Genomic DNA, 72,089 nt, shown 5'->3' on the forward strand with positions numbered 1-72,089 from the left:
GTATTTATTAGCTGTTCAGCCAATAAGGCATTTCAACTGTCCTCGAGTAAATTTAAAAATTAGGAAGCAAGAAAAGTTTCTGAAAGTTCACAGTCCAGTCTCTACACCTCAAAATATACAAAAGCAGCTTAAGCAGTGATAAATACTCTGAATGCAAACTTGAGTCTATTCAGCTTTCATTGATTAACTTGCAATAGACAATAAATGTGCAAGTTCAGATTTATAGAGCCATATTTCGAAATTGAAAAGATTCACAAGAAGTTGACATATATTATGACAAAAGTAGTTTTATTTTGGGAAAAAATGGGTTATTGTTGAAATTAGAATTTAAATTTAGAAAGGCAATAATATTCAGGTGTAATTGTGATTTGTGAGTTCATAAAAAATTACCTGAAAGTTTCAAAGAGCAAAATGGGGCTAGGGGGGGGGGGGAATAATTTTTAAAACTAAGCCCCCTATTACTTGAATATACATATGTACAACAATAACTTTTGCTATGCATACAATTCATAAAATAGTTTATTAAGTCAAAATATTCTGCATTGAAATACCATGCCCAGTGCCTGTTGATAACCAGCAACAGCAGCGATAACCTAGCTAGGCTGGTACTGGTCAATTTATTAGATCCAAATGAAGATGAATGACCCTCGTTAAGCTATCTACCCCTTTGCTGATTAAAGCCTCTTTCAGTAAGCTCCAAATACCCACAACCTTAATAAAGTAGTAATTTTGAACATTTGAGGAAAAGGCAGGGCCGTATCCAGAGGGGGGACCTGACGGGCCCGCCCCCCCCCTCCGCCCCCCCCGAAACCCAAAATGTTTTGTATCGTAAAACAGAAGGTTTTTTTTATTATTTATTTATTTTTTTTTAAATTCCTAATGTCAAAAAAGGAAAATAACAAAGTTTTTTTTTTATTCTTAATTTTGCTACTATTCAAAATTTATAATATTTTGAAGAAATACAGAAAAAGCAGTTCTAGTGCTCATTAAGCCGCAAGGCACACTTGAAATTTAGACCTTTAATTAGGACTTCCTGCTCTCTTTCCCAATTCAATTCAGGGCAGTCCAGCGTTAAGGCAGGCCCTTTGTCAGTTCGTTGTTTTTCAAGTCTACCAAACTGACTTCTGTGCACTTCCTCCTCCAGGGGCGTGCACAGAAATTTTGGGGCTGTCACAAATGTCTTTTTTGGGCCCCCTCCATATTGTTTACCCATATTTTCAACCCCAGGTTTAAAAATATTGGGTCCCATTTAAGCTCGGGCCCGGGCCAACAGGTGTCCTTTCTCCCCTCTGTGCACGATCCTGCCCTCCTCCCCCTATAACTCTAGTAAAACTTACACTGTACTGATTTCGATCTGGGGACTCCCCAAAGGCTGGGCCCCTATTTTCCGATTAGGCGAGTATCTTGTTACCAAGATGTGCCAAATTCAGCTCCTTGATACATCCTGAGTAAAAAATGCAAAAATCACGATTCTCGCGTTTTTGTAGCATAATTTTCAAGATTATTTTTGTGACTGATATGTTTCATGTCTTGCATTTATTTAGTGCCGAATTCAGTATCATGGAAGTTCTTTTGTTATTGCTTGTTTTTTTTCTTACCTCTACTGCATACTGTTAATACCTTAAGTATGAGAAAAAAAAATAACACTTACTCTACTCTCTTTCATTTTCTGCACTACTTTGATTGAAAAAAAAAGTTTGTTTTGATAAATATTTCGTTGCATTTATTTTTTAACTTAAAACGGGTGTGTCTTACAAAGTTATAATCATTTTGTAAGACTGTACAATCAACTTTTGAAAAGTGTAAATAAAGAGCTTCAAATAATTTCAACTGTTCGAGGGTCTTTGAAAATTATTTAAGTTTTTGAAATTCCTTAAAAAGTTCTTCAATTTTGTATCTTATCAAGAAAATAAAGTATGAATTGTCCAAATGGCCAGAATATTACTCTTCTGTTCTTATTTTCTGAATGTCTACACCATTTCTTTTAAACTATTTTGTAGAATTTTCATACTGTAGGGCTTAATTACTGTAGTACTTAAATAAAAAAAAAGGGGGGGGGGGAGTAGGGTTAGTGATCAAAAACAAACTTCACTAAAAGCCGATATGAGCAGATGACTGGGTGCTTCTTTTTTCTCCTCTCTCGTTTTTCCTCTCTGTCCATTAATTTCCTTTATTTGTCGAGCAAGCAATTTTTATTTTGTTTCTCCGGGGAAAAACTCCCGGACCCCCTGAAATTATGGATGTTCTACATCCGACTTAAAGGGACACTCTCCTGTTATCCTTACCACTACAAGGTGAATAAAAAAAAATAATAAGAAATTAAAATAAAATAACAACAGTCCAAACAGTGGAATCATTAAAAATAGAGACAAAAAGTCTTCTATGTTAACATTTTTATGAGTTTGGTGTGTCTATGTATACTATATGTGTGTGTGTGTGTGTGTTAGGGCAATGTGCTAATCCGGGCCCCTCCCGAAAATAATTTCTGGATACGGCCTTGGGAAAAGGGGAAAATTGGAGATATAGGGAGGTAAAAGTATAAAAACGAACACTACACGATTTCAAGTGAATAATCATAACACAACCACCCCTGTTATACACCTTATTTATTTTAGCAGACATAAAAAAATGATGTACTTATAAATAAAATTATATAAATCAACTTTATATTTAAAATACAAACTTTAAGTTAATTTGTTAGGTGCTCAACTGCTGAAATTTAAATTTTTTTTTAAAAATCTGTTATGACCAAAAATTAGGTAAAGATAATCATTCAAAATTGCAAAAATAAATAAGCAAATAATTAAACAAGACCAAGGTAATAAATTCTTTAACTCTTTAGTTATTAAAATAAAAAATAAAATAAGCTAATCTGATGTAGCAGTGTCAAAATAACTACTAATTGCCAAAAATATAAAAATATTTACAAATACAAAAGGATTGAAATCTCAAACAAGGGAAGCAAATTTTCGCGAATTAAGTTTAATGTTGTCATGTTTCTCATAAAATAAACTTATATTTTACTGAAATTAAACATAAAATATGCTAATCTACGGTAGCAAATATGAAAATAACATCCGATTAGAGAATATATTTAAATATTTGCAAGATGCAAAAAGATTGAAATTTCAAATACGAGAAGCAATTTTTCGCAAAGTCTGAGTTTGTTCGACGTGGCATGTTTCCCATGAAATAAATTTATTTGTTTTTTATTAAAATTAAACAAAAAATATACTAATCTAAGGTAGCATATGCGAAACTAACATTTGATTAGCCAAAATATTTAAATATTTGCAGGATGCAAAAAGATTGAAATTTCAAACACAAGAGCAATTTTCCGCGAAACCCGAGTAAGTTCAACGTTGTCATGGTTTCCAAATTAATATCTTTGTTAATTAATGAAATTAAACAAAAAAAAATAAACTAATCTAAGGTACCATATGTCAAAATATCTTTCGGTTGTAAAAAACATCAAAATATTTACAAGATGCAAAAGGATTGAAATCCTAAACACGGAAGCAATTTTTCGCGATGTTGCATACTGAACACATGTTCAGAAAATTGCATTGGTGAAATACTTTTTTAAAACTTCTAAGCACAATTTGTTGATTTTTGAGAGAATTTAAGCACTAAGAAACTTTTTCAAGGTTTTAAAACTTTTTCAAGGTTTTCAAGCACTTGAAAATGAACTTTTTTTTTCAAGCACTTTTCAAGGTTTTTCAAGGGCGTACGAACCCTGTAACAGTAGAGAAAATATTGGAATTGGAGGTTGTTTTGGCACTTTATTTTCAGCGGAAACCAAATGAACAAGTTTGTACAATAAAGATAAAATAAAATAGATGGTCAAAAAAAAAAAAAAAAATTTTTTTTTGCAGATACTGCCGTTTACCTTCCCACGGCAGTGTACTCTAGCTGATGTAATATTTACGTGTCGTCGGTACAACTTTGCTTCATCACAATTCAGTTCGTTACGTCAATTCAGTTCTCCTGGTACAGAGCTGTATTCTGCCGTGGGAAGGTAAAGGGCAGTGAATGCAAATTTTTCATTTTTCCATTTCTGTCCTGTTTTGTCCGCTGAAAGAAAAGCGCGAAAAAAAATCTAATTCCAAACTTCCCCTATTATTAGCATTGAATCCAAAATGAGTTTCTTCAAATATCTCAAGAAACTCATTTCTACAGACACTGACATCCACAGTACTATAACTTGCATTCAAACGCTTGATGAAAGTATATCTGTCATTAAAATAATTAACTTAGCTTTTGAATCGTAATTATTGATTTTTCCTTTTTCCAAATCGTAATTTTAGGCCTTCACTTCCCAAGTTGCTAGGATTATCCAAAATTTCGGGGTTCGGGTTTCCGCGGTTTATTTCAAATTGTGGAATTCTCCCAAATGGTGATTAAATCCGAGATTGCAACTGTTTGCGGAGTGAAGCGAGATTAGAGCTTCTGAAAGCAGTAAATAAATTCATATCATGTCTTGGAAGCGTTTATAAAAAATAAAGAGAATAAAATTGACAACTCTGGCTTGCCCCATGTTTTAGAATATATAATTGAAAAATCATTCTGCTCTATGTTTCTAAATATATTTTATTGAAAAAGAAACACAAAAGAAGTATCTAAAACAATGATTGTAAAAGGATAAATTAAAGACACATACAAAAATAAAAGCAACATTTTGGACATACACTATTTACTTTTTTCACATTAAATAAACGCATAACCATTTAGAGTAAAATATTAAATACAATTATTGAAATGTACGGTAGAAGTTAAAATTTAAGTTGCATACATCGAAAGTATTTTTTCTTCTGTCGTTTTTGTTTTCTTTTTCGAAAAGGTACCGTTTTATATTTATATTTTTAATAAACTTAAGTAATTATATCATCAAGATGAGTTATTTTACAACTTAAAGAGCGAAATTTGAAATGAAACTCATTTAGAAAATCCAAAAATGTTGAGGATGATTGGGCTGATCACTAGCATAAAAACTGAAAAATGTATTTACATAAAATGCTAATTATTTACATTCATCAAACACTAAATAACTTAAAAATGTAAAGAAATATTTTCAAACTTTGTTCTTTCAAAAAATATTGAAAAGCTAAAAATTTCAGTCTTCAATGAAAAGGAATGATTGAAACTATGCACTGATAGCTTACCATGCTAAATTTTAAATATATATATAAATTACTCTTGCATATTTTTTTTTTTTTTTATAAAACAGTGAAAATATAATATTTGAATTATTATAATGAAAACATAGATGACCTTATTACTAATGCTAAAATACACATTCAAAATTTTTCAAAGGATCTCACACTAAAGCAAGGACGGATCTTCTGACAACTTTAAAATAATTTATATTAACAGGTCTGTCCTTGTTATACACAAGGAAAACGAACTTCAAAGTCTTAAAAGTCAAATTGAAACACAATATCATTTGGCTGTGTTGTAGCAAGAGTTGCTTTTCACCTGCTTAAAACCAGAGGCATTTGCGATACGTATGAAAACGTACCCAAACCTGAAGTAAAAGTCTTGATAGTACCATAACCCTCTGTTAGTCTTACCTGTATCAATGACTTTTGGCATGCTCACACATGCTTTTGTATAACCTGATGGTAATTTCCTGTTTTGTGGAAAATTCTTTGCGTTAAGTCACTTGAGTAGAAAAACCCGATTTTGTTTTTAAAAAAAAGATGTTGTAATGTAATAAAATCTCTCATGCACAACACAAAATAAATTCACGGTATCCCTGAAAGCAACTTTTCTGTTCATTAAAAAGCAGATGCTCTCGCAACTTTTGTGGAACGCTTTCCATTCATCGTAAAAGGAGAGTGAGGTTTGGTCCACGATTGGCACAGCCTCTAGTAAGGCACATTAATAGCTGTAAGGTCCACCATATTGCGATCCGTGTGTGTAATAAGGCCCTGGATAGGCATACCCATATCCGTAAGGCTGCCTTTTGTCTGGGTAGACAGGCATGAGGTACTGCATGTTCTTGGCTTGTTCCGCTTTCTTTTCGTGGACGACGCAACAGGCAGCTCCAAGGAACAAGATGGAAGTCAGTAGGCACATGCCAACACCAATCCAAGCGAGGATGTAGGACCACCCATAGTAAAATTGAGTTATGCCATTCAACTTCAGGACCTAAAAAATAAAAAATAGTACATATTAAAAACCAAAAAGTAACTAAGAAGATTTTGAGTCTTTCGTTTTAGGTTAGAAAAAAAGTGTTTCGAAGTTCATTTTTTCCGCTGCCGAACAGAAATGAATAACAATAAAGATTTGGAATGAAAATAATAGAAATAAATTAAAAATTTAATACACAATTAAATTATTTTCGCTTTGAATCCACTTCACTTTGATTCAATATTAATCTCTAACTTACTTCAATAAATAAATCACTTACTAGCTCTGCACGGCAAAGAGCATTTCTAACGCTTTTTTTAAAAAAAATTTGCTATTGGAATAAAAAAACTAAAACTATGTTTAGAATTTCTGGAAGTTTGTAGATCATTTAGAGCTAAAAAGTTTTATCACGAAAACGCTTTTAAAACAATCAAATTCAAAAATCCTTTCATGAACGTTTGCTGCGACAAAAGTACTTTTAAATCAAGTTTATTCGAAACAAATTAACTTTTCAGTTTAGATTTTATATCTGCTTAAGTTTTCTCAGAAGCGCTAATTTTTGAGTCTTCATTTCAAAGTAATAATTCTGCTTGCACCACATTTTTCTCTTTGCAATAAAATAATTTTACATGCTAAAATTAAAATGCTTTTTAAAAATTAAAAAAAAAAACAGTAAATAAATTGAAAAAAAAAGTGATAACTTGATTAAATTAATTATTATTATTTTGCTTAGGAAAAGAGACTTTAAAGTAGGGTACACAGCACAGTGAGTAAATTTAGGTTTTTTTTCTCTTTTTTTTTTTGGAAAAGAAATTTGTTTTGAAAAAAAAATTTTTCCCCTTCAAAAAAAGCTTTTTTTTAAGAAAAAAAAAAAATCATCAGAGAAGGTAAGTAAAAAGCTTCTCCAGATAAGATCGTAAATTACACACGCGAAATAAAAATTAATCGAAATTCGTATAGGAAAGGTTTCAACCATCTTTGTAATCTTACATCAGGCCAGTTGTAGTAGGACATTTCGTCAGTGAGCTTCTGATAATCGTAGTAGTGAACTCCATGCCACAAGCCCATCGCCCCCGCATCTACAAGAGCTAAAATGCAAATGAAAATAGTAAACGTCAGAATCACTGTACAATTTTAGAACAAACATAGTAAGTAACAACGTCAGTAAAATTAACAACGTCTAAAAAGCATAAATTCGCAGATTACTGCGAATTTGTGCTTTTTAGACGTTACTTTACTGTTCAGCACAAAGGTAGTTACATATCTCAAGCATAGTAACATTCATAAACAAAGTGCTTACAATCAAATTGCGATTTTCAAGAATTTTGCGAAAACAATTGTCTTCTTTTGAGTTATTAAACCACTTAAAACTATACAGTCAAAAATTATCAAGGGACACTTCAAATCCGGTGTTTCGTAACGTAAGACATAATAATAATAATAATAAATTTAAAAAAAAAAAAAAAACATGAAAGTTTCTTTTTTTTTTTTTTTTGGCGCAACAGCCGTTATATTATAGACAAACGATTGTTTGAGAGTCAAAAAACTTCAAAACTGCAGCTAGAAATTGCTCTAAAAAGTAAACAATATTTTTATTCTTTGGGCATAATCAATTTGGCATTGAATCATAATTTTTGAAATTGGTGCAAAAACGAAAAGTAAAATCATGTGTAATCATATTTCGAATTTCGTTTATATTTTTCAGAAAAAACACTCAAAGTTATAGGAGCGAAACATTTTCTATACTGTTAGGAACCATTCATTAATTACGTAAGGGTCCCTAGGGGAAAGGGCGGTTAGAAAAATCTCTACATACCTTTACTTGGGGGGGGGGGGGTCAGACCCATTCTTACGTAATATTTTCTAAATCGATTTTTCATACTCGAAATCGCGCGATCAAGTGGTTGTAGGCCATTCCACGTAAAAGTCACCCCTTTGTCTCGAACGTAATGGTTCATATATTTCATTAAAAAGTGATAAAGGGTAATGACGAAATGTTTTGATTAAGAAATCACACATAAGTTGGTAATTTGCTTAGCAGAAAAACCTTGTTTATTAATATTTTGAAGTATTATTTTTTTTATGAAATATATGTGGCGTCACGTGCGGGACAAAATGCTAGTTTTCCGTGGAATGACACTTCTCGATTGTAATTTCTTATTTACTCCATGTTAGTCCCCTTCTGCAGGGATCATATTTCATTTGCTGCTTCTGGAAAGTAAAAAACACATTAGGTTGAGCTGTTTTTTACTTGTTTTTCAAAGAAGTGTAAAATATAATAAGAGAATCGCATGTCTTATTTTTAATAAGTATCGCGTTATATGCAAAATATATTTATCGAAGAAACATTCAGTTTAGATTCCTTTTAGAAAATATTTCTTCACACAAAAGGTTTAAAAAATAAATAAATAAAAAGTTAATTTGATAACGATTACAGTGATGTAAGATTCTTTATTTTATTATTTTGAAAAACGGAATGGAATCTTACGTAAAATAGAGGTGGAGGGGGGGGGTCAAAAATTGCCAAAATCATCCTTACGTAATTAATGAAGGGTCCCTTACACAAATATACCGTCATCAATGTATGCGAGTGGCATTGAAGCACCTGGGGCCGTTTAAATTTACAGCTGTAATTGCATTATGGCTAAGAATTAGTGATGCGACATGGATGGCAAAACATCGATGTTGGAAATTAAAACATCGATGGGACTGATACATCGACCAAAAAACGTCGATCTGTTTGTCAATATTTAACATACATGTTTTAGTATACTACACTACAAACTCACATAGATGATAATCTCTAACAAATGTTTCTTTATGGATCAGGACATTGCGTCTAATTTAAGCAATACAAAAGAATACGAACCTCACGAATATATTGAAACTACTGAACTGCAAATCATAAATACAATTTAATAGCAATAATTTCGCAATATCTTGGTACTGTGATAAGACAAAAAATGGTAAGACATGCAACAATTAATACAAACTAGGTAAATATGCGAAAAAATATATCATAGCACTTACAGTCAGTTGTATAAGGAGAAAGAGTCGTGCAAATATGTTAAAAGTACAAAATTAATTCTGACAATTATTATTAAGAGCAAGAAATATGTTTTGAACTGTTAGTGCTATATCGTTAAACACAAATTGTGAGTAATTGGGGGACGGCTTGTTGAGGGTAGACGCAGTGGCGGATACAAGTGAGGGGGGTCATAACACCCCCCCCTCTTCCCCCAACCCGCAACAATATTTGAATGTTTGCTCGAAAAAATAAAAAACTTGATCGAAACCGTAAGAAGTGTATACAAGGAGGAGGAAGGGATGGGATCATGACCCCCTCCTCCCATCAAAATCTGCGACAATACTTTGTAATCTGTTTCAAGGTTCATTGCATTTGAGTAGTAAAAATGACTGCCTGAAAAAAAAAAAGGTCGGACCGAAACCATAATAAGAAACAGTAATAGTCCAGTCAATAGGTAGAAAAAAACGGGCTTGCCTTACAAAAAATGGGGTCAAAGATTTTATTTTTTAAATTTGTGTATACTAGTGCCAATATGAAAAAACCAAGTTATCCAACACGAAAGACCTCGGGAGAAGTTTTGGGGGCCGAAAACCCCTTAAAAATTGTGACTTTTTGTAATATTTTCAAAATATCTCAAAAATGGTTAAAATTACAAAAAAACTTCCAATGCAAATGTTAAAGAGGATTAAATTTCCTTCAACTTTTGTCGTTACAACATTTTTGTAGCATGAAAAGCAAGCGAGTTACAGCTTCTTGAAAGTCACACTTTTTCTGAACTCCCTCAGCGAAGTGCGTGAAAGCGCATCGGATAACGGAGGAAAAAAGGAGAAACGCCGGCAGTCTGACCTTGGAAATCATTTGTCTTTCACAACTGAGGGTAAATGCCTCCGTTCCCTTTAACTTAAACAAAACACCCCCATTCCATCCCCCCTTTTTTTCTCCAAATGAGATGAAGCGACTCAATAGCTACTTATGTTGGTCACTTCAGCGTTTGAGCCAGAGTATGTTTTATCAATTTGTGTGTTCTGTATTACAATTTTTTTCCCTAGAAATGAATACGCCTGACCAAGGTGTTTTATTATTATTATTATTATTATTATTATTATTATTATTTGTGAAATCAGTTTGCGTGAATGCGAAATAAAGATTGTGAAGGAAAAGGGAACATAAAATCTTCAAAGATGCAGCGCAAAACGGCAAAATGAAGAACATCAGCGTTTTTTTTGAAGTTCTTAAAAGAAGTGACAATTCACACTGCCTGTCAAAAATGCTATATCAATGCGCAATCAATCTCTTCCCTTGAAGTAATGGTTGAACCTAACATGTTAACTAAATTCCTCAAGAAAGATTTCTGGCAAATTATAGCAACAAGAACCGTCTTATTCAACTTCTTGAGACATATTTCGAAGAGTGTGAGATTGAAGTCAGGCAGACTCAAGATGATGTCGACTTACTTACTGCTCTTTCAAAGGCAAAAAAAATTGAAAAGTTTGTTATAGTGGGCTAGAAGATATAGATCTGTTGGTGCTGATGACAGCTTTAGGACAGCCTTTCAGCAACTTGTTCCTTTTAAAACCTGGAAGAGGGAGTACTTGTGATTTGTTTTTTCCCCCACTAAATCTTTTAAGTTTAACCCCAGCAATATTCTTTTCATCCATGCGTTTAGTGGGTGTGATACGACTTCGGCAATCTTTGGCCAAGGCAAAATTAAGTTGTACAAAATAGTCAAAAAAGAAAAAAACTCCTGAAATTAAGGAAGCTATTGAAGAATTTAGGGACCCAATCTGTCATCGTGATGCCTTAGCTGCAGCCGGAGAAAACATTTTGCAAATATTATACACAGGTGACGTAAAGTGTTTGAACCTATCTTTGGATACTTTGCAATTTAATCTTTTTATAAAACTAGTACAGGGCTAAGATAAATCTTGAAGGGCTACCTCCAACGTGCGGAGAGGGGGGGGGACGTTATCACTCATATCGGTTCTACCACCAAATTCAAAGTTAGTTGAGCAACATAATTGATCCAGAGAAGTGGGGTTGGGAACGCAGAACGCAAGATCTAATGCATGTTGACAAGAAAAGAGATTCAGTTACTCTGAATCTTTTGAAAATTGTACCTTGTACCTGCAAGAAAAATTACACTAGAGCCTGTTCTTGTCATAAGGCAGGTTTAAAATGCTCCAGCACGTGCAAACACTGCAGTGGCACAAATTGTAAAAATGTTGCAGAAATTTCATCTTTGGATGAGACTGCTGAAGATGATGATTTGTTCCAGGAGCTTTTGGAATTACCGCAACAAGAAGATGAATGGGGCCGTGGTAGCCTGATCGGTAGGGCATTGGACTCGGGGCCGGAGGGGCTCGGGTTCGATCCCCGCTGGTCGAAGACCCACCGTCGTCATTAAAGGGGACTGGGCGACGTTAAATATGCTCGTGGTCTCAATGTCCTCCAAGTGAAACGATACCTCTGGGGGTGCTAGTACCAGGTAGCTATTAGCTCTTGAACTAGTTCTAAATTCTCATTAACTGTTCGATCCGGTGATGGTGCTGCCATCTATCGGTATATAAAATAATGGAGGCAAGGCACTAGTATGCAGACCTCGACATAAAATACAGTTGAAGTCAGTTGTGACTCTTGAATAGAAATAGAAAAGAAGATGAATAATTAAAGGACCAAAGCTTCTTTCTACCCCCTACAGATTCTGAACCGGGAGAACCTGGACCTTCAAAACGGCTTCGAAGAAGATAAACAGCGTATTTTGTTGTCCTTTCTCTATTTGCTTTAAGGTCGAATGAATCTCTCTGTAATCTAGATCTGTATTATTCTGTCTGTAATTAATCTGTATTAAGCTTCTACAGTTGGATTTTCGTTTTGAAGAGTAATTCTTTTGAGTTTTTCAGGCCTCAAAAAGTCAGTTTCTGCAGAATTTTTTCAAAGTGTTCATTACGTATTGCTATTGTACCTTTATTTATGCATTATTATGTCTATTGTTTGCTTATTATCACCCTAATATTTATTCATTCACATTTATATTTTCGAATATTGCATTTTCACTTGTAATAGAATAGATGGTACGAATTATGTGCTTTAAATGAATGAGAAGATTATGTAATTTAATTACAAACTGCAATATAAATCATATGTTATTGGAGTCTGACTGAAGACTACCTCTGTCAGACTAGAAATATTAGTTCGTGAGCGGTGGGGGAGGGTTTATTATTATTATTGTATCAGAGCAAAGGATGCATGACTGTGGTGATTGTTTGCTTATTAGCTGCCTAATATTCTTTCCTTCACATTAATATTTAAAAATCGCATCTTTGTTTGCAATAATTAGACTAGAATATACGAATTACATCCCTCAAATGAATGTATATATTGTGTAATCCAGCTATAAATAGCAATTTATCATCTATTATTGGAGTCTGATGAAGACTACCTCTGTCAGATCAGAAAAGTTAGTTCGTGAGCAGTGGGGAAGGTTTTTTTTTTAATTATTGCATTGTCGTATGTGCTTTAAATGAATGTGTATATATGTATTTCAGTTTCATAATACATCGTTTGTTTTTGGAGTATAGTGGGAACTAATCTGACAGCCAGAAATGCTACTCTGTGTCTAGCGGGGGGGGGGGGGGGTAGAGCAAGAAACTCAAACTACTCTAACTGTCGATAAACTCTCTGAAACTAAAGTTTATATTCAAGTTCTAATAATTATGACGCCTTGCTTTCGGTGTGAAAGCTTTTTTTTTTCGGAGTGGAGGAAAACTGCCTATTTTCAAAGAGCTACAGCAAGCTTGTTATTTGTGCTACAAAAAAGTTGTAAATACAAAAGTTGTAGGAAATTTTATGTTCTTTAAACCTTACATTTAAAACTTTTTTCTAAGTTGAACCATTTCGGAAATATTTTGGAAAAAACAAAAAAAGTCATAAATTTTTGTGGTTTTTCGGCCAGCAAAAGTTCTCCCGGGGTCTTTCGTGTTGGATAACTTGGTTTTTCCATGTCGGCACCAATATGTACAAATTAAAAAAATAAAATCTTTGACCCCATTTGCAAGGTAAAATGTATCTATTGACTGGACTATAAGTAGTTCTCGATTTTTTTTGGGGGGGGGGGGGGATATTAATTGTCACTTTTCTATTTATAACATATGTATTTAAAATATGTAGACAGTAAAAATAGCTTTTCTTGAGACAGTTAGTCTGCGGCACTGAGTTCAGGAACCAGTATAATGAAAAGTAATAAAGAAGTGTCTGACGCCCGTTTACTTTTTATAAGCAACAAATTTAATCAACGATAGTTTTTGTCAAACCATATCCAAAGCTTCAGGCATCGCTTCAATCGATAAAACACTTGAGTCCGTAAATGTTTTTTTTTGATGTAAAGTCTCTAAAGATTAGAATTTTTTTCTGTTGTAATTTTCAGACAGTTCAGTTTTTAGTCGTACTGAGTTTATTTTAAATGAGCTGTAAATAGTTTATTAGTTTAAATCAGTGTTTAGGATTTAGTTTCGTGCAAGAAATGTAAACTTTGAGTGTCGTGTTAGCGCAAAACCTCATTATACATAGGCTCTCGCAGGGGTGCCCACCTAGGCAGTGGCGGATAGAAGGAGAGGGTCATAGGGGTCATGACCCCCCCCCCCCTAAAACGTGGACAATATTATCCGTTCGCATTGTATTCAAACACTTTATGGATAAAATGTAAATGATTTCAGTTTTGTTTCAGTTTTTGAATTATTTTTACAAGTAAATACTTGAAATACTACTTCTTTTAATTGTTTATAAAATTTAAGTCGTGAGGTTTTTGTCCTATTAGGTGCCATATCCCTGACCGATGTGGTATTTTTTAAACACCTAAGCAGTTTCAGAAATTTTTCTTACCAAAAACCATAAGTTTATTCATTGAGGAAGGGGGAGGGTCACTCTTTAGCATGAGCCCCCTAAAATGTTATTCTGTATCCGTCCCTGGGTAGACGATAAGTAACCCCCAATATTTGGTGTTTAAGCGCATTTCTCTTTTCGCTGACTATTCCACCAGGCAGAGAAAAAACTCTTTCCGAAGAAACAAAAGTCACCATCACTATCAAATACTCAGAGCCGGCCTTAAGCCGATTAAAGCAAAAAGACCCAATTGGGCCCCGCGCCAGCAGGGGCCCCGCTCTAAAAAGTCTTTTTTCCCTTTCTCCTGAAAATAAATAAGAAAAAAGAAAAGAAAAAGTTCAAATGAACTTTACTGATATTCATTATAATACGCTTAACTGATACTTAATTTGGTATTATGGAGCTATTTTCAGTTTGACTAATGGATTTAGGGAGAGTTTCTTGTCTATATCCAAGGCCGTATACCCACTGTACCCCATTAATTCCGATCTAGAGAAAGGGACTAGGTAGTGTGGAACCAATGGACAAATTTTTAATGATTATCGGCAATTAATACGGTGAGCATTAACATACAGGTCAAGGGGCCCTATCCCAGGACCGTAATATCTCATGGGCAATGCAGGAATTTACCCAAAGCCCCGAAAGTTTAGGAATTCTCAAAGGTTTTAGCTCAGGAATTCCCATTTTCATTTATTTCACTTAATATATTAACTTTTATTAATTTTTTTTTAATTTCTTCATTTTTGTTGAAAAAAAATGCTAAAACTCAGCAGCAATGACAATTTCTCTAATATACAATTAAAACTAAAGTAGGTACGTTTCTAAAAAAAAATAATAATAAAATAAATAAATAAATAATTGAATAAATAATAAACTTCAAATAGTGCTTGCTTAATACGCGTAAAACTTTTCTATAACCATTCTAAAGAGAACAAATTGCCTATTGCTTTCATTCCTCTCCTAACGTTATACATTTAGCCTGCAAATTTGGTTTTGAAATCTTCAATGTCTACAAATTTCTAGGGCCAGCTATCAAACCCTGACATTTCTCCTAATGTAAATGAAGGTAACTTAAAATGCTTTTTTAAGACTTCAATTTCAAAAAATTTCAGGAAGAGGCTACCCGAACGTCTACCCTTACCTCAACTTTACCACCAAAGACTAATTACATCACGAAGTTTTCAGTTTCAAAACATTTCCAATCAAAGAAGATTCATAAATTTCACAACGCCCTCCCCTTCTCCCCTAATATCTCCAAAAGTAGTCTAAAATAGTGTTTTTACGATTTAAATTTCAAAACATTTCCAGCGGAAGGTCTCTGAACACCTCTTTCTAATGACCCTTTTTCTAAGATTCAGCACAATAGCTTAAAATTTCGCATTTACAAAATATTACCACGAGAAAACCCTTGAATTCTTCCCTTTCCATGAATAGCCTAAAATTGATTTCACTTTCGAAAAAGATTCCGGGCAGAGTCTCCTCCCTTGTCCTCTATCGTTACCAAACAGGGCTTTAAACTACGTTTTTAACAAATCAGTATCGAAAATTATTTGAAGAGTCGCCGAATCTTCTGACGTCACTAATGATAATTTAAAATAGTGCCTTAAATCCTTTGATTTTGAAAGTTTTCTGCAGGCGATCACCAAATTCCCTTTCTTCATCTTCATCAAACATTACCCAATTGGGACTACAATTGCGGAAAAAAATTCTGAGAGAAACGCCCAATTTCTTGTCGTTATCAAAATTAGCCTCAACTTATCCTAAATTTGAAAAAATAATTTGGTAAGTAGAAACCTCCGCCCCCCCCCTCCCTTAATTTCACAAAAAAATGCCCTCATTTGCGGTTTCAGAGGCCAGCTTTGAAGACTCTTCCGGGGACCGTAATCGGTTTATCTAACTTCTAACTCCCTCCTCATTTCCGTATGAAAACTGCTCAGAAAAAAAGACTTCAATTTTGAAGAATTTCTAAGAGGAGGTCTCCCATTCCCTGCAACTCCGTTCTACTTTCGACATCAACAAAGACAGTCCAAATTTTCTTTTTTAGAACTAGAAAATTTCGGTGAATTTTACTTTTCTGTCAAAGTAATAAATTGCTCACATAGGCGGCTCGTACGTGAGGGAGGGGAGGGGGGAGAAACCGCCCCCTTACTTTTCAGAGTTAAAATTAATGATCTATAGGGAAATGATTTTTTACTCGGTGGATTGATTTATTTCCCTCAAATAAAAACTGAAAATTCCAACTAAATGGACCTTTTCGTGTATCTCACGATAATTGAACTTGATTTTAAAGTGGGAAGTCTACGGTGATCATTCGGCCCTATTTAGGAGGCCATATTCCACATGTTTTGGAGATTATTTAATCATGTTGAAATCCCGTAATAAAGTCCGATTTTGCAAAAAAAAAAAAAAAAAAAGAAAAAAAAATCAGCACCAGGGGCACCGTTTCCTAATCCCCACACTTCTTTTGACCCACCACTTTTTTCGTGCACCAGCCGCCTAAGATAGTGCATAAAGAATTTCACGGCTACTTATCTTACGTTCTTATAAAACTAACAGATTTTTGTGGGCATTCATTCATTCATTTCTTAATAAATAAATGAATAAATCAAAATAAAAAGTGATGTAGCAACTTGATGGAAGACGGATAATTGCAGTGATTTCGAATAATTGCCCGCCGCGGAAAAATCGACGCTATTTCTCAAATTTGTAATAATTCTATAAAGGGCCCCGCCAGAATTCTGTAATCGGGCCCCGCATGTGCTAAGGCCGGCCCTGCAAATACTTCGACACAACTTTTAACAGTTCTGAATTTGTACAGTTATAATATTCACCGTACTAATATATAGGATTCTCCATTAGTTCAAGAATTGGAGTTTTAGAATCGACTGCAAGAACTGGCAACATACTACCAGTGTCGGGTTCTTACAATAGCTTTGACCTCTTCCTCACCCTCCAGTTATCTTTTACTATCTTGTAGTGATTTTCCGAAAAATCATACTTTACACAGAAAAATAAATATTTTTAAATGTGCGCAAATAAATGAAATTTTTGGAGCAATTCCATATCTAAATTTAATTACCTAGGGAGAAAATTGGAGCAAATTTTACTATGATTTTTAATTATAATACAAAAACATCAACATCGAAAAAACATCGATGTTCCGAAAACATCGAAAGTAAAACATCGATGTTAAAAACATTGACGTTTTAACAAAAACAACGATGTTAAAAACATCGATGTTTTAACAAAATCATCGATGTTTCCAAAACATCGACATCGATGTCGCACCTCTACTAAGAATGATTTTATCTATCTTTTTTCCGAATATCAATAATATCGATTTAACTGTTCAAAATATATCGCTATTTAAAAAATGGGACAGAAGATCTTCCTCCATCTAACACTTAGGACTCGACCGATGCATCGGCCTGGCCGATGCATCGGCGCCGATGGTTCAACAATTTTGCCATCGGCATCGGCATCGGCCGCCGATGCTAACTTGCAGGAAACATCGGCCCATTGGCCTTAAAATACATCGAAAAGCCGATGGAATTGGCCGATGTTTTTGAAAAAAAAAAAGGACCTTTGTTGTTTTACTTTTTAATACAAAGAAAAATGAGTTATTGTTTTCATATAAAGTTGTTTACTTAAATTTCAATATGAATTTCTTATTTAGTCACACCTGAAAGAGTTTTTAATACTGCATTCAGGTACCAAACAAGTTAATTATTGCGTTGTTTTTTGCGGCTGGATGTACGCGTGTATCTCTCATAAGTCATAACCCAAAAATGGTAAGCTGTAGAAGGCTAAAATTTTGCATGTGGGGGGTGCGTACGTTCCAGTTGTGCACTTCCCTTTTTTGTTTTCGATCGGGTGTTCTAAAAAGCCTATTTACTCATCTTTTGTGGCTATTTATTACTTATTTCAATGGAAAACTAATATAGCGTCTCAGACTGACGATCATTTGGTGATATATTGCCGAATTGGAGATCATGGAAAAAAAATTTGAGATGGCGAAACCGGTTCTGTTTCATTTTGTTAGATTCCCGTTGAACCGACGGTAATTTTTAATTTTTCGATATTTGTAATATGAATCACAGTAATGCATTCTTTTCTGTATCGCTTCGGCTGAATTAAAAGTTTGGGGCCCGTCGAAATGCATTTTGAGGCCCTATTTCTCTATCACAGAAGTTGTGAAACATTTATCATAAGCGTTTTTGTAACTCTTACGGTGCTCCTATGGTTATGGGGCTTCTCGCGCAATTGCAACATTTGCTATGTTTAAAATTCGCCACTGCACGTCAAAACAAACTCGGGTGCAAGTTTTAAAAGGGTTTTTCAGCTCAATGTTCATGATTGTTTTGAACTCTATTTTTTACGACTATTTTTTGTATTTTCGAGAACGCTTGCGTGCACCTCATCCCGCTCCCTCAATTTCTGAAATTAAACTCTAGTTGTACTTCTTAGTTGCTTAAAACTAACACTATTCATAAAATTAGAGATATTTTTTTCAAGCTTTATCTATTGTTTAGGAAGAATTTAGAGCATTAATGTAAGAAATTGATTAAAGACGCTTTGAATGGTGACGTAATTCGGAAGTCAAAGGGAGTTTTGAATTTTTTCTTCGATAGTGCTGAAGTAGATTCAGAATCTCTCGAAGTGTTGGTGGTAGCGTTTCTGTACTAAAACGAGCTGATGTGTGCATCACATGACTTCCTTTTACACCAATTTAATGCTATTTCCCTATTATTGCAATTTTAATGGGATTCTCTCTCTAACTCTTTAAATATCACTAGCAATGGCCACATTGAAAGCAGATTTAAAAAAAAAAAAAAAAAAAAAATCGCCAAGTTGGCGACAAAACTTGGCAACCAAAAGACTGGCGATATATCGCTAAGTGACCGCCAAATTATAACACCACTTGAGTTTGCATCGAAATTAACAATGATTTCCCCCCAAAAAGGTGCAAAAGACCCCTTTAGAAACACCCGAATGCAACCAAAATAGGAGGTGCACAACTAGACCCCACTACGAGTCTATGTACCAAATTTCAACTTTCTAGGACATACTATTTTTGAGTTATGCGAGATACATACGCACATACGCACATACGCACATACGCACATACACACATACGGACATACATACAGACGTCACGAGAAAAGTCGTTGTAATTACCTCGGTGATGGTCAAAATGGATATTTCGCGTGTCTATACATTCTTAGGCACTTTTCCGCATGTGGTCGAATCGAAAAAAAAACTCAACATTCATTTGGGGGTGAGCAAAATGGAAATTAAGGGCGATTTTTGAGTGAAAATTTTTTCGCGAATACAATACTTCCTTTTTTGTAAAAGGAAGTAAAAATGAGGCCGAACTTGTGACCGAAGTTTAATGTTGTGAGTTACTCCAAAATCAGAGGGTGACCCTCCTAACCCACCCTCGTCGTTTCAAGTATTTCTTAAATAATTAGCGATTATTTATTTTGGTCGAGAAATGTCATTTTGCGTATTTCTTATACTTGTTTTACCTATATTTCGTAATGCGCCATCTTCTTTGCATCAATAATAGCGATCGATTTTTTTTCTGTTGTAAGTAACTATTTTTATGTATTTATATAAAATCAATGAATGAGTCATTTTCGTTTTCATCATATTTTTAATAATATGTTATAGAAAAGTTTCAAGGATTTTTTATTATGCAATTTTTTAAATTTCAGAAAATTATTGTTACTTTGAAAAGTTTAATTTGAACTTGTTTGTAGTGCTTCATGAAAGATTAAACAATCAATTTGTTCAATATTACGTGTGCAAACATCAGATCAAGAAGTATATGTATTCAGTTATTAACTTGGTGTAAATATTGAGTTTGTTTATTGTAGCTGCGTTTTAAGAACCTCGCTCTTTTCATGACTTTCTTTTTTCCGCATAATTTATGTCACTGTTTTGCTTTTATAAAAAATGCAAACTTTTCTATTCATAAATTTTAAATAAGTATAAAAATATTCCTATTATGATTTAACATTGTAATTTATCTGTTACCTTTTTTGTTTAATTTGATGACTAAAAAAAGTCTACGTGCAATCTTTCCACTTTAATTGTGCAATTTGTTGACGGTTTCATAGTTTTATTCTTAATTTTTTTTTGAATGATTAAACAACATAATTTAATGTTTTTTAACTATGTTTAATGTACTTAAATCCATACATTATTACAATATTAATGAAATCTTAGTGTTCAATATATATATTCAATTTAAAAAAAAACAAAAAACAAATAAATTGGTTATCAAACAGTCTCTTTGTTTTTCTTCTTTTTTTTTTCTCTCTTGTTCTTTGTTTTCCATCGTACAGCAGTCAAAAAAGGAGAAGCATAACTACACCCTATACAGATTGTACGTATTACGCTCCAAAAGTTCGGGGGATAAGCTGTATAATATCTTACCCAGAATAGTTCACATTACCGAAGCACATCCACCTTCAAAAGGTCATCTTGAGGGACTATGTACTTCTTCTGTCAGTGTTCATATAACTTTTGGAAACACTCCTGGAAGCCATTTTTGCTAAGTTCTGTGATGCAGAAGAAAGCGGCGTCATTGATTTTTTTTTTTTTGCTGGGAACAGGTAAAAGTCACACGGAGCTAAGTTTGACGAAACGTTATGTTATTTGTTTGTCATATCAGAGTATTGACCAATCGAACCGTGCATCCTCAACATGAAAGTCGCCTTCTTCCCCACGATGAAATTAAAGCAGCAGCGCTAGAGGCCTTACAGGAGGTTGCGATAAATTTCTTCCAGGAGTCCGAAAAGTTATACGAACGTTGGCAGAAGTACATAGTCGTTTAAGATGACCATTTTGTAGATAGATGTACTTCGGTAATGTGAACAATTCAGGGAAATATTTTTTTAGGTACATATGAATGTACTCATAAAATAGAAATTTAGGTCGAAATCTGATTTTTTTTGTGATTACAATTCATTATTCGTAGAAAGGAAGTAAAGTGAATTGAATCAATGAGTTAGGTTCCACGGCACACAGATTCTGGGTTAAATATCGATTTATTTAGTTATATCTATGTACACAACAACTATTCACATATGTACACGTTGATACCATTGTCACGACGCTCGTTAAGCATTTATGAAAATGGAATCATTTAACTTTAAAAACACGTAAGGGAACTTGCATCTTTCATTCCCATTCCGGAATGTTCCCTCTATTTGGTCTTGATAAGATTAAACTCGTAACCTTCGGAAGCTCATGTAATTCACGTGCTGGGAAAGGCACGTAGAACTTTCTAATCAATTAAGGAATGTTTGGATTATATACGCGTGTAACTCGCCGCACCCTACACGTAATCAAGGCGAAGTTGAAAGTTCGGGAAAGATTGAGGTGACAAGGGTCGCTTTTCTGGGAATAAAACTCCACGTATCCAAATTAGATTAGAGATTCCATTCCAGTTTTTCCGAGAGAGAGAGGGAGAGGCTGAACTACGCTGGAGAAATGCAGCGGCTTGAAAATATGGGTGAGTAAATCTCCATCAGCTATTCCCCCTTAACTTTAAACTTTAAATTGAATTGTGAGACCAACATATGCACACTCATGTCCTGCCCTATTTGTCCAAATAAAGTATTTATTTAAAACTATACGATCGGCCTATTTCCTTGCTAGTTCCAAAACACTAAACCTCAAGATGGGGCGGCGTGACACCATATACGGTGCTCAGTCTTTCACGGTTTTTGTAAATCCACCTTGGGGACCGGGCACTACTCTCCCGTTCGTAACAGTCCACCTTTACGACGGGCACAATCTCTCCCGTCTCTACAGTTCTCTTTCAGGATCACGGACCCAACTCTCCCGCTCCTAAAGTTCAGTTCGGACCTCGCTTGGTCCCGTAGAAAAACCGGCAGCCTCCGCGACCGCAACTGTGTCGTTCTCTCTTCGGTCTTCTCCCCCTTCTCTCCGGTGGGTTCTATTTATAGGGGGTGCCTGACCTTCGGTCAACACGGAGGGCTTGGGGACGCACGTATGCAGTTTTTGGGTCTCGTAGCCCCTTCGCCCTGTCACGTACGCACCTTCTAGGTCACATATGTCGTGCCGACCTAGTCCTAGCCTGACACAATGATCCTTTAAATCCCTGACAAACTTATAAATTTATTTCTGTTAGATTTCTTTTGAGCAATCACGATTGCTTATTGTTCTCATTTGACTGTCCTTGACGTTAAGCTGATTTTATTCCCTCCCCCCGACTCTGCAGCACTCCCGCCCACCGTCCTCCGCAGGCGCGACTCATCCGATCCTGAGCAATGTCCCCCGAAATCCGCTTCTCCTGGTCGGTGGCGTCCATGTCCTACACACGCTCATACACACACACACACACACACACACACACGTTTATGTGCATACACAAGTCTATGCACACACAAGTCTACACATGCACAAGAACTTACACACGCCTACGTGCATGCACTGGTCAACGCACACATAAGCCTTTACATGCATGCGCGCCTACACACACACACACACAACTATACACACGTAACCGCCCAGGAGAATGGCAGGTTTGGGGGACAGGAGCAGTTTCTAGAAACAATAACTCCAATGAGTAGGGTCCTGTCGCAACTGGTGATTGCGAAAAACATAATTAAAAATATCAGAATTCAAATTATTATTTTTTTAACTTTTTTTTTTGCCATCGGCCAACGGCATCGGCCATCGGCCATTTGAGGGAAACAATCGGCCATCGGCCATCTTTGAACAACCGGCCAACAATCGGCATCGGCCCATCGGCCAAAAAATGCCATCGGTCGAGCCCTACTAACACTAAATCAATAAATGATGTTATAGTTTATGTATGATGTACTGCAATTATGCAATCCGTATAGTATAATGAGAAATGAGAATCTTTTTATTATGGAGTCTTACAAACAAGACGACAGGGTATACGAAATCAAATGCAAGTAATAAAGACTGCTTTTCCAGTAGCAGTGAAGAATACTTACCGGCCAACATCTGCAATAGGCCAGTGGCCAATATGTTTCCTTTGGAGCGTTTCCAACATCCAGCGACACCGGTGAAGAAAGAGATGAAGATGAAGAAGAATCCTACGATGTACATACCAATCACTGAGCGAGCCATGTCTGGAAAAGGAAAATAAACTTGTATTTCGTGATTATAAAACCAATTATTGCATGTACATGTACGCACTATTTTTAGTTACTCTAGAGAAGTGGCCTTTGAACTTTTGGAATCCTTACCAGGTAACCACACGAGTTGTGTAATAATGGAAAAAATAAAAATAAATTAATAGATAGCTATCAAAAGAGCACAGCGAAAAATTTCTTTTTTTCTTTTTTTTTTTTTTTTGCGCATAAATTATTTGCCTTTGTCTCCCCGTTATCGAGACAAAAGGTCTTAAATTCTGCAGAAATTTAAGAAAAGTCGCCAAATTCAAAAACTTGGCAAGAAATGGACGGTACCACGCGACTTCATCGTCTGCAAGTGGATGAACATATCTGTAAAGCGTTTGAAGGAATTCTTCCATTTCTTTTTGAAACTCGCTTAAATTTGTTGAAAAAAAAAAAAAAAAAAAACACGTAGACTTGAAGGCCTTGTATTAGGATAACAAAGACACCAGGAAAAATAATTTATGCGCCGAAAAACATTTTCTGCTGTGTTCCTTCGATTGCTACTTAGGCGCAATCCGTAATTTAGGTTGCACTTTTTTCACATTTTTGATTCCCTTCCCCTTTGTCACAAAATGTCGCATTGCCTCTTACCATCTTTGTGGTAACGTCATGCAAAACATGTCACGCTCATTAGCATATTGTCATACAAACGTTCGTTGATGTCAAACTTCTTTTAACCCTCCCGCTTCCTTGTCACAAACTCACAATTTCATGAACCCCCTCCCCTCTCTCAAAGCGTGACATCATTTGGGAAAGCCCCTTGTTTAGCTTTTGTTTTCATTGTTCATGACCCCACTAGATGGCGCTGACGCTTAACGGGACTTGACAATTTATGACTTTTCTGTGTTAAACCGATGAGTTCATGGATCCACCAATCAATATCAACATTTTCAAGTTTTTTTTACTTTTGATTGGACCCCTCCCATTTTGGCCGCTAGAGGCGCTGAATGGTACCCCTTCATCTACCAATTAATGGCAATGTAATGGAAACAGTTGGTTCCCTGTAGCGCCCTCTTTGTTGTTATGAATTTCAGCGATTGTCACGGTCTATAAGAAATAAGGTAAGGGAGGGGGGGGGGGGGGGCATGCATTGTTGCAATATCGCATGATGATATACTAATAATAAGGAGGCTATAACACATCATTGTGTGATATTTGTGTACGACCCCTGAAGACTTTTCCCCTTCCGTAAGAACCCTCAAAAGATCAATATATTTCTTTTTTAAGAAAAGAGAAAACGAGGTGATAAAAGGAACAACTTTTCAATTTGTAAGCGTAGGGTGATCAAAAGCAACAGTCAGGTGACTTTTTTTTTCCATTTCGAATAGTTCAATGAGCTGATGTAATCTAGCCGAGAAAATCCCGATGGCTTCATATGCAAAAAGGGAAAAGAGGAAAAAGAAAAAAAATCTTCACACAAAGCTATTCGACGATTTTGGAAGAACGGGTGGGGAAACAAGCACTTGTTTGGGTTTCTCGGGGCTAATAACCTTCCGCATCTTCTCTGATCAACGAGCATTTACACCCCAGGGGTATTGGAACAAGATTCTGTCAAACAGATCTAACCATACACGGTTTAACCCTGTCGCGAGATAGCCAGCCAATAACTTTCATTGCAAATTTATGTCAGAACAAGAATACGTGCATTGATTATGCGCATCACGCCTTAAAGTGCAAATGTGGTTTTGCACATGAAATTCAATTAGCCTAAAGGAATTTTAAGGAAAATTTCCTGTCAAACATGCGAATTTATTTGACAGTCATACAGGGTTAACTTGAAAACAAAATTTCTTAATTTTCAGCTGCTCCATTTATATTTTAATAGTATTATTATAAATTAGAACTGTGAAAGACTTGAGAAGTATTACACAGTTATCCACAAAATAAAGAAAATAATTTTAAAACAATTTAAAATTAGGAGGGGGGGGGGATTGATTGGGAGAAGCATAGGAAAAAATGAATAACGCACACAGGATCGCCAAAAGCCAAGGCGGGACCTTTGTCAGTTTGAAAATCCGGACCTTCTCCATCATGAAACTTACCAAACTTTGATTAGGAGCTGGGCCAGTGGCGGCTCGTCACTATGGGCCGGGTGGGCCGTGCCCACTCGGCAAAATAGTGCATAATTAGATTATTTAAAAATGTCTTTTGTGTTTCAGTTTTAAATAAAATCAGGGCATGAAACTGATTTTAAATTTCTAGCATTCTGCTAATCGCTAATATAAGAAAAAAAGTGTTCCTTTTCTATCAAATAGCGACAGCGCTTTAAGAATGATTCTTTAGGCCATTTTAACGGCGGCCCACAACTTAACCAACTGCGAGCATTAAATCAAAGTAACGAAAGGCAAGCGACATCACCCCGAACGATGCGTATGGGCCGGCTTCCTTCCTGCCCCATCGAAAAATATCTTCATCCAATAACAATAGTAGAGGCAATGGGAGGAATGTGTCTCTTCTCGCGTCGCTTACACTTAGTTTCAGTGAGGCGATGGGCAGAATTTTCGGAGTCCACCCCATGGGGAAAAGAAAAGTTCTCTTATCGCTTTCTCTTTTGATTTAATCCATTTTTTCCTTTTCTTAAATCTTAAACGGCTGTTACTATGAGGTACTAGGGTTTATAATATTTTGGGCTCCCACTCATTTCATTGCATGGGATGTCCATTTTAATTTGTTTATTTTTCTTTATGGAACTTAGAGCGCATTCTCGAAATTTCTGAATGGACATTTCATTTTCGAAAAGGCGTTTGCCATTTTTAAGTTTCAGTTTGAATTTAGGTTCATTTGGTTTTCAGTGTCGTGCTAATATAATAAGAGTTAAGACTTTATTTTAGGTGCAGCTTTTAATTCAAAAATATAATCTTCATTGGGTGAGATTTTTTCAATTTTCGTATAAGCTATGATATTTGGTTAAAGTAATAAGTCTTAATCGTGTTGGCCTTATTGTCATGCCTTTTCTACGATAGAGTATTCTAACGCTGAGCAAACCTAAATTAACACACAATGAAAATTAAAAGTAATTTAAATTTCTTATAAAAAGAATATATTGGTAATTAAGTAAACTGTGTTTCTAGAAAAATTAGTTACCAGTTTCATAATTTGATATATATGAGGCAGTGAGAAGCAAAGGGATGTAAGTGGCAAAATTAAACATTTGGAGTTAACCAGTACAAATGGTAGGTGAACCTCTCCTCTGTCTTAGGGCAAGAGATAACACAAAATAGCCCTGGTAGGTGCTGCTCTGCAGCATGATTTAGGAAAAAAATATCTATGAAAGCCTACCTAGGACGTTATCTTTAAACGCGTTTCTCTCATAACTGAAAATGTCCACATACATCCTTTTGCTTCTCACTACTTCATATAATAACGAAGCATGTTAAAGTGAAACTTAATTCTGCTGCATGATCCCAGTCACAATCTAATTTTTGCTGTTCTGTATGGGGGAAAAAGAGGGGGGGGGGGTCCTATTGGTCTTCATTGCCTTATTTGGCACGCCCACCTTAGTTCTCTTCATTTTATCTCTTTCCCACTTTCTTGTGAAAACTTTATACAATCGTCAGAGGCAACCCGACCTTTTGAGATGGGAGGAGAGTGGTTGAGTTCTCAATTCACAAAATGAAACTCTGAACTTTACCGAATGATATAAATAAAGCATGCACATTAGGGTGTCCCAAAATATAATGGCGAAAAAAAAATTTGTGAAATCGAATACGCATACCCTCCAAATTTTTTCCATTTCACCTCAGAAACATGAGAAAAAAGTTCCATTGCAATTAAATAACGGGAACCCGTGCCGACTTGAGGTCAAAGTTGGACCTAAAATCCTGTATGGCGACTACAGTGGAAAAATTGCTAACAGCATAATTCATTACTGCTCTTGAACACAACGTAACAGATTGTTTTTGTTCCTCATCAGCTGTTAGCAAACGATGCAAGTTCTGCATCATTTTTACCGCTCTTTCAGCTGCATCGTTTACTGCACTAAGCTTTGAGACAGTCTTTTTCACATAAAGGAATGAAATATTATTGACCATACCATAAAAGCTGGATGAATTTTTGTAGAGCAGCTTTTGAGATAATTGGGTCCACATTTTCGTACACTTTTATCAAAAAGCACAAATCTTTTTTGGGTGATTTGACTGTCAAAATGCATTGAAGTCATGGTTTCACGTATACTGTCACTACAAAAAAGCAGACATCAAACAATGCTTCATTTTCCTTCGTATCTAATTTTAGTTGTGAACTAAATATAATAGTTTTAGGGAGTAAATCGCTCGAGCCATCCATCGAGCTTTGTGTATGACTCCCGGTGGTCTTATTTTAAATTCATTTTCTGGTATATCCACCTAAAAATATGATAGGCAGTTCTGTCAACTCTTGATAGTCATCCCCGAGCGTAATATTAGTAAGTTCAGCACGGTAAAAGTCAAGTAAATTTTCCAAGTTAGGGTACAGTTCGGAACAACTCCGCAGCTCCTCCATAGCACTGTATTTAAGTGAGATAGATCAGTTCATATATGTGATGGCGGCAAGCAAAGGAAAGCATTTCTCTATCAAATTTTTGCTCAAGAATAGAGCAGGAACCACTTAAAGGACCTGTTCTGGAAGCTGTAATATCACAACTTAACTTTGTCTTCGAGATTCCAATCTAAAACTGCCTTTCAAACAGCCTTTGTTCTTTTCCTGTGGAATTATCCAGTTTAGCCTCAGCAATGAGTTGTTCCGTCACATCCATATAAAATAACTATAGATAAGCGATCTTCTTTTGATTTTTGAGCACTCAAAGCAGGCAACAGTCCCATCTTCCTCTATTTTGATTAACCGAAGTGCATCAGCATGTGCAATATTGAATCAATTGTTTAAATTACTTGAAAATTCTTGTTGGCGCTGCCTGAATACTTCTTGCAGTTTCTCTGCATTTTTTTTGTAAGTCTCTCTAGATTTAATACAGGTTTTTAAGTTTATTCACACAATTTAGCAATTTATTTTTTGGTGGGAACGCGTGCCTTTTCCCAAAAGATGATGCATTCCCGAATAGCGATATTTGCACTTTCACTGATGGTTAAATTTACTTCTCGAATGTTATAAAACAAAACCGACAGAACTTGTCCGTTAGAGGGAAGTTTCAAGCCCGTAGTTTGTTGTTTTACGACTCCTATTAAAAATATCCTTTTTTTCAAACTTTGCAATTCCACTGCCATGTTTCGTTCCCTATGGAAGGACTATACTGCGCTCGCTGACAGGAATGTATTCGTACTGACATGTTTGACGGTTTGCAAATTACTACGGATAAGCCCCCTCCCCCCAACATATGTTTTTCTGTTTTCATTTGTTTTCTGTGCACTATTTACAGCTGTTTTGAGCTTTGAAAAATATCGCGTCGCCAGCATTAGCTTGCTTATATGAATACACGTGCTATTTACACGTTTAGGCCTTTAGGCGCAAGTCGGCACGGGTTACCGTGCTTCAAATTGCATGAAACGTTTTTCCCAACGGTTTTGATATAAAAGGAAAAAAATAAGAGGGTATGCGTTTTAAAAAAACGACTTTCATTTTTTTGGGACACCCTAATGCACATATACTAAAACATAATTAGAAGATACATTAGGCCTAAAAAGCTATATGAACTCCAAATTTGCCAAATAAAGAAACTTTTGGGAGGCCACAATGACCTCCATCAGGGCGTCCTTGATAACAGCGGGCTCACCCACCAAATTAAGCCACGAACCGCCACTGAGCTGGGCCCCTAATTTTCGACTAAGCTGACATGGCCTATCGTCAGTAGCAGATTTACTGGATTGTAGGCCTGCCAAAAATACTGTTTTTGAGCTTTTGAGGTTCCCTTTGTCTATCACATAACTATGCAGAACATTAATCATGTACATTTTTGAATCCCCTTTGGGGAGCGTATGGTCGTAAGAGCCCCTCGCATTTGCGGCATGGTAGATCCACCATTGCCTCTCGTCGGCCCTGAATGCACAAGAAGAATGTGAAACGCAACCGACAAGGGGGAGAAATGAGTCAAACTTGATTCATTTAATGCCAACTCCAGCCAATTTGTTTTTACAACGCAGAACAGAATTCTTTGCTTTAATGTCAGTTAACACTACCTTAAAAATGCTATACTGCTCACGGAAAAGATAGAATAGAAATAAACAGGTTGCCAGAAACTTTGTCACTATATACACTTTGGGGGAATTTTTCTGAAATAAAAAAATAGAGTAAATCAAAGGTATTTGCATTCGCCGTCTTCCTGGCACTAATTTATTCTTTTCTACGCCAAACACGCGGTTGTTGTTTTCAAATGGCGCATTTCTTTCTCTATATTTACCGTGAGCGCAGTATAGTTTAGATGTACTCCAAGTAGTCAAAAACTTCAGGATTACTTAATGTCAGGTATACTGAGGTTCAAACTACTTATCAGAAAACCAAATTAACGTTCATTTAGTTCGGAGTCAACAAAGTAAGTCAATAAGGTAGTTTTGTCTTTTTGAGAAAAGTAGTGCGGTTTTTGGCATTAAAAAGTCTAATTGTTTAATGGTGTTGCCTATTGGCTCCTCGTCATTTGTTTGGAGACTCAATACATCCCCCGAGGCTGGCATCCATTCTTTCATGTAACGCCAATATCGGCAGATAACCATTTGCACTTGTGAATTTTTATGCCCAGTTTCCCACCAGACGGATGCACCTAGGCTCTTGCTACGCGAAACTGCACTAGAATTTTACTTTACCAGAGAGTATCCAATGAAATAAATACTCAAAGGATCCTTAAAGTGCTACACGACATGGACGCTGGTGATTTTCTGCATCTTGAAAATCGGCAGACTAGACCTGGTTTAGAACCCGTGGCATTTATTGCAATGGCGTTTAAAGCTACATTCACACCGAGTACGACAGAAACAAAAAAATCGTTGTAAAGTTTCAGTACTTGTCATTCACTGAGCTATCGACATGGCGTAGTTGATTGGCATCAACACCAGGTGTTGATGCCGTTTCCCTGTTGTTGAGTCATTGGCATCTTTTATTCCATCCTTAAAAATTACTTTCATTCAGAAGATCGTGATTTGTTGACTGCGCTATGACGTCAGCTAAAACAGACAAATCCTCGTCATTAGTTTGATAACCATAGCAACAGCGTATTACGACAAACCCATGTTGTCGCTTTTATAGTAGGTGTGAATCACGAAGTAGAAAGTACCCTCCTTCCTCCTTGGTGTGAATGCACCATACTTTCGATGAGAATTAGCAGCAGATTAAACGTAAATTTGTTTCCATTTACTTGGTAGCATACAAAGCAGTTGTTTGTGAAGAGTGTTATGGCAAACCTTTTGATGTCGATTTTGTTCATTTTCTTTTCGTCGTGGAAGCCATTTAAGGCTTAGTACTTACAAGCTGCTGGCAGTTGAGATTTCATGCTTGATGAAATAAAATCTAAACATTCTAAAAGTACATTAGGTAAACCCAAGAAAAAAAAAAAAACCAAGAACATAAAAAAAGAATCCTTAAAAAAATGAAAGAGAAAAAGAATAGGTACTCAACAATGTTCCCAAGCCTCGTTTGCCGAACGCGAAAGGGAGGAGAGGAGGAAAAATCGAGCGAACGCTCGAATGGTTTTGCTTCCCTGAGACATTTCGAGGCGCAACAAATGATGAGAAAACAGACTTCGGAAGGTGATTGACTTTGCCAGCAGAATCATTTGCAAGGAGTTTCTGAAAATGCGAACTCAAGTGGGCAGCCTTTGTTTCCTAACTCAATGCGGATATGTCTTGGAAAGAGCGTTTTCTGGAACCAAAATTTGAGTAAAAGAGAAGTGGAACACTTATGCCCGCCGGAAATAAGACTCGTATTAGAATAACGCTCAAAATAATTTCAGTGTATTTTAAGGCTTTTCAACTTAGCAAAGAAGAGCTATCGTGAAAAACCGGAATTCAAAATGAAAAAGGAATTTTGCAATGTCGGCTTTAGAACGTAAACAGAGTAGTTTTCATAATTGAGTATGAGGAAAAAACTACTGCAATACGTGTGCCAAACAGTTACAGTAACTAATTAATAATTGACTAACTAAACCACTAGCAAACAATAACGTAACTCTTTCCACCTAAAACTAGGCTTCAAATCAATCCGAAAATATGTGAAAAAGAAAATCATTCCAGTTTAAGTTTAATGTCCTTTATCAAGACTTATTTTACAGAAACGGGCACCAAAAAAAAAAAAAAAAAAGTCCCTTTCTGTGGAGTTAAGGACAATACATTTTCTGTGAAATTAGTTCTATTGTCATACAGGCTCTAATTAGTATTAAGTATCTTTAAAATCTCAGATATTCAGTAATCCACCAATGCACCTACCTATATGTACACAAATAAGAGGTCAGAGGAGTAGAATTTAATAAATAAATGACGCATCCAAGGATTTTTCAGACTTAATGGTTTCTGAAAAAAAGATTTTTTTGCATATTATGGTGAGTGTAGTGAATGTACCGGCTACCGATTGTTAAGAATAGTACCACAGTTGGTTATCGGGGAAGTGCATATTATCAAGGAACCGTTTTAGAGGTGGGACCATTTAAAATGGGATGAAGTTGGATAGGATTTCAGTGAGGGGGCGTGTTCTTATGCCTTCCAAGTCATACTATTTGTTAACTCTTAATAGAACTATTGTGCATTCATGAGGAGAAGACACTTCGGAACGCCTTCCCGAAAGCAGAGCTAATTTTAGCGCGGGGGCGATAGCTACTGCTTGCAATTGAGACAACCCTAACTTTGGCGGGCATTTAAATTTGCGAAAATGTCTTTGTGCTCTTTTCTTTCGTTTCTAGCTTCGCGTAATAGTCGTCTACGTGGAATCTTTACCCTTTAAACTGAAAATTTCAGAACTAAATATTGTATTTACAAAAAAAAAAGTAAGGTATTTTGTTTTCCGAATGAAACATTTCTATTAAGGATAGGCTTTCTGAATTTTGAACGATATCCTTTTAAACACTAACGTCCTATATTCGGAATTGCAAGTGCGCTGATGAAAAAAAAAGGAGGGGTGGGAGGCAAGAAAATTTTATTGCCACAGACTGTGGCATTGAAATGCTTAAGGGTTGCGTTCTTTTTGAAGACTTAGTATCTCTATCTCCCTTTCTCTTTTCTTGAGGGGGGGGGGGGTTTACTCAGCAGCTCTTAGGGGTTGGGTCTTTGATGCATCTGTATGGATTGTGCAAAATTTCAGATCATATAGAGTGGATATACAGTCAGTAGATCTACAGTAGCAGTTATTTTTAAAAAATGCTGAAAACATTATTCGAACATAAGTCCCCCCCCCCCAAAAAAAAAACCTGGTTGAACCAAAGGCGGGGACTGGCCAATTGTTCCGGAAAGGATTTACATGTAAGAGATAAAAGTAAATGAGAAAACAATAAAAAAATCAATCAATATATTAATGCAATTGAGGTTATTTCTCTAAGTATTGCATGAATGTTCATGTTTAGAAATATGTAATAATTTTCGGTGCGTTATAAAAAGTGACTTTGATTGGAATACTGTTTTAAAGTTATAGGTTCATCGGTAGGACCGTCTTAAGAGATGACAACTACCCGCAGGGCGAGTATTTTCCAGCGCGGGGACGGGGGGGGGGGGATAACCAACTTCGTTTCCAGGAGGGGGGGGGCAGAAAGGAATTTGGTTTAACACTTCAGTACACAGTAGCTTAACGTTCACATGGATTGTCCATAATGAAAGTTACACTTCACCTTACACTCTCCCCTCGTCACATCCACATCTCACGCAATGTTCGATGAACATATTGCTATAACAAACGCTTTTATTTGGACCAAAGTGTGTGAAGTCACATTTCTTGTAATCCCCTCCTTCCCCCTTGAGACTAACTGTCAGAAGTTCATGAACCCCGAACCCTCCCTCTCTACCCCTTTCAAGCGTGACATCATTCGTGAACGGCTCCTTAGGTTTGCTATATGTCACCAAAATCGCACTAACAATTGCTTTAAGGGAAAAGACCGGCTCCCCCTTCCCCCTGGATAGCGCTAGTCACATTTTTTTTTTATGATCATGTATGTTTTTGACAAATAATCATATCGCACCCCGGCAAAGAAAGTGACAGAATTCAAAATTTCGGAAAACCGTACCGGTTATTGATTTAAAATCTAAATTTAATGCTCTTTCTCGACACAAAAATCGCAAATTTAGATGGTGAGAAGGGAGGGGGTAGAAACGATTTCATCAATAGTGACACATCATTAAAATTTCATAATTTGGAAGAATATTTTTCGAGCTTAAAGTATGCATTATGTATCTATACTTCAAAAACTAATTGACAAACGTCACATAATAAGTGGATTGCGCATATTGTAATATTTGAGACTAAATCGCTTAAAATTACTATTGCGCCAAACCTAAATTTTCTCCATTGCTGTTTTTTTTTTTTTTTTTGGTTGAGTCAGCTTTCTTGCCAATTTTGTGAAATATGTTGAATAGGTTGACGAAAGCAACGTTTCTTGCTAAAAATTATGCATTTTACATTCAAAGCTAAGGACGGATCCAGAAACTATTCAAGGAGGGGGTGATTGATTTCACACCCTTACCCTTTTATAAATTCGCAAACCCTCCACCTCTCCCCCCCCCCCCCTTCTAAACACCATGAAAGATCGTCTCATTTCAGTTGTTTTGGGAGGGGGGGGGGACTTCCTTTTCTACAAAACTGCGAAGGAGTGTACCAAACCCCATCCCTTAACTTAACGCCATCAAAGGTGTCCCTTAATAGTTTCTCTTTTTTTGAAACTTTCCTGATAAGAGCCCTTGAATCCTATAACCCTATTTAATATCATCTAAAATCGTCTAAATTGAGTTTTGGAATTTTGAAATACTTCCTGTACAAAGTTCGGATCCCTATCAATAAAGTTTTAAAATATGTGCTACGATTTCATTTTCCAGACAGCAAGAGCTTCGTAAAACTATTGAAGATAGGCTAAAACAATTTTCAACTTCAGCATTAAAATATGCCGTAGAAGGGTTCTGCATCTCGACTCAAGGATGGGAGTCCCCCCCCCCCATCACCCCTCCCTTGTTTCCGTCCTTGTTATCAGCTATATTAGAATACGGGAAACAAACTTTTGCTTATTTTATGATCCCCACACGTAACGCTGTTCGGTAAAAGTACTGGAAGAACTGAATTACTTTTAGAGTAATCGAAAAAACTATATATTGTTTCGTATTCACAAAAATAAATAGGTCAAAACAGTAACATAAAACGTTGTTTCAGGCACTTATTCAATTATTCTGCAGATAACCATATTGGCATGTGAAAAGCTTTTGTTTTGTTTCTTTTTTCATTTTTGAAGAAAAAAAGCCATATTTAAAAAAAGATAGTACCTACTAAAGTACTGAAATGTGTCACACAGAGTGCAACTTACCTACTGTGGCTTCCAAAATTGTTCGTACGCTTTAAATGTGTGCGGTTAAAAAATGAAGTGTCTAGGAATTGAAATAGTAGTTCAATACTTTTTCATACTGTTTCTACATGATTACATCTTTGAAATGGGCCAAAAATGAGGCGACAGAGAAATATTTTCAGAAAAATTCGAAATTAAAATTATCGTCTGTCTTTTTTTTTTTTAATGGCTCGTATTCGCAAAGTAACAACAAACACAATTCGAAAATGTATTAACTCTTTATTATATTCGAAGTAAAACAGTTCGAAATATTGCAAAAGTAGTTCATTTATCCCATACCACTGTGTAATGTTTAATAAACGCTTTAAAGAAGAAAATTGGATCGAAAATAAGGTGAGAAGTGGTTGACCAGTAAAGTTAACAATATGCGATTAGAGATTTATAATTAGAAAATCTGTGAAAAACCCACGTTTGAGATCTGTGAAGGTTTCAGCAGAATAGAAGGAAAAATTGTCCTTCCAATTTCACCCGCAACTGTTCACATTGTTTTCAGAAAATGTTTACTTAGGGTGAAAAACAGAAAGTTTAGGATTTCCTTTGCAAAATCAATGATAAATTAACCCGAAACGTATAGAAATTCATTGCAAACCTTAAAATACTTTTAAGTCGAACAATTGTCTTTGTAGCACACCTTTTTTTCAAGCGAAAAGGTGGAAGGTGATTTCTTAGAAAATTATAGAACACTCGTCTTCTTCCAGCGCGATAACAATGGCCAACTGGCAACCTTTCTCAGTGTTGGTCTGAAGCCTCATCCCCAAAAGACGCATATAGAATCTTCCGATACCACGTGTTGGGGGCGTGGCCAAGTCTCAATCTTCAGATTCTATTTACACGACTTACAAACATTTACACTTCTTATCTGCTTTTGTAGGTAGAACGCTTAAAGTGGGACGAAGTTTGATACGATTCTAGTGAGGGGGACGCAATCTTATACCTTTCAATTCATACTAGTTATCCTCACTTCAAGTACGAGGTCTTGGGATTGCCATACAACATGGAAGAGGAGGGGGTTCCCTATTCCTATCACCCATGTCGAGGATTGAGTCAGAGTCGTCTTGATGAAAGACAGCGGAACCAGATGAGGGAATCTAGGTCATACTACTTGATTTAGCAGACCAAGATAAATTATGAAGACTGCTCAAAAAGTACAGCGGAAGCAAAAGATTCACAAGAGTAAAATTTCTCTTCTTATTCGATGTACAGGACTAATAAACATTTATATATCTTTTTCTTCATTTTTGAATGCGGGACGCTGTAAGATGGGATGAAGTTTGATATGATTCCAGAGAGGGGGCGTGGTCATATACTCTCCAGAACTACTTCTGATTTAGCAGAACTAGCTAAAGTGTGGAGACTACCCAAGACGTAATGTAGGAAGTCACTGATTGCATAAAATTCATTTTCCCATTCGATGTGTAAGACTAACGAAAAATATAATTTATTTTTCTACTTTTGAATGTAGAATGCTATAAGATGGGACGATGTTTGATATGATTCTAGAGAGTGGGCGTGGTCTTACACTCTCCAGCTCTACTTCTGGTTTGGTTAGACTACCCAAGATGTAATGAGGGAAACCACCGTTTCCTTAACAAAATTCATTTTCCCATTCGATGTATAAGACTAACAAATATGTATTAATATATTTTTCTTAATATTTTGGCGGGGGGGGGGGGGAGGTATCAAACCTCTTTAGGGACGACGTTTGATACGATTCTGGAGAAGGGGCGTGGCCTTATATCTTCCAATTCTACTTCTCTTTCAGCAGAACCAGCTGAAGTTACAAGAAGTAATGCAGGAAGCAACCATCAACATAAAATTCCTCTTCCCTTTCTGTCTACAAGATTAACGTTCAGGCAATTGCAATTTTTATCTAGTTCAGATCTAGTTTTGATATGGTGCTGGCACTTTCGTTGCCTCTTTAAGTGGACTGAATAAATAAGGTGGCGCTTTTTGCTCCATTTAGTATCGCAACTGTTCTTCATCCCAGCTACAAATATGAGGCTGAGATCCTTATAGCCCCCGAGGCGCAAACTGCATTTTCATTGTCTTGCCAGCCAGAGCGAGACGCTATTCGTCCCCCTCAGGGGTCTCACCTACGGATACAGTTATGACATTCTTTCGGAATCTATTTCCGCGCTGCTTGGCATTGATGCTTACCTTTTTATTTTCGCTATCGCATTGTTTCGCTCCGGTCGGTAACTCCTCCAGGAGAATTAATGCAGCCCGCGGCGGGAAGAGAGTTAAACGTCCTTGAACGGGCACGTCGGCGATTAGGAAGACGACTTTTTCCGAATCAGCCAAGAGACGATTATGTAGTTTTCGGTTTTACATAGAATGGAAAATTTCGATTTTATGCACTAGCGACGAAACAAGTAAGTTCACTGAAAGTGCGGAATGCATCGCTCGAAGTTTGCATACTGAAGTGATGAAACAACTTTTTGTGTTGTCGACGCATGTAGTTAGGAGCTCCATGTTTAAGATTTAAATATACGAGGGCTGTTCTGAAAGTATCGAGACTGATAGTACAGTAAAATTAGGCCAAAAAATGGCCAAACCCAAACATCCAAAAAAAAAAGTGAAACCTGTTGCAAATTACTTCTTACCCTTCCAGCAAGAAGGGGTAAAAAGTCCCAGCACTTTGCGCGTCGGGTTTTGGGGGGAAGGGGGGGGGAAACGAAATAATCCCCTATTTAAATAAAAATAATTTCTATTACTTAAAAAAAATTCTGAAACCTCGCAGAAACCACTCTATAATAGTAAAACAATAAACTCTCACATAAAAAAATTCTAATTAACAGGGGTGTACAGGCGGGGGGGGGGGGAATGGGGGGGGGTCCATGGAGCAGCTTTGCGTCATTGGAATTTTTAAGGCAGTTTTTTCAAGGGGTATTTCTTTCTTTATTGAGGACTTTTATTCTTGATGGGTACTCCGTCACACTTAAGGGGTGCGCCATCGCTTTGAGGGGGGGGGGACCCTGAATTTACATTCCAAAATCATAGTGAGTGCACATTTGCAGTGAAGTTCACGAAAAAATTTCCCTGACTTAAACTTTTCCGAAGTACAAAATGCCTCACAATGATATGGTAATGTCAGAATGATAATTCTAAAAGATCTAAGCGAGCTCAGTAACCAAACTATTTGTGACTGGAGTTATTAAACTGTTTAGAGCGCTGGAAAAAAAATTCCTGTGCAGCATAAAAAAAGTCCAAATTGACCAAAGTTTCCCTACTTCTTCTTGATTAACTTACTTCAACTTTTCTACAATCTTTTGCCATCACCGTAAGGGTGGGACAAACCGGAATTGCCAATAGTGAGACGGGCAATGCTGCAATTCTGCACCCTCTAAGTCGGTGGGGGTTCTCATTTGCAAACACCAAGCTACCTCTCTTTTACGCAGCTAGTTATGTGAATTATGCTAAATATGCGGACATATACTTGCAACTCTATCTGAAACTTTTGAGTACATCATGCGATAAAAAAAATTTGATCACATCAAACATCAGCTATCCATCGATCTAACGCAGTGACAAATTCAGGTGGTCTAGAACCTGTAGTGATTCAACGATAGAACAAGTCTTGATGAGAGCAATGAGCAATACATCAATAGAATGCTAAATATTTACACCTTTTTGTCTCTCAGTTTGGAAATCTCAATCCGTTTCTAAAGCCCCAGAAGTTTCTTCCCTCTCAAGTTGGTAGTAGTATTGCTCGCTGATGATAAAGTGAGTTGCGATGAGACCTTTAACGTTCGGGTAGTAACATCAAATCATATTGAAGGCAAACAATTTTGTGGCATTTCTTTGTAAAGAATGTAAGCAGTTATGTCTTTAGCTTCTGTTACGAGAGTAGTTACTATCTGTAAAGATGTGTAAGCCCAAACCATCTTTTACACCGAATGGTATGAACAGTAAAGATGGAATAACAAATTGCTAAAAACTTCTGGTACGAGTTATGCGCTGATCCTTCATCAGTATTCGATGAATCTGGTTTCAGAAGGAAAGAAATCCTGTATCGTTAAAGTACTATTATCTGAAGCAAAAGGTTCATCCAAAATCACAGAACGAACAGCTGGTGTCATATATGAGGCAGTGAGAAGCAAAGGGATGTAAGTGGACATTTTCAAGTTTTGAATAAAACGCGTTTAAAGATAAGATCCTAGGTAGACTTTCATTGATTTTTTTTTCTAAATCATGCTGTATAGAAGCAACTACCAGGTCTACTAGGACCATTTCTTGCCCCAAGATATAGGAGAGGTTCACCAACCATTTGTACTGGTTATCTCCAAATTTTTAATTTTGCCCTTTGCTTCTCACTGCCTCATATGTAATAGAAGGAAGATACCCGCTTGAACATATTTTTGGTAATAATATGTAAGTTTCAAGGAAATATGCCAGCAATGCAGCGTGTAGGTCACTTGTAAGTATGGAAAAGCTAGTGTCATTTTTGATGAGTCTAAAGAAAGCACCACAGAAATATAAATGAAGTCCTATTACAACAGCCAAGCCTTCTGCTCTAGAAGACTTTCTGCGTCTCAAATCTTATGCTTGCTCTGAGGGATTCATTGGATATAGTGAATGTTTGAAAAGTCTGAAAGTAGACTGAAGTGCTCAATTATATGCACAAACTGTGTTAGACATAGCTGCAACAATAACGATTTTGCTGAGGATCTAGATTCCAAAAAACATCTTGATAACGAAGACTTTTTGTTACAAGCTTAGGAGAAATCATTTGAAAGCAAAAAACAGTTCAGCGTTATTTTTCTGGCCATTTAATGAAATGTGCACCATCAGAGGTGGGGGGGGGGAGGATAATATTTTAGTACATAATTTCGTTTTGGGACGTGAGCTACTGTTCTTATGGGGTGGACAGTCCTGATTTATGCATTTTAGATTTGCATGAAATAATACTTCTACTTGAAATAAAAGGTGGGGGGGGGAGGATTTATTTTATTTGGCAGAAGGGGGGGGGGGGTGTTGTAGATTTGAGAGGAGGTGCACCATCGCTCTTGGAAAATGGACACACTTGATTTCTAACAATTTTCTTAGCATAAAATAATGTTTCCATATGAAATGTATGGAGGGGGGTTCGGGGGTACTGCTTCGCTTTACGGGGATAGGGGGGCTCTGTAGCATTTGTGGGTTTTGTCATCCCTCTTGGGGGTCAAACACCTTTAATTCTATGCTTTTAAATTTAGTATAACATAATATTCTCACTTTAAATTTATTCTAAAAATTCTGAAAAAATACTCAAAACTGCAATTTTTAGATGCCCCCCATTCCAAAACCCGACGCACAATGGGGTGGGACTTTTTACCTGTTCTTATTGGGAGGGTAATAAACAATTTGCACCAGGTTTAGCTTTTTTTTTTGGATGTTTGGGTCCGACCCCTATTTTTACTGTACTATGAAGCGCATATCTCACCTCGTCTCACAAAAATCGGCAGGTGTGTACAGCGCGCCGTTCAGTCACACTGACTTCTTTCATGTGGAGTTTTTGCGTGCGTTCGTACAGAAAATATGTGAGGGCACCGAAACCCACGAGATGATGAAAACAGCGCAGAAAACGATCGGTGTTGTGGGCGCCCTCTCGCTGGATGCTTCAACATGATGGAGCCCCAGAGCGCACACCAGCAATCTTGTGCAGCAGTTTCTGATAAAACACGAAACAACCCAAGTAGCTCATCTTCCCTACTCGCCGGACATGTCACCTCCAGATTTCTTCCTCTTTCCCAAGATCAAGAACACCTTAAAAGGACACCGGTTTCAGGACATTGAAACCATAAAGCAGAATTCGACGCAGCAGCTTCAGGCCATCCCAAAGTCTGAGTTCCAGAAATGTTTCGAGGACTGGAAACATCACTGGGCCAAGTGTGTTACTGCCAATGGAACATATTTCGAAGGAAGTTGACTCAAAACCTTTTTATGTATGTATGTTTTTGCATAATAAATTCAGTATCGATACTTTCTGAACAGTCCTCGTATGTTTTAGAAAACAAAGAACGTTTCACAAATATTTCAATGCAAGTGTTATTTACAATGCAACAACGTTTAAAAAAAGTTTACATCGAGACGACAGTGGAGAGTATAGAATTGAGTGAAGAGGTGGTAAAGTAAGACAAAACAACGTTAGAAGAAGCACAAATTTGTAGATCCAGATTGTCTGGATGAAAGACAGCGACTATAACCACTGGATTACATGGGAATTGCAGTTCTAACCACCAGACAGCATGGAATTTGGTTAAACTACTTTTCGCCTCCAAACTGCAAACACTATCTCAAATCATGCATCCTCCCCTAATTTGTTTTTCTTTCGGTTCTTTTTTTTTTTAATTTAGGCAAATTGCTTAAATTTTTACATTACATTTTTTAGAAACATTTGGGAAGGAAGATTTTTAGTTTCTATTTTTGGAGACATTCGAAAAATGTGATGACTCTTTGACAAATTCAGAAATATTCTATAAGTTCAAAATCGCTTCGTTTTAATAATTTATCTTTTTGTTCTTTCTTTCCCGCCCACACCACAAAACGGCAAATAAAAAAAAAAAAAGTGAAAATGGCTCAAAATTTAGTAGTAACTATGTTTTCCCGAGTTCTTTGTCTTCAAATGCATCATCGTTATTTGCATTACTGTAAGTAGTTAGAGATAGTAATTCTATTCATTCATTACTGAAACCGAAAAATCCATAATAAATGCACAAAAGTGTATGTTTTTTAAAACTTAATACTCACGTATGATTACATGATTCTAAATGCTAATCAAACTCAGATAAATGTGTTTTGAAATGAAAACTAGATTTTAAAATTAAGGTTGAAATTTTCGATTGTCAAGTCGTAGAACTTTTGCAATGAAGTGATAAGTAATTGTACTTAAATCAATATTTTAATAAACTTTATGAGTATTATTATCACATAGATGAAATTTGAATGCGTTAGTTGCATTTTTCTTGTTTTTTAACCGACTTCAAAAAGGAGGCGGTTATCAGTTCATACCGTATGTATGTTTTTTTTTTTTTTGTTTGTCCACTCATAGCGTCTCACCTAGTGAACCGATTTTGATGATTCTTTTTTTAATGGATAGAGGATGGCTCAACTTAGGTCCCATTACTTTGTTTGACCATATTTGTTCTTTAGAAAAAAAGTTATGGGCAAAAAACAGTAAATTTCCCTATTAAATGATTAAAATGATATTGTAGCGAAGTTCGCACTTGTCATCCGTGGATAACGGTGGCTCAGTGGTAGAATTCTCGTCTCCCACACGAGCAACCTGGGTTCAAATCCCGACTAGGACAAAGTGAATTTTACTAAAATTTCGTTCCTACTGTTTTCCGTATTTTCTCGAATGTTCTATTAATTTCTGTATTTTTTCAAGTCTGGAAAGTTCCAGCACTTTTTCAAGTTGTATATGAGGAGATGTTACGTTCATTCGTGGTTCTGAATTAAGATCTCGAGTTGAGACTAACGAATATTCGCTTCATTTGGCTTTCACATTGTCTTCGCTATCTTCACCTACGCGACAATATGAAACTCATTGTTATAAAAGTTTGGTGCCATATAACTGTAACATTAATAGTAATTGTAATGATAATTTTGAATAAAGGCTTTTCTAAAGCAATACAGTGATATAGAGCCGCACTTCTTACTAGGCAACTTCTTACTTTTACTGAAATATCTACATTTACACTAAAAAGAATGAAATAAAAAAATTTTGAAAAAAAAAATAGAACCGACTTCAAAATTGCTCTAAAAAGTGAAAAATAATTTTATTCTTTAAACACCATCGATAATACTTTTAAACATAATTTTTGAAGTTGGCGCAAAAACAAAAAGTAAAATCCATTGTAACCATGCTTCGTTCATATTTTTATCAAAAAATCATCCAAACTTAGGAACGAAACATTTATATCGTTACTCAAATATGCTGTCATCAATGCGTAATGCATGTGGCAGTGAAGAAACTGGACGTGGTTAAATTTATACTTGTAGTTGAGTTATGGCTGTGAATGGTTTTATCGATCGTTTTTGCGCCAACTTCAAAAATTATGTTTAAAAGTATTATCGATGGTGTTTAAAGAATAAAATTATTTTTCACTTTTTAGAGCAATTTTGAAGTCGGTTCTATTTTTTTTTTCAAAATTTTTTTATTAAAGAATCAAGTTAGTGAAAGGTCAGTGACCGTGTGTTGGTATGATAAAAACGACTCGATCGATACACAAATCAAAGCGTAATTCGAGAAAGAGACGTACAGTACCAACACATGCCCAATAGATTGTGTGAGTAATCGCAATTTTCTTTTCAGATTAATCACAAAGGTCTGGCAAGGGAAGTTCGAGTTCTTGAAATCGTATGAAGGAGAGTAGAGTTGTAAAGTGAATAAAATTATATGAAGGGAGAGTCGACTACATAAAAACGTGTGACGGAAAGTAGGATTACATAGAATCGCATGAAGGAGAGTTGATAAAATTGTATGAAGGGAGGGGTGGGGGAGAGTAGATAAAATCGTATGAAGGGAGAGTAGAGTAGATAAAAACGCGTGAAAAAAGAGTAGAGTACATAGCATTATCAGAGCCTGATTACCGCAGGGGCATGTGGGACACAGGCCCCTCCTCTACGATTTCTGGGGGAGGGGAGCTAATTCCCCTTAAATTATCGTGCTAATTAAAAATAAATAATGATTTCACTCAGAATCTGGAATGAAGAGTACGTAAAATCACATGACGGAGATTAGAGAGTGAAGGAGAGTAAAGAAGGGTATAGAATCGCATGAGGGAGAGTAAAGTACATAAAATCGTATGAAGTGTCGGCTACATAAATTCGTAAAATAATCATAACAGAACATTGCCAATATTACTACAAAGTAAATAAGTAAATGGTACAACATCATTGCTTTTTTACCCACTTTTCCATCATAAAAACGGTAATAAAGTAGCAAGAGTTGGATTATGAAAGCATGAGAAATTGAAATATATTTCGGTTCTACCGTTCTAATTTCAAACTCATACATAAGCCTCAAGTAGAGAAATAGCATCACTTTTCTTCCAATTGTGCAGCAAAACGAAAGAAGCGGGAGCAGACACATAACGGTGCAAGTGCGTTAACGTATCTTGAACTACTGTCCGTTCTCGAAAGCAAAGACGACCATTCAGGACAGATTCTATTTCAAAAAGGGGCGATAGGTTAAGGATGGGCACTTTCCGCTCGCACTTGCCATCTCTGACCTTTTCGACGCTACATTGGAAGAACTGCTGAACATGTTCCTTTGCACCTTTTACTTCCGGGTTTCCCTCTCTATTTTGATAAAATCAGAGCAGACCTAACGCATGCGCAAATCGACTCTAGGTCTCGGCTGAGGAAAACAAACAGTATTTCTTTTTTCACACTATGTATTGATTTTTTAAAGTTTTTAAAGGTATAGGCGAATATTAATAATGGAAATTGCCAGCTAAATTTAAAAACGATTGGAATGTTCGTTTCGGGTTCTTTGATCTCAAAAGAGGGCTCTATATGGTTGCAGTAAGTTATTTTGATGCCTATCAGTTCAACTTATTTCACGTCAAGATTGATTTATTTGAAAAAAAGTTCATTCATTATTGTTTAATGCAAAAATTAGAATCTAATTCAAAACTTAGAAAAATTTAAGTTACCCTAGAGATCTATAAAACTGTCACAGGAGCATTACATTGCTTGAAAAATGGCCCGCTTTCTATTCTCACCAAATTACCCATTTCTCCAGAAACGTGAGTTTCAGGTTTACTAGAAAACATTCACTTTCCTTGGAAGAATATGTAAATAAAACATATTTCACTTTAGTAGGTACTACAGGAACGGAAATGCACCGAGCACATTTCCTGGAAAGACTTTTTTTTTCTGAATGATTCCTTAATACAGCATTTAGGTTCAGGATGGAGCTTCATCGTCCGGAGAACAATAGGAAGCTCAGTGGAAGTTGGTGAATGAGAGGATCATAAACGAGATACAATGACAAGTCATCGGTTTGCTCAACAATGGAATTTGGCGACAAGGGCATCGGGCTGCGGGATTTAGTGGGTAAGTGATAGGAAGGGGGTCATTGCATGAGTGACGAAACTTCCCAAGAGTTGTCGTCGGGAAAAGTAAAAGTTGGGATGTGGAACATTTCTCACGATTGGGAAAAAAACTCTGATGATATAAAAACACGAAACAGGAAGTTACCCTAACAGTTAAAGAACATTCAATTGATTTTTTTTTGTATTGAGAAAAATAAAGTATTGGGTGAGAAACGAATGGCGGGGTTTCAAACGTGTATATTTCCTAGAGTAAAAATGGTACAAAAACGATTTTTGTTTTACATATTTAAATCCAAAGGCAAAAAGGGGAGGAGCCCTGGCCGTTCTCTAGATCAAGATTTTTTAAAAAAATAATAGTAATTATTATTTGCTTGAAGTTTGCTAAAAATGACTTAATTTCATAATAATAATAATACAGTAACAAATTAGACGGCGCCAGGAAGTGATGCAACCAGAAGGGGAAGTTCTCAAAGTCATCTCAAAAATTTAGTACACATTGAAAACTTCGAGATAAAAAAATACTCGAGTTAAAGCTTCGAGTTATCGCAAGATGACTATTTCATGCTGTTTCTTAAAGCAGTTAAAAAGGAAAATTCCTATTGAGATTCGTTCGTAACACTGCTTTATCATCATCCATGGCACGACAGCCCAGGGTGGGGCAAGGCCTTTAGTAACAGGCTGTTTCCAGCCTCCTCTATTCGTAGCTAAGCTCCCCCAGTTCTTAGATTTAAGGACAATACAATCCTTTTCTACAGCATCCACGTAGTGCAGATTTAGCTTTCCACGTCTTCTGTTACAATATGATTTAGCCATGCAAACTCTGTTTAGAATGCTGTTATTGTCAAGGCGGACAACGTGACAGAACAAATTTAGACGGCTAATCTAAATAGTATGGACAACACTTAGGACTTGGGTGCTTAAATATATTGAACAGTTCAAAATTGCTTCTTCTACGCCAGACTCCATTTTCCAGAATTCTTCCAAAGATGCTTCTAAGGATTCTGCGCTCAAAGGTACTCAACAGTCTTTTCTCCATCATAGTTAGGGTCCAAGTCTTTGTGGCGTTAAGTTAAAACGGGATGTACGAGTGTCTTGTAAAGTGATAACTTTGCTTTCCGGTATAAAAAAAAAAAAAACTGAACTCAATGAATGCTTTAAACCAAAAAGGGCTTTATTAGCTGTAGTAATCAGTCTCTTAATTTCAGGAAGAATATAGCTGTCCTGGGGGAACAACACAATCCTAAGTAAATGAAATATGTAACGGTTTCAAACTTGTAATCCCCAATCATAAGACAGTTTTGGGAGTCGTAGCACTACTTGGAAAGTTTTAAAAATATTTCCCACATTTTAAATACGCATTCGACATACCACGCATTATTTCGATAGATAACTATAAAAGATTACTTTCCTGTTGTGTTTAATGTATCGAGGCCCATATAACTTGCACATCAAATCCATCATTATAATTTCATTCTATATATAAAACGCGATGCAATATTACATATTTGCATTTTTCCTTAAAATATCGTCATCGACATCACTCGATATCACAACGGGGACACAGTAGTGAAATAAGGGGCTTAATCCTCACTTAACGAAGATTAGTTATCCTCATTAAATCACTCATTCGGAGAGCAGAAAATGGGACTTCTTCTAAATTGGCGAGAAAGCTTTCTAAACTCGAAGGAAATAGGCAAACCGACCCGAATAGCAGAGGATTCCTTTGTTCCCGTTAACCGACGAACCGGATAACTGGCTAATTATTAACGAGGATTCATCCCATTAAAACAGAGCTGTGAATGCTTCAAGAACCTGATTTCACACTTTATTAAATCATTGTTGCAAGACTTATGGAGGTCTGTAACTTCAGTCAAAATTAGAAACGGTTGGGAGAGTTCTCTAGGGAGGGGGGTAGAACATTGGAAATGTTATAGAGTTGGAATTTAAATTGAAGGGGGAGTGAAAGAAGGGAGTCATGTGACATTTGTTTACATTTTGAGATGATTATGCAGATAGTGTTTTTTCGCGGAAGTGTAATGTCACGTGTCATGTTACATTCCATAAAATATCACCACTTACATCAGGGGTTCCGTTTCCAACCTACGTACCCCAACGTTTTCATTAATCAAACACAAAATTAAAAAAAAAAAAAAAAAGGAAACAACTAGTGGGAACTCTAAGTTTGATTTTTTCTTTTCTTTCCTTTTTATGGAGTTCTTGAATGCTCTAATGTTTGGTTCCAGCTAGGTCAAACGCAATCGAAAATCCTCACCATAAGCTTGTTTGAATACTTGCTCTTAGGTAAGTGAAACTCGAAAATCTTTTCTTGCAGAAGTTGTCGTGAACATCAGAAGATAATTGACAGTTGTTATTTTTCAGTACCAGCTCAGAAGCTACATAACAAAGTATTGCAATACTCCTGTTTCAATATTTGATCAGGTAACGATACTACTCAAATTTTTGCCAATTAAATTCCAAAATGTTACCAATGCAATTTTGTACATTTTTTGGTAGCTAATCTTGAACTCCTTAAAATTTTTTTTACCCCTCCCAAGAGGTACATGTGCCACCGGTCTACATGAATCTGATGTTATAATTCAAGATAACTAGTATCAAATAGAAACATCCATCTTCCAACTTCCATGTTGATAAGCAAACAAGGTGCAGAACAGAATCGCTCAAAAGGCAATTTCAGTAAAAATTAGAAACGATTCGAGAAGATCATGGGGAAGTAGATCATTGAAAATATGTGTATGTTTTTAAATTTTAACTAAAAGAATGAGTGAAAGAAAGGGTCATGCGGGACCTTGGCTTAAATTTTGAGATGATTAAGTAGTTTGTGCTATTTTATAGAAGTGAAACATTCTGTGTTACATTCCATTAAATAGCACCGATTATCTCAAAATGTAAGCAGACGTTACGTAATTCCTTCTTCCACTCACACCAACAATTATAACAATGAGAAGCGTTTTTACATCCAGGTAATTGAATAGCAACAAAAAGAAGCCATTCATCCAGTTAATTAACTAGTAACAAAGAGAAACATTCATCTACTATCTTAACAAGCAAACAATATACATAATCTTTCAAAGGACTTCTCACAATTTGAATTTTAAATAAGAATTTTAAGAAGAAGGTTTACTACGCGATAACCCAGTCTACATTTAAATTTGTCTTGTATAAACCCGTTTTTGTGAGAAAGGTTTTGTCAAACTCTCCAATTGTCTTCTTTTCTTTATTTTGTACTACATTTATGAACTAAATTTGTTAGACGTACAACAACAGTAAAATCGTACAATCGAAGTTATATTTTTTAAGTTAAAGGGGGGGTTGACTATTTTGGATGCCATTAAGGGAACAATGTGGTATTACTAGCATTTGATGAACAAACTACCTAGAATGAATGATGGACATTGACAGGAATGTTGTAATGATTGTAAATTGTATGTATATTGTTTTACCGTTTATCAATATTTTGAAACGAAAAGCCAAAAAAGCTATGGTTTTAGCTGAAATATATACAGTACACTCTCGATTATCCGTGGAAATGAGTGGCACAGGTACCACGGATAATAAAAATCGCGGATATCCGAAAAAAGCTTAAAATGTGGGGCAAATAAGATAAAAAATATCTTTGCTTAAAAAAAATTGTACGATACTTAAAATGTGATACAATGTACAAAGAGTGAGAACATATGCTGTACGTGCATTGAACATTGATTGCATTTGACGTATGTAATAATGTACCAAGCATATAAAAGCAGTAAAAAATAAAGTGGACGACCGGGTAAGCCAATTTATTCGCCAAAAACTATACCTCAGTAGTCAGAAGAACATGGAAAACAAAGGCAGCAAACTTTAAAATTTACCTTTTTTTTTCTTTTCTTTTTTTTTAAATGAATAACAAAACACTTACGGATTCTCTCCCAGCGTTGGTCAGAAAATCTTTTTGTGTTTTCGTTTTCTTGGTTCTGTGGGATGTAATAATCCAGATTTAGGCATTCCGTCTGCACGGGTGACATGTACAGAGGTGCTAAAAAAAGAATAGAAATAAAACACATTAAAAACATAAATCTTGCATTGCTTATTAAAAGATGACAACGTTAAAAATGTGCTGCAAGCTTCATTCAAATTTTCAAAAGTACTTCTTACTACTCTCTCGAGCAGCGATTCTCTACCTCTGATCAACGATCAATTTTCATGTGGTTCACGAACAACTAGTGAAAACTAATCTAGGTAATTTTTATAGTTGTAATTAAATTGATTAAAAAAACCCTTTCAGATTCATCGTTTATCACTTAATATAATTGTTTTAAAAATATTATTTCTATCGAATGTGGTCCGCTGAGGATTTAGAAAGGTACCAAGTGTTCCTCAGTAGTAAAAAGGTTTAGAACCACTGCTCTAGAGCACCCTTGCGAGTCAGAACACATAAAATTTAAATATGTTTAAATGGTTGTTGTTGTGTGCCAGCTAGGCTGGCAATTTGGGAGATGCGCTGCTTCACTTTTCAACTGTACACTAATTTGGTGTGAAGTCCGACTTCTACAGTGCACACATGCCATAAGGACCCGTTTATAGGGTAGGCAACCATTCACTGCACAAAAACACATTCGCATAAAGAAAGCATCAGGAGAGAATAAGTACGTCCATACCCGAGCCGGGATTCGAACCCGGACCTTCCTGTCGCAAGACTTCTCTGACCATTAGACAAGACAGGCGGTTGTTTAAATGGTGTCTAGATAATATGGAAAAATACGGAAAATGAAAAAAAAAAATGTGAACCAAGAGTTTTTATCATTAGTACTACGTGCTTGTTTCACTGATACGAAATTTCTATCTCTCTTTGGAAAAGAAATTTCCAGCAATCATTCCAAAACATCGAATGAAGGTGAAAAGTCAGTTTGGAAGGTTCCAGCACGTAGTTTTCGATTCGTAACGTTGAATACAACAAGCGTCATGAACTAGCTTCGCGGGCACCATATAGTCTGCGGATCGTAGGTTTAGCACCAGTACTCTAGAGAATTTCAAATTGAGTCTTAAATCGTTGAAAAGTTAACAGAGTTCTACTAAACTGAATGAAACAATAAATTTTAACCGTTGCTTTCTTTATAACATTTTCAGCGTTAAGGTTTTGTGTTATGTAAAATTCATGGTAAAAATAATTTAATAATTAATAATTTATGGGCACAGAGAGCAATACTTTTTCTGTTCAAACAAAAGTTACGATACCTCTGCATGGATTGGGGGGGGGGGGATCATGGGGCCCAGGCCCCCATTTAAACGATAGAAAATATCCAAAAACTGTTTTTGGGACTTCAATTTCAAAAAATCTCCTCATATCCTTTATTTCTATTTGTGTCCAAGTAGCTCATGACAGTCCTTCCCGATAATGACCGTCTCCAAAAGGTTGAAATCATTCCTTTTTCTCTCAGTTGCTAAAAAACTGTAAACGGCTTTTTATAAAACCAAATGAAATTCCATTTTACTTCAAGAAAACTTTTAAAGTGAAAATCAGTATCACAGTTATGATAGTTATTGCTGAATAATTAAACACAGAAAATAAATGTCCAATCATCTGTCGAAGTATTTATAAAAATAAGAGTAAAACTTTTGATGGTCCAAGGCAACATCTACCTCATCTTCAAGAAATTCAAACGAATTTTTTAAGTAAAGAAATAAATTGCAGTTATGAAATCAATTGCATAAAGTATCAGAAGACTTTATGACAAAGATCGAAAGGGAAACCAGAAAAGGCGTTTTTCCCTTTTTTTCTGGCATTTGCACGACAGCACGTCACAACCCACACTCATTTAACCGCCTACAGTAAGTACAGTCAGAAGGGGCGAGACAACGCAATGATTGCGTAAAGCGAGAGTAAAGTTGGAAAGCGCCTTCTCTAATTCAGCCTACACCAAAAAATACATTAAGTAAAAGAAGCCTTAAAATCAAGTCGAATAACCGTTTGAGGCACGCCTTAAAAACGCGGCAAGAAGTTAGTTGAAAGATGTTACATCAAAAAATTGGTTGCCCAATCAGTATTTATGAAAAGTAATCATTTTTCCTCTATTTTTCTACTCGCTATCGAAGCAGATGGTTTTATTTATTTGTTGATTTTGCCCACATTATAGCTTAATCAATAACAGTACTTAATCAATGCTCAAAAAAGATAACTTCAGGTATGGGCTGACCTTTTAAGTGAGGGTTCGGACACAAACAAAATTTTTGGTTACTCTTCCATTTCTTCAAAATAACTGCGTTTCGCACTCACTTTTTTAATTCATCAAGAACAAATTATCAGGTTACTTGTTGGTCTCCCTCCCCCCCCCCCCCAAGTCACCCGATTTCTTGCGCATGCTATTAATAAGTTTATTTCTTTGTGCATTGTTGCCAAAAATTAAAATTTATCACCATAAATATAAAAAAAGTAAGAATAAATAGACCATTTATGTTTTTATTCTGATGTGAAAACATTTATTTGCGTGAATAAAATATTTTTATGAATATTTTTTGAATTTTTAGTGCATATTTTAGGACATTTTAATGTATATTGGAGAGCATAATTACATGCATATTTTGAAGATTTTATTGTGCATGTAATCTCAACTCTAATCATAAATAATCGTAACTGCCTAAAATATTATTAGATATTGTTCACAAGTTGTTTGGTCTGCATCAACAGATAGCATGAAAGCTGCAGATGAATATCTACGGGCAATAAATAATAGAAATATCTATAGGGAAAATAAATAAAACTGATCTTGAACTCGGTTTTATAGTGATTTTCGAGATGATCGAGATCAGATTAAATGGAAACAAAACCTGTTTAGAAGAAACATTTTGGAATTTGAAATGTTGCTGCAACGGAGTTGATTCATATTCGATACAAAAACTAGTCTTGCAAGTTTGGCGCGAAGGTTGATACAATTAATGCAACTCGCTCTTTGGGGGGTGTGGGGGGGGGGGACTTGAGGCGAGGAACGGTACATTTTACGAAAAAATTGTCAGTCATTCCAACCTTGTTTAATGCGTGAATTAATCTTAACTTGAAAATAGGGCAATTTTAGATCTACCGTGTAATTTACCTTCAGTACTGATTGCAAAACCTCATATTTTTCCTTCGACTTTTCAAGCATAAGTAGAGAAAAAAAAAATTTTTTTTTCTGAAATTAGAAAACTGAATCTTTAGAAAACTAATTTCTTCAGATTAAATTTAGCTACCGGAAGTACGAAAGTTATAGCTTCATTAATGAATTAAAAGTACAGACATTTATCTCTATTCTTTTTACATACAGTACTGACGGCGAAAATCTCGTATCTTTCACTCTCCTTAAAAGCATAAGTATAAAAAACCAAAATGAATTTTCTGAAGTTAGAAAACTGACTCTTATTAGATCACAAATTTCTTCAGATTTAATTTAGTTATAAGAAATACAAAAGTTACATTTCATTAATGAATCTGAGTACGCCTTTATCTCTATTCCTTTTACAGTCAGTACTGACGGCAAAAAACTCATTTTTCATTCTCCTGAAGAAGCAAAAGAGAAAAATCCAAATGAACTTTTCTGAAATTAGAAAACTGATTTATTAGAACACTAATTTCTTCAGGTTAAATTTGGCTTTAGGACATAAAAAAGTTATGGTGTGATTTATGATCCTAAGTATTCTTCATCTTCCTCATTTTATGGAGGTCGGTGAGGAGTAATAACAGCCACTCTTTCAAAAAAAAAAAATATTTGTACAAAACCCTCTACTGCCCAAATTAGATAATTCATATGTATATTGTGAAATGTTTAATTTTACTGTATTTCAGAAACAGGGTTGTGACTGATCATAAAAAATGAATCTAGGTGCTAAATTTATAACAAAATTTAATGAATGACAAGGTATTTCACTAATTTCAGATTTAGCCTCGAAATTATTTCTGATTTTCTTTGCAAAAGAAACTCTTGAAATGAAACAATATCACGCTTGTGACATAAATCAGCAGTCGCACTCAGTGGCGCTCACAGGAATTTCTAAAAGGGGGGGGGGGAGTTCAGGATCGAAGATCCACCATTCTCATATTATACTCCAACATGCACCCAAACATATTCTTTTGATTTTATTGATTTTCGGGAACAAAAAACATTTAAAAAAATATATTGAATGGTTACTTAGCATTAGTTAATAATAATAAAAAACATTATGAGTAACAAATACTCAATTAAAATACCAGAAAGCACAAGAAGGAATGCATTCACTTTTCTAACAGTTAAATATTAAAACAGCGAAGCAAAATCTTCATTCTAGAACAATTTATGTTTTTGTTGGAGAAGATAGAGAAAATATATTTTTCTTCCTTCATTAAATCTGTAATTATTGTTTACTTTGCTTGTAATTATTTTATGTACTACATAGACAGGATTATATTCAATTAAAAAACTCAAGGGCCATGGAAGGGGTGTCCGGACCCCGTAGACCCTCCCCTTGCGTGCACCACTGGTCGCGCTAGATCTCTCGTTTACGGCATAGAAAATAAAAAAGCTGTTTTCCATCAGATACTGAAAACCAAATTAAAAACAGCTTAGCATTTTAAAGGCAAAATTACTGCCTAACATCTTCTAATTACACAGCAAACATACAATTATGTACTTTGAAAGTAACACGAAACAGTCAACGATGCACATCAAACGAACGCGTCCGTTGATTGAGAAAAATACTTTCGTCGAGACGGTCTTTCGTCCCGAGTTTTGTGTAACACAGATATTATTACGATTATCTCTTATGAAAAAATATCAATTTATCAGAGAGGAAGTGTTTTGTCATGCAACATTAAGCACTGTAGCATGACAAGAATCATCAAAAGGAAAAACATTGATTATCTAGGAGATACTCTTCAATTAAGTTGTTGAGCTTGGGGAAAGAACTCGTTTTGTCGAAACTAATTCAAACAAGACAAAGTTTCATTCAGACAATTCTGTCATCACGTGTAACTTCCCATGAATAAGAGAAAATGTTGAAAAATTACGATAATTAAGTGAAGGCATTAAGATTTCAAGTATGAACAAAAGAATTTTTGCTGTATTATTGCCCTGTACAGGGTGACCAAGACATAACGTAGACACACATAAAATACCGTAACTTTAATCCTAATGAAAATATTACGACCAAACTTCAAAATAAATATGAATACATTATTTCGTCATATAGTTTCATAAATTTTCGTCTGCTTTTTAATGTTTTTATGAAGTTGTTTTGTTGCTTCTGATTACTGAAATGGCTAATCAAAATTTAGACAGATCCACAATCCTCTAAAAGGACAAGAGAAGAGGATCTGAAAAAACCTCGTCCAAAGTAAAATCGAGACAGTCTAATATGTGAACAGGAGATGTTTTACCAATCCGATACTCAATGAAGTTCAAAAGGAAGACGAACATACTTGTGCCCTTGTTCACAGGAGGGAGTACTTCGGTGACAAAACCTCATAAGCTAGTTTGCTGCTTTTATATCCCTCCCCCCAAAAGAATGTATGGCGCCAGACGCCAGCACCACCAGGGCAATCTACAGGGCCAGATTAAAAGATTAGTAAGACCTAGGCAGAACAGTGTTTTGGAGGCCTCCTGTTGTCAAACCTTACACTTTTAGCCATTGGTAAAAGCAACTTTAGCCATTGGGGGGGGGGGGCTTTAAAAAGCAGGAACCTGAGGCCACGACCTAGTTGACCTATTCAATAAACCGGCCCTGGTGATCTCTAGAGTACCAGTCATGTATTGTAGGGACATTCGAGAGTTTCTGAAGTGGTTCCTTGCATTAGTACTCGGAGAACACAACACTAAGTGCAAAAAAATCCTTTTCCAAACATTTATTATTACACTCCATTTTCTAATTTATTCATATATTTTGGAGAGTAAGTGCAGAGTGCAGCTGATGTGGATGACCGTTAGAGAAAAGTTTAAAGAGAAGATAACACGATTGTTATGAAAATTTAGAAGCAACTTCTTTTGTTTGGAGGCATCGCCCTTTGTGCTCCTGAAGGGAGAAGGGACAATGGACTAAACGACATTGTTCATTGTCGCATTCGTTGCACCAAAAGTGCGTTGGTGATCGTTTTGCATGCAGATGAGGATCAGTATAAAACTCGTCAATACCCACAGAGAAGCCCTTCCCTTTTCTGGCAGCGAAATAGGGTTGCGGTTTTAGTGGGAAATATGATTGATGTTAAGAGTTCCTCAAACATTTTATCACCCCTTTTCGAAGATCTTTAAAATAACATTTAAGTAAATTAATTACATTATTACTCTACGTATTCCTCTCTAATATAGTCTCTCATCTTATTAGTTATTTAGGATTTTATTAGTTAGTTAGAAAGGAGCTTAGTTTCGTTTTGAAAGGCAAATAATTTTTTACAGTACTTTCAACTATGTCTCCAGGAACAAAATTGTCTAAAAACGCTTTCCATTTTGTAACGATACTTTCAGAGGCGTCCCATTGGGAGGTCGCGGGAGGTCATTGTGACCTCTCAAAAATTTCCTAATGCGGCAAATTTTGTCTGGTGATTCGGCATAATTACCATCATTCAGCAAAATAAAGAATTCTACTCGGCAAATTGAGACTTTCCACCCTCCGAAAAATTCCAAGTTCGGGGCGTCCCTGTGTACTTTACGAACGTATCAAAGTTTCCATGACATAAAACACATTATGTTCATTGAAGAAAACATCTTTAGGTGGCCTGCCTTTTACCGAGCTTGAAACAAAATTTGTTAATTAAGTTGTCTGAAAAAAAATTAAAGCTAAAAAAAAACCCTAAAGTAACTAAATTTCGAAATCGAGCTAATTTCTGAATCACTTTCCCGTATACTCCAGGAAAATAGACACATACTTTTAGTTTCGTATAACCATTAAAAAATATTTGTAGTTAATTTTCTGAGCAGTCGTGCATAATTCTGCAAATACATAATCAGAGACAAAAATCTGATATTTCTGATTACTAGTTTGCTTTTGCTGAACTATTTGATACAACTCTCTGCCCTCACGCGAAGACATGCTCCAGTTGCGCAACATACTGAAAAGCGCGTCACGACATCTTTACAAACGATACAAAATTTAAGTGCTAAACGATACTATTCAGTAAGCAAAAGAAACACGTTTTAAAGGAGAGGTAATATGTTAACTGCCATGCACCGTTACGCCCAGTGGAAAAAAAATCAACGTTAACAATTTCCTGCTAAATAGGTGTCTGGAATTATCATGGTTCAAACTTTCTCAAAATAATGAAGACATTAAAAAAAAATTTCAAGTTAAAAACAACATTCGTGTTAATCTGTAATTTAGTGACGAAAATTTTTGGTTCTGTCTCATAAATTTTAATATATACAAATTAAGAGTGTATTCTTTTCGAGGAAACTTTGCTTCAGAATACAAAGAATATTTTATTAGTTGTTTGTAAATGTAAAAAAATTATGCTATGCAAAACATTAAAAAACTTTAATCATGTCTTTAACATCATTATTAAGAATTTACATACAGCAAATAAATTTCATCTTGAGGCAAATATTTCAAAAACTATGTGTGCTAAATAAAAACCAGTGTGTCGTTTTAAAAATGGGTCCGATCAATTTGATAAGACTTGATTTTCTTTTCTGATTATTTTTGTCTTCAGTTCATATCTATTAAAAATGAAGGATTTTTTCTATTTTTCTTGCTCTTAACTTCAGAAACAAAATTAATTAGTTTTTTGCATACTAAAATTACTAATGAGCTTTACATTACCAGACCAGCTTAAATGGAACAAGAAATTCGTCCAGAACTGAAAAAAGTCTACTTTTTATATTTCATTAGTTATCGATAGGCTTCAACTCGAATTTTTTCGTTTGTTAAAACAATTACTTCAACAGTATGTACGTCTTACGTAAAACGGAAACTTATCGTAAAAAAACCGTTAAGTTCATACCTTCAAAATGCTATATGTTAAAGCAAATTCTGTAGCTTTTTTCAATTAATTTTTTTAATAAGTTTATTTTTTGTTTAATTTTTAATATAGAATATTTTTGCTATTCGGACAGTTTTTCCATATTCAAAGCGCAAATCTTAGCAAATTCCATCACGAAAAAATATTTATGCTTGTAGAAATGTGTTTGCGTATCAAAACGCGGAAACCTAAGCAAACTCAATCAACAAAATCCTGCAATATAAAATTTTAAAATGTAGAAGGTAAAAATAAAATTGAGGGCGTTGTAAAATACTTTTTCCAGCTGACGGCAAAATGCATTGCAATCAAAGCGTTTATTCTGCCGATTAGAGAAACTCAATGGTTTATTATATTAAAAAAATGTTTTACGGTGTATTCATTGAAAAAATAAATAAATTAATAACATGAATAAATTAACTAAATGTTAAACAGTAAGAAGGAAACTAAAACTTGCATCACAATAATCGATGTGAACTTTGAAGTGTATTATAAATTTATGTATTTTTTCTGTTGCCTGAGATTTTTTTAACAGATCTTAGATACTTTCGCATTGTTGATTTCAAATCTGCAATAGGTTTCTCTTTGCAACCCAGTTTTTTATGCAATTTAATATTAATGCCGTTGCAAGGGTTTCAGAAATTTACTCGAACAAAAAGGTTAACTTTTCGGAATTTCTATGGTTTGGTGGGTAAACTTAGATTATTGTAGGGACAGGAATTTTTGCATCACTGACATACAAAATGTTGGCAAGAGAAATCGGGGCAAAATGGCACTTTGTTTATCACCATGGTATCCCAAGTCTTCTTGGAATATGCAGATCAGTGATGGTTAGTTCTGAATAGCAGCACGTGTTAGTTTGCGGTGTTATTTTATATTATTTAACCGATCTACATAGATACAAACCATAAGGTCATTGAAATCTCACGCATTAAGGAATAAAAAAAAAAGCTACTAACTAAACCACTAAAAAAATCTGTAGCTTTTGAAATAAAACAGATTACAGATATGAAATCACCATAGCCCCATCAGGTAAGATTAAGTACATACTGTATAAATGCAACAAACATTTTGTGTTATCTACTGAAAATATAAAGCTTGCTACTGTTTTCTCTCTTCATGAACTGAACAAGGCGTCTAAAATTTTCCCAATTACTAAGTTAAAAATAGTCCATTTTTTCACAAAACCCCACCTCTTTACGTGTAATTCAGAGATTCAACGTTACCTCCTATATATTTAACACAGAAATAATTTTTACTTGATGATATTGATATAGTTGCTAGGACTGTACCAGCCTTGAAAGAGGCTTTTTCATCTTTGGAGATAGCTGCTGGTCGAATAGGACTAAAAATAAACGACTCCAAGACCAAGTATATGCCTGTACAAAAAATTCCGCCAAATGACAGGAACACATGTCTAGAAATTGGTACTTATTCATTTGAAATCGTTAGCAGTTTTACGTACCTTGGGTCCTGTGTTAACAACAAAAATGACACAATCTCAGAAATACAGAACCGAATTACGTTGGCAAACAAGGCCTTTTTTGGACTACGCCCCATCTTCAGATCGTCTTTGATTTCAAGAAAAACAAAGATCTTGGTTTATAAGACTCTTATTAGGCCAATTCTAAGTTATGCTTCTGAAACATGGCCTTTGACTAAAACCGGAGAGCACAAGATATTAATTTTTGAGAGAAAGGTTTTAAAAAGCATTTTTGGAGGCATCAATGAGAACGGTGTCTGGAGACGACGATTCAATTTTGAAATTTACAGATTGTTTAGAGAACCTGACATAATAAAAAGCATAAAAATTAGGAGAATGAACTGGGCGGCCCATGTCTCTCGAATGAACGAAGAAAACCCAGTAAAAAAAGTTTTTGCTGCAAAACCTGTGACAATTCGAGGAAGGGGACGACCAAAAATGAGATGGTTGGATTCTGTTGATTCTGACTTCGATATTCTCAAAGTTAAAAATTGGAAAACCCAGGCAAAAAGTAGGACGTCTTGGAAGATTCTCAAAAGGAAGGCCTTGGCCCACCCTGGGCTGTCGAGCCAACTATGATGATGATGATGATAATTTTTACTCATAAAATTTTTCTATTCCATTAAACAAAAAAAGAATATTTTCATGCACTATATACCACTTAGCGTGATGCCTTTGCTCAATATTATTAATATCCGGGGAAACGATGGACTATTTCGTTAGCATTTAATTTTATTGATTCAGCCATTACAAGGTTGACTACAAAAAACTTCGCCTTTTCTTATCTTTAGCGAGGGCGAAGGATTACATAATCTGTGGTTAAGGCGAGGCTGACACATGAAAAGCCTTTTTGATTACATTTATTCAATGAACAGCAGGTGATACGCGCAACGCTAGAGGTCTACGATCATTTACTTCAGGGGTTCGCGAATCATATCTGTGTTTTAAATTATCTTAGAAATTTAATTTAAAAGCAAAACTGAAATGGTTTATACAGGGTCAGCAGGGTTGAAAGAATCGATGTCAAAGAACCCTTTCAAACTGTAGTTGAAAGTCCCCCAAAAACAAATGATAATTCAAAAAGATTTTATATTATTGATTGTCTGCATACTTTTCAGTTTTTCTATTTAATAACAAAACACATTGAAATTGAAAATGGTGAACTGTTTTACGCGCAAAACTCAAGTGCAAACTATTGATTTGTACTTTTTGAATCACTTTAAATAGAATCAACAGTGCAATAACATTTAATATTTGCTTGCTCGTCCGTATGAGATTCTGCAAACTGCCTACACCATTATAATATACAAAGCGCTCTTCAGGATTAGGAGTTCTTTCCATTACGGCGGCGGAGAGCTGAGAAGGTTTCCCAAAATATTTTTCTGGAAAATACAGTAGTTATGGCTCCATTTCAATTTAAATACTGTTTTTGCCTTGTGCCAGCTAGATCGGAAATTTGTGGTGCGCTGCTTCACTTTTCCAACTGCACCGTAATTTGGTGTGAAGTCCCGACTTCCACAGTACACGCATGCCACAAGGACCCGTTTATAGGGTAGGCAATCATTAGCACAACAACACATTCACGCAAAGAAAGGACCGGGACAGCTCAGGAGAGAGAGAGAAAGTACATCCATGCCCGGGCCGGGATTCGATCGCGGAATCTCCCCATCGCAGTCAGGCTTCTTTGATCACTAGACAAGGCGTCCCGTAATGAACACTAACTATATACTATAGCATTAAAGTTAAAACCCAAATTAATAAAAGTGGACTTAAAGCTTCTCTCCTTATTGTTTACAACATTCAAACTGCATCTACATGCAGCTTAAAGGTGATTTTCTGTTTAAGGGAGTGATACCACAGCCAGCATCAGGTGGCACAATAGGCAAAAAAGCTGCTCTTAATGTTCTACTTCTGCAATCTGTGCGTTATATTTCCAAAAAATTTAAAACAAATGAAGTTGCTTTAAACATTTGCTTTCGAAACCAAAAGCAGAGATTATTATAAGGTTGGATAGGGCAATGATTCCCAGCAACTTATTCTCAACGGACCCCTAGTTAGGGGTGTTCAAATTTTTGGGAGAGTGGAAATTTTCAATTTCCCTAATGTAACTCCAAATTTTTCCGAAAAATGATAATTTTGACAGATGAAATGCCAAATTTTGCCAAATCGTCAGACAAAATTTGCCGAATAAGAAAATTTTTCGAATGTCACAGTGACCTCCCATCACCCCTGCCCCTAGTGGCCCGCGAACAGCTAGTGAAAATTAATCTATGTCATTTTTGTAGTTGTAATTAAATTATTAAAGAATACTTTTGCGCTCATCTCATTTCACCTAATCTAATTGTTGTGAAAATACGATTTCTATCATTCGTGGTCCACTCAGGATACAGAAGGGTACCAAGTATTCCTCAGGTTCTGGACCAGGGATTGCTCGGTTTCTATGGTCTGGATAAAAAGTCAGAGCTGTCTTCAGAGTCCCATCCAACTTGTTAAACCACAAATAGTGGTAGGTATGGGGACCCTGGAGTGAAAAGTAGTGAAAAGGTTGAGAACCCCTGGAATAGGGCATGATAATCAAGCTTTCAATTGAACAAACATACTTCTGGACTCGCTTAACCTTTGTCTACCCCTTCATTGATTTCAAAAATAAACGCTTTTTTTAGTGTATGGAGTTCTATTATACGTAAAATTTATCTCCTCAATGTTTCCATACTATTTTAAAGGAATATTTCGTAGTCACAATTTTATGCAAGAATGTGTTATTGGGCGATTTCACAGCATTTTGGACAATGTGGAGTCCGTAACATGACTTTTTTTGACATGACTATTTAATTAACTGCTTGATTAGCACATTATTTTAATTTGCGTTTGTGTATTGGTGGGACAAACTCAAAATGAAATAATGTGCTAATCAAACAGTTAATTAAATAGTTATGGCAAAAATAGTGTTATGTTACGATCGCTACATTTGTCCAAAGTACTGTGAAATGTGAAATGACCCTCTTATGAAACATCATGACCTTAAAGTTAGTATCAATGTAAAATTTTCTTGCAAAGAGTGAAGTTCACTGTTAAAAATGGGTATTCAAAAATAATAAAAATTTACTCATTTTTGAATACTTTCATTACTCAATATAGCTCCGAATCAATAAGGTTCAATTTTGAGAAACACATGTACTCATTTCATGACTCGTATTTCTCGTATGTTTGTATTTGATGCCACATTTACTCATTTTTGAATCAATTGTATTCAAAAAAAATGAATACATTCAGTGTTTCATTTTTGAATACATTTTTTTTAACAGTGTTCCGAAATCACTTCTAAAGCACTGCTTGGAACATTGGAATATGATTTTGCTTATTCTAAATATCATTTCAATAGTACGTCACTGAAAATGTGAGAATGATTTTGCTGTGCAGTTTTACCCTTCGAACAGCGAAATCAGATCATTTCAGCTTCGCTCTGTGGTCTGTTTTAATGGCACGCAACATTCCTATTATCCCCGAGGTTACACGTAGAAAATGGCTTGCTTGCAAATATTGCTGCACACTTTCTTTCCATCTCTTTGCTCAGGAGTTACCGAGATATTTGGGGTAGAAGAAAACGGGTTTCAGATTTTAGAACTCATTTCTAGATGGAATGAATGAACTGACCGTGTTTCTCCAATCGAAGTAACTTTATTCTTTTCAGGAAATAAGTTCCATAAGTTTCATCTCCCTCGACTCGAAATTAAAGTACTTAGAACTATCTTATTGCAGGAAAAAAGTTTGATTAAAACTAACACTAGCCATTTCATATTGTTTTTACCAAGGCAAAAAACTAAAACGATTGACTTTGACCCTTAAATGGGGCAGCGTTTTTTTTCCTTTGAAACGAAAGTGGGGTTAGGGGGGGGGATTGCAGGGCCCGATTAAGATATCTGGCTCCGAGATCAAAAGCTTTGTCGCCCCCCTCTTGTTGTCATACCTTACACTTTTAGCCATCAGTTAAAACAATTTTATCCATTTGGGGGCCCCCAAAAAGTGAGGCCCCCAGGACCTGGCCTAATTGCCTATTCAGTAATCAGGCTCTGCGTGTATGTAACCCCAATGTTGCATTTCTAGAGCATTCCACAAAAGTTAGCAAATTAAAACTGGAAATCTTTAAGGTTTTTGTGTTATTTATTTGTATAAATTCTACTGAAACAGAACACATATGCAAATATGAAGCCACATATGTAAATAGTATAAAATACTGCATGGTTACGTAGAGACCTTAAAATGTCTACTATAAAACTATTTAAAGATAAAATTACAAATGAACTACGTCATATTGAATGAAAATTATTGATTTAAATGTAAAATAACAATGTACATTTTTTAAACAAGTATTGCCAACTAAAAACTAAAATGGAAATATTTGTAACTCTTTTGGTGACGTGGGGTACATTACACCCCAAATAGCAAAATAATCTACTGTATTCATCGCATACTTACTCCGTTATGCTCAATCACTATCCACTTGACTTGAAAAAAAGTTTGTGACTCACAGTGCAGTCCAGTCAAGTCAAGTACCAAAATTTTGCTGTGGAGTAAGACACTCATCACAAATTAACGTTTACAGAACTCGCTTTCCAAAACGGCTTAGAACGGTGGTGCCCATACTTTTTTTTCTTTACCCAAGGGCCGCATCTCAAAGATGACTTTCACGGGCCAGAACGCGTACAAAAAACTTGTTTTTTCTTTCATGAAGAAAAACGTCGAAAAGAAAGAGAAATTACAAATGAAGAATTGCTATCATCATTACTACATGCTTATTTTATCAATACGAAGTTTATATCTGTCCTTTTAGAAACGAATTTATTATTATTATTTTGTAGTTCACCATTTAGCTCCAAATTTATAGCAATCATTCTTACGACTGAATAAAAATCATTGGTTGTTTTGAACTTCAGAAAATAGTCTTCGACTCGTAATACTGAACATAACACCGGGCCTGTGTGGACCGCGAGCAGCGGGTTGGGCACCACTCTCTCAGAACAACAGTATGATAGTAATAACCACTCTTCATAGAGTGCACAGACCTTCTTAGATTTTATACATGCCCTACAGATTGTAAAAGAAAAAGAACCCCTTCCTCCTATACGCTTTCACGAAGTAGGATCTTTTAAACTGGCAGAATGAATGCGTTCGAAATATTTCTCGCTCATAAAGATGTACAAATTCAGAAATACCACTAGGTTTTATTTCGAGGAAGGTTTTGTACCTTAAATAATCATTTATTTTATACATACTAGTTTATTCTCCTAGTTACCTAGTTACCTCTTTAGTTGAAAACTACAAATCTGTATTGAAACGCAATTTGACATATTAGATCATTCATGTCGAGTTTAATGTATCTTGCTATGAAATTTTCTCCTTTTAATAAGCTAGGTGAAACGAATCGTTGCCTTCCTTTGACCTTGGAGAACATCGCATGCAATTTGTCCTTAAGATGATTACAGTTAATTACTTTTCAAACGGGTTCTTTAACCTTTCCAAAGGTAAATTGTGTGACATTCAAATCAGATGCAGCAATATTAAAGGGAGGAGGCTTTCAAGTAGTGAGCAAATGAGAAATAAGGCTTAACACCATTGATTTATCTTAACGGAGCTCACAAAAGAAGAATTACCAAAAGTCCCCAGCCTTAAGGTACTGTAAATTACAAAATTTGAGTTCAAAAAAATAAGCCCATATGCGCCAAACTATTTTCTACCTTTTATCTTTCAATTGAACCACCAAAACGTTTTCCTGGCATATGAACCAACATCTTGATTAATTCTGGATTATTATCGCATGTTACTTTTAAACTTAAATAATATGTTGCTTTTAAGTTTAAATACGTTACTTTTAAGTTTAAAAATTGCTTACAAAGTTTGCTGCTTTGATTAATTTTGGATTTATCGAACAATACTTCTAAATTTAAATAATGCCCACGATGCTGGATCCTTTGATTATTTTTCGATTATGATCGAATATTACTTTTAAGTTTAAATCATACTTTCTATGTTTGTAAACATGGAGTTGCAGTTTTCCTGGCACAGGATCTGACATGTTAGTTCAGCATGGTATACGTTATCTTTTGTTTTTCTTCTTCCTCTCATTTGTTTCTCCTTTTCTCCTCTATTATTTAATTTTATTTTTCTATTTAGCTTTCATTTCCAATCTTTTTCCTTTTTTTCTAAAACTCAGTTACATAATAATCTTACATATTTTTAGAATTTAACTGAATATATACTAGACAATTGCGCAAAATATTTTTTTGTCTGGAAAAAGTAGTTAAACTAAAAAACCGATTTTTTTTCTTCGCAAAATAGAATTGTATAATTCCTGCAGGGGAGAGGAGATGTTTCAATAGCTCTTTTCAAAAAGGGGTTTCGTCCAAAAACATGCATCGAAGAAAACTTGGAAAAGTGCGAATTATTACTACTCCTCGGACTACATTTCAAGTAAACGTTTGCAGGGGCGTGCTCAGAAATTTTGGGGACCTTCACAAATGACTTTTACGGGCCTCATCCGTATTGTCTACCTCCACGTTCCAACATATATAATATTTCACCACTCATTTTAAAAATCTCGGGCCCCCTCTAGGCTCGGACTAGGGCCAACAGGTGTTCCATCTCCCCCCCCCCCCCCGTGCACGCCCCCTGAATGCGTTTAGTTACTACACCAACGATTAGATCTTGTTATCATTTCAGCAAATCAGTTTTTGTCGTTAATCAGTCTGTCTTCATTCCGCTACACTTTTTTTATTTGTTAAAACATTCGTCCATTTAAGATGAAAGAATCAGAAAAGCCGAAATTCCTGAAACATTTTCATAATAGGCAATCTTTCTTGAGCCTTTCCTAAGGTATTTCCGCGCTTTATGCAGGTCATGTGCTCAAACATGTCATCTGCATGACCCCGATTCCACGGCCATCACGTAAATGAACAAACACCCACGCAACCAAGATATTCACGTCATACGGGCTCTCAAACAAGGCACTCGAACCGACACCTATTTCTGGCATCTCTCGAGGGCTGGGGGGTTCATGGGGTGCAGCTACCGAAGAGGCAAATCTGGAACGGGCGGGGCTTATGGGCTTCATCAATTCCAATCAAAACGATATCAAGAAAATGATCTGTGATGATTACTGTGCACAGGGCCGGCTGGTAAGAGAATATTGAGCATATCGCATCCCGGATAGGAAAATGACACAACTAAAAATTTTGGGAAAACGTAGGGAAATGTGGGGCAAAGTAAAATAGTTAAGATAATTTCCTTTTTTCAAACTGAAGAAATTGGAAATTTGTTTAGAAAATTACGGTGCATAAATAAAGAACTATGTATTTTCTAATAGAACTTGCCTTGAAACATTATTTAAAAATTTTTTGGCAGTAAATTTGTACTTTCAAAAAAAAAAAAAAAAAAAAAGGGGGGGGGGGAGGGGGTAAATTTTCACCTTTAAAAAAAAAGTTTAATGGGGCAAAGTGAAAAAAAAAACTATTTTTCCAAAAAAATTGCTAATAAAAATATTTTTTGATTAAACGGATAAGAAATAAAAGAATGAATAAAGAAATGAATAGAAAATTAAGGATTAAGCAAATAAATAAATAAAACAATCAATATATGAGAAAAATTAATGAGTGAGTAAAAGAGTGAATGAATGAGTAAATAAGTGAATGATTGAATAAATAAGGGAATTATTAAATGAAGAAATGTGAATTAAATAGTTAATAAATGAATTCATAAGTGATTTGAGAAAAGATTAAATGAAATAAACTATTTCACTTTCCCCCGCCATGCATTTGTTTAGCAGTACCAAGCGTTTAAAAAAGTTTAATATTAAAAACTGCATTTAATATTAGTAGATCTCAATTAACATTTAAAATGTTAATAACAAGAACTTTATCATTTAATAGTAACAAAAATAATTTTTGACTTATAACAAAATAGTGCAACATGAGTATCAAATTTTGTACTATTATCATTCTTTTTCGTATTAATTGTATTATCATTCTTTGATTTTCAGAGGTATTTTTTCTTGACTGGAGTAGACTACATGTGTTACAACATAGTTAAAATGTTACTAGATAGGTGATGCTAAAAGCAGAGAAAATATTTTACTTTGCCCCTTTACCCTCAAATTCCCCTCTACTAGCTATTGATTTAAAATCTAGATTTTACGCTCTTTCTTGCCACTAAAGTTGCACAAAATTAGCTTACATAACTGGTGCGTGGTGACGCAAAAACGGTAGAAACAATACTAACAATATTAAAATTTCATTATTTTTAAGAAAAATTTGAGCACTATTCATTTAGATTAGTGGAGCCCAACCTACTACCCGCGAAGCCGATCCGTGTGGCTCGTAGGTTTGTTCAATGATGCGAATAGAAAACCACGATTAGTCACAACGTCACAAACATTGAGAAAAATATTCAGAAATTGGTTTCTGTATAATGTTTGCAAACTTTTTACATAAAAATATAAACATCAAATACAGACAGCTTGGTTTGAAATTTTCTGTCCTTTTCCATTTTTTCCTATGTTATTATTTATTTCTTTAATTAAATATTTTTAAACTTTGTGAATTCTGACTACCCTTACTAAAACCTAGTTATGGGGGTCTCAAGACTTCCGGAATGCCAGTGGTGTTCTGCTGGTGAGGCCTCTCCAGCTCACATCTTGACTTGCCTAGATTTTACACAGGATGAGGTCCTTTACAACCCGCAGTTTTTCCTGGACTTCTTTGAGGTTTTTGGATTTATGACTGGGGATTGTCTACCCCTGCTAGACAATTTCGCGATAAGTAACAACAACAAAACCTACTGACAAGCCTTAAAATGCCTCACTGGGAAAAACGGTGTCCATTTTATTACGCTTATAAAAAGTTCTCGAGATTCAACATATTATTAGGCTAAGAGGAAAAGATATTTTTTTCGTCATCGGAAGGAATGCTTATTGACAGCGAGCTTTTATTTGTGGTTTATCATTGCATGTTCTGTGAATTGTGTGGGTATGATTGTTACAGACCGAACTAAACTGATTTTGCAACCCTCGTTTCAAAATGGTGGAAACTTGAGATGGAACGGTAGAAAACAAAGTTTCATATGAAAGTGCAATGATATTTTGCAAAATCGAATATTGTTTCACATTTTTATACATTTATATTTGCTACAACTGATTTTTTATAGAGCTAAACACTTGAATAAATACACTCTGTGCAACATGACAATTGACAGATCAACTTGAGTGGTCCATAAATAAAATTCATAAGAAAAAAAAGGCAAATGGTTATTCGCAACAATCGTAAAGAGTCATTAATGAAACTTGCCGACAATAGCATAGAACAAATATCTTCCATTAAACCGTCTTGCCCTTGAAAAGTACAGGACATGAGAGCCCAAGTTAAAATTCTTTTAGTATGAGGAGATAATAAAGCGCATTCCATCACCTAAGACACTTGGAAGGTCATCCAGCAAAGATGCCCGAGGCACAAAAGGCAAGGCCTTCATCACTACCTGCTGCTTCTTCCTGAATGGGGTGCGCTAGGTAAGAGAAATGAATCTGCCAAGGTACGACGCCTGCGTTTATGAGTAGGATGGGAGGTTTTCAAAATAATGAGAGATGATGTAGATGTTTAGCTATCAGAAGGTCGTTTAGTTAGGTTAAGGCACTTTCTTGAAACTCAGGATCAGGATGAATCTTAATCCATCGTTTGTTTAATGTCAATGGAGCTTATCAGTATCATCACATCCCCCCCCCCTTCTAGATTTTTCCTTTTTGAGGAGTACAACATTGGGGGAGGGGGGGGGGCACAAAGGTTTTGAATCCGAATATTGTTGAAGGGAACGAAGGTGCTATTCTTTCCAATTCTATCATGTTCACACCTAGGAATGTTTGTGATGAAAAGCTACATAAAATTTCAGAATCACCGAGGTTGCATGCTTTTTTTTTTTACTTATCAAAGAGAAACAACAATTGCGTTAAAATTACAACGATATAATTTGATATAAATTATAAAATGTTCTCGACAGCCTTAACGACACAAGCACTAGCAGAAAGACTGAAAGAGAGAGAGAGAGAGTAACAGGAGTAGTAATGACTAAAATGGGAAAATTCTAGAGAAAAATTGAAGCACTCTCTAGATTCACCGCTGATCAAATATGACTACTAAAAGCACACAAAAATATTCAGGCAGATCATTAAAACTCTGGTAGGTCTTTGAAATGTTCTTTGCAAAACAGGCGTCTGACAGTTCGCTTTTTATGTTTGCTTACTTCGTGAGATTGCAACAAAGAAGGTACTTACAGAAATCATAAAACGGAGTTTAGTGAACTGACTTAAGTACTATTTTCAAAATAGCGTCTTTAACAATATTGATCACAAGAACTAAGAAATAAACTGCGATTTGTCGAGTTTCTTTGAGAACGGTATTCAAAGCAAATACACATAATTAGATTTGGTTGATCATACTTAGCAAAAAACCATAACAAGAAATTATTAATTTAAAGGCATCCTTTATTGAAGTCTTGTAATTCGCACTTTTCTACAATTTGTTTAAATCCAAATCCGTAATGTGGCCGCCCTTATTTCTTCATTGAAACTGAGCTGGCTAAAATTCGACCTAATTATACATAGGTGCGAAGAATCGTGTATCGCAGTTACGAAATCCCAAATTATCTAAACGATAGCTGTGAAAGTGGATCAGAATGATCGATATTTAGAATGGCTGAGATGAAAGTTATCCATCTCGTGGAAAGAAAATAAAAAACTTAAAAGTTAAATCGTACGCGTTCATTGCTCAGAAACACTTTCTGAACTGTGACGAGGTCCATTATCAAAACGAATTCTGCATAATATTCATCTTTAAATTATTTTTGTTAAAAAATGACTACATTACTTTCCATAACATTTGTTAGACTTATTGATGTGAGCTGACTAAGAACTGCTAACAAAAAAAAAAAGGCTGACAGTTTTTTTTTTCAAAATCTAACAAGAAATTCCTACAAAACTAAATGATCCTACTTCGCCCATTTATTCGCCGTAAGTGAATAAATGCAGGAAAAACGTAATGTAAAACTGAATTGCTACTGTAAAGTTTCAAAACTTCTTAGGTAAAACAAAGTAAAACTTTTTGTGCTAAATTTTACAAATGCTCTCGATGTTTAGTAATTTGTATTGAGATTGAAATCGATACATTTTATAAAAAAGCAAATTAATTCTGTTTAACCGTTATCAAAACAAAAAATCAATATTAAAAATTGAAATAAAAGATTTGTAACAAATATCAATCGTCTTTCAATCATTCTCTATCAAAACCAACATATATTGTCATTAGTAACCCCCATATGTTTCAAAGATAAAATTATTAGTTACTTTTCCTTTTAAGGGAAAAAAAGAAAGATCTTTAAATTTACTGATTCCAACTTGACCAACTAATATATAAACCACCTCCACCAAAGTTAAGCTCCATTAAAATGTTTTAAATTTTGTTTTATCAATCAAACTAAAGCAAATTATCGCAGAAACAAAAAGGAAGAATTGACAAGGAAGGAATATAAACCATTACTACCTACAACGGAAATTACCCAGCCAAGGACAACGGTGCACCCCCCCCCCCCAAATAACCCCAAGAGCTCTAGCCCCCCAAAAATATAAAAACACCCCTAAAACTCCAGTTGAGCACTCTTGCCTACAACTAGAAAAGTAAACATTTAGTCAGACGCAGATAATAAAGAGATAATTTAGAAATCGCCGTTTGCAAAACATGGCTTGAACCAACTGAAACTTGATTTTGGGATAAAATTAATTCACATAAAGCAGACGTTGACAACAAGAATTTGGACAGATCCTTTCATACCATGAAGTAACAGTTGTCACAGAACGGGAAGTATCACCTACTGACCTTTCTGTGATGACCTTACAGCGAATACCTACAAACCCGCAAGAATTTCATCATCAACGATTTTCTTCCTACTCTTTAAAGCTGCAACCACACATCTTAATACTCGCAATGTTTTAAAAGGTAACGCAGTTTTCAGTTCAACTATCCAAAAGTTAGTGATTGCCAGAATAAGGGTAAATTAACTTTTTGCTAGATTACTATGCGTCTAAATCTGAATTAGAAACGAGCTGATATGTGCATCACATGACTTCCTTTTTACTCCAATTTAATGTCATTTTCTCATTATTGGCAGTTTTAATGTGATTCAATAGTACTCTCCAAATATCACCAACAGTGACCAAATTGAAACAAGATTTAAAAAATAAAAAAAAATCGGCAAATTTGTCGCCAAGTTGGCGACAAAGCTTGGTGACCAAAAGACTGACGATATATCGCCAAGTGTCTGCCAAATTATAACACCACTTGAGTTTACATCGAAATTAACAATGATTTCCCCCCAAAAAGGGGCAAAAGACCCCTTTTGGAGCATTCGAATGCAACCAAAAAGGGAGGTGCACAACTAGACCCCACTAGGAGTCTAAGTACCAAATTTCAACTTTCTAGGACATTCCGTTCTTGAGTTATGCGACATACATACACACATACGCACATACATACGTACATACAGACGTCACGAGAAAATTCGTTGTAATTAACTCGGGGATCGTTAAAATGGATATTTCGGGTGTATGTACGTTCCTAGGCATATATCCAAGTGTGGTCGGGTTGAAAAATAAACTCAACATTCATTCGGGAGTGAGCAAAATGGAAATTAAGGCCGATTTTTGAGTGAAAATTTTTTTGCGAAAACAATACTTCCTTTTTTGTAAAAGGAAGTAAAAAAGTTCATTGCTTAAAGGCAGAATGGTATTACATTTTAAAATTTGTACAAAACAGTAAGCTTTACTCTCGCATGTTGCTCAAAGCACAATATAAACTAACCTGGCGTGAAAAAAAACTGAACCTCCTGTAATAACTGCAAATATTGACATAGGAATTCAACAGGGGCATTCCAAGGTATTTTTGACATTTGTGTAGAGTCCGTAACATGACCTTTATTGCCATAACTTTTTAATTTACCGTTTGATTTGCAAATTATTTTAATTTGAGCTGGTGTGTTGGTAGGAAAAGATCAAAATAAAATAATATGCTAATCAAACAGTAAATTAAAAAGTTATGGCAAAAAAGGCCATGTTACGGACTCTACATAAATGTCAAAAATACCTTGGAATGCCCCAACAATAAGCAACTATGTGTTTTTGATATTAAAGTTCCCTCACTACATACATACAAGAAATTTATTTTAAAATCGGCTGTTTTTTTCGATTCGATTTTTCTTAATTTTCTGAGAGTTATGAGTCACTTTGTAACAATTTCATGTAACCTTAAGTTAGAGTTCCACGCTCTTTTTGGAGTAAATTGCTTCCGGATTTAATTCCTCCTTTCTGAGTACTTCGTTAAATGTGTAAACTCGCCCTATTCAGATTAGCTTAACCCATCATTAGTGCATGTTTTCAAAGAATTTATTTTTCTGTAATAAATAATTTGAAAAATTAATAAAATAATATTTAAAATAATTCTGAAATAATTTGAAATTGATTACGAGTTTACAACTTCAATACAAGAATGGGAGTATGAAGAACAAAATGATAAGATTTTTTTTTTCATGTCACTAGAAAATTGCGTAATGATGGCAACTAGAAAACACGTACTTCAAGTATGTCTTGCCCACTTTTTGAAAATTGTACTGATGCATTAGATAAAATGTCTCGTAACATTTCAGCTTTCGTTTCAAATATAATCATTTCATTTTGGCTTGTGAAATGGTAAATAAGTGTAAAAATTACTAAAATACCAGCTCTTGATTAGGAAATTTTCCCTCTACTACGTACATTATATCACTAAAAATATTGGGACACTTTAAAAAATTCATATTTTCATGGATTTCTCAAGGAATTAGAGACCAATTGCTCTGTAATTTTTTTCATATAAAAAGTAT

At 35.4% G+C, this 72,089-nt stretch overlaps 1 protein-coding gene across 1 annotated transcript; it reads right to left on the reverse strand.

The window, feature by feature from the left end:
• Positions 1-4,572: 4,572 nt before the first annotated feature.
• LOC129217520 (transmembrane protein 178B-like) lies at positions 4,573-48,741 on the reverse strand. The gene is made up of 4 exons (XM_054851836.1): positions 48,629-48,741; positions 23,038-23,175; positions 7,123-7,220; positions 4,573-6,150 (listed from the first exon to the last, which is right to left on the reverse strand). The coding sequence occupies exons 1-4, from the start codon at positions 48,732-48,734 to the stop codon at positions 5,881-5,883; spliced, it is 612 nt and encodes a 203-aa protein (XP_054707811.1). The 5' UTR covers positions 48,735-48,741; the 3' UTR covers positions 4,573-5,880.
• Positions 48,742-72,089: the final 23,348 nt, after the last annotated feature.

Source organism: Uloborus diversus, chromosome 2 (assembly GCF_026930045.1).
Source record: "Uloborus diversus isolate 005 chromosome 2, Udiv.v.3.1, whole genome shotgun sequence".
NCBI classification, from domain to species: domain Eukaryota; kingdom Metazoa; phylum Arthropoda; class Arachnida; order Araneae; family Uloboridae; genus Uloborus; species Uloborus diversus.

Coding starts and splice junctions, on each gene's coding strand:
- LOC129217520 (XM_054851836.1), bottom strand. CDS start 48,734: ATGTCACCCGTGCAGACGGAATGCCTAAATCTGGATTATTACATCCCA. Junction 23,176..48,628: donor CCAACGCTGGGAGAGAATCC/GTAAGTGTTTTG, acceptor TTCCTTTTCCAG/ACATGGCTCGCTCAGTGATT. Junction 6,151..7,122: donor CCTACTACAACTGGCCTGAT/GTAAGATTACAA, acceptor TTTATTTTTTAG/GTCCTGAAGTTGAATGGCAT.